General features: G+C 41.9%; 1 protein-coding gene across 5 annotated transcripts; it reads right to left on the bottom strand.

Annotated features, from left to right (window-relative positions):
• Positions 1 to 349: 349 nt before the first annotated feature.
• On the bottom strand, positions 350 to 52393 carry LOC118775130 (diacylglycerol kinase delta-like). 5 transcript variants are annotated; one of them, XM_036524868.1, is made up of 29 exons: positions 52015 to 52092; positions 48559 to 48814; positions 16574 to 16684; positions 16299 to 16379; positions 15994 to 16098; positions 15756 to 15879; positions 15512 to 15618; positions 14269 to 14394; positions 13721 to 13823; positions 13301 to 13460; positions 12632 to 12740; positions 12197 to 12336; positions 11501 to 11585; positions 10721 to 10812; positions 10314 to 10413; positions 9380 to 9605; positions 8644 to 8739; positions 8008 to 8095; positions 7540 to 7647; positions 6875 to 6971; positions 6573 to 6680; positions 6355 to 6468; positions 5881 to 6015; positions 5155 to 5318; positions 4858 to 4972; positions 3898 to 3987; positions 3100 to 3222; positions 2856 to 2973; positions 350 to 1436 (listed from the first exon to the last, which is right to left on the bottom strand). In XM_036524868.1, the coding sequence occupies exons 2-29, from the start codon at positions 48745 to 48747 to the stop codon at positions 1384 to 1386; spliced, it is 3267 nt and encodes a 1088-aa protein (XP_036380761.1). In that variant the 5' UTR covers positions 48748 to 48814; positions 52015 to 52092; the 3' UTR covers positions 350 to 1383. The 5 variants fall into 5 exon arrangements, with proteins under 5 accessions (XP_036380761.1, XP_036380758.1, XP_036380757.1 ...); XM_036524865.1 differs by lacking the exons at positions 350 to 1436; positions 52015 to 52092 and adding exons at positions 1882 to 2138; positions 52338 to 52393; XM_036524864.1 differs by lacking the exon at positions 350 to 1436 and adding an exon at positions 1882 to 2138.
• Between the last annotated feature and the right edge of the window lie 8555 nt (positions 52394 to 60948).

Raw genomic sequence — 60948 nt, 5'->3', positions numbered from 1 at the left:
ATTAAATGCATCAACAAAATGAGAAAAGAAAAATCAGTCTGTGAACATTCTGTAGAATACATGTAAACAAATGTTTATCTCTACATTGCAGCACTATAACAAATATTGCAATATGAAGCAAAGATTCTTGCATTTTCTTTAAGAAAATGAAAACAATAGGGCTTTAATAATGCAGATTTAGGAATGCTGTGATTTACATTATTACAGAGGCAACTGGAACGTACCTTTGAGTGAGTATGTCACTCTCTGGAACTTAATTTCACTTTTTAAAACAGAATTTTGTATCTTACATAACATTCCTTTTAAATTTGCTTTTTAACTTTTTTTTTGGAAATTTTTCCACGCCACATTGGTTGTAGTACTTCATTGTAGGGTGACAACTTGCAATTCACTGGGAAAAACACACACTGGGCTTACTACTGTCACACACATGTTCACTTTGTGAATGCTCCCGGTAAGGTTCATCTCCTTGACAACTATAGAGGATTCCTCATGCTTAAAATAAAATGTTAGTTCATTTATCTGCATATTTGATGTTGTCTCTTTAGATTAAATGCAATGTTTGTTTCCATGAAAAACATGGCACGTAAAATAACAAGTTTTCTGTGTTTAAAGTGTTTCAAAGTGCAAGGTAAAATAAATTTTGAAATGCATGACATTCATTTTTCTATTATCCTAGTCCACTGTGCTCAGTAAATGCTTGGCACAAACACACGGCAACCAGAGCTTTATTGGGATACTGAATATACATTTGATTTGGGACCACTACCTTGCTGGGAAATGAGAGAAAAATGTTTTTCCACCCTTTGCCACTCAGATGCCAGTGAGTAGGGAAACCATGCAGCACACATCATAAAGGCACCAGTAAGCAGCTGGCCCCAATCTGTTTAGTGAAAGGGCAGTTTCACAAAAAGGACAGGTTCACATTAACCACTAGTACATTCCTCAAGATGCTTGTATAGACATGGATACTCACATTCCCTTATGTACAAATGGAGGTGGCTGTTGTTTACTGATTGATCTTGTGGCAACAGGAAGAAGAGGGAAGCTGTCTTGTAACCTTTAAACCTTTGTTCAAAACTGCTCATGGAAAAAAAAAAATCACACACTGACGTTGTGTTCTTCTGGGTTCCATCAAAACAAGAATGCGTTGAAAGAAAATGGCATGTTCACGTCACTGAGCCACAGAGGTCCCTGGTGCAGAGGCTGTGCGGCTCAGAACTGCTAGCTTTGATCATGTGCCTCATCTCTGCTGGCTGGGAAAATAAAAACAACAGGCGAAGAGAGAAAGCGGTCGGGCCGTCGGTACGGCGTCTCCTCCGTGCCTCTGAACTCGGGTGGAACAGCAGGCGGTCTGACCCTCATGTCTCTTCGCTCAGCTCCTTAATGGCTTGCTGGATTCGCTTCACATGGCCCACCTTTGAAATCCCAAGGTCCTGAGGTAGTCAGACACACGTCGAAAAATAGTGTATATGAGTTTGTGATTTATCTGTAGTCAAAATTTTTGAACAGTTCTCTCATTTTTGACAAACGTTCTGCATGGCAACAATAATATACATATACATTATATATATATATATATAATATATATATATATAGGTGAGTTGCTGGTTCATATTGAACATAAACTATAGCATCTGTCAATTGGGTATACCACCTGTCCGAGATTAATCCAGTAAAACACCAAATACAAGTTGCCATGGCTGCAAGCAGAGTGATAACAACAGGCGATGAGTGTGTAAAGGTAGTGATAACATCTATCTAAAAGAATGACCTGACAAGTTAGATGTTGAAATAATAATAATAATACATTTTGTCATTATCATGTATGGCAATACTAACAGCATCCATTACTTCTGTAAGATGAACACTGGGCGCAGACATTAAAATACAGATGCAAAATATAGATTTATGTGAATCCTGTGCTTCTTAAAGGACCTGCAGTGGCCGGCTGCTGGGAAGGAATAGCCCTGCTCCCCTCCCCTGTGCACACGGCTACTCCTGTACCTTGAGGTCCTGCCTCTCGAGCAGAACCAGCTCCGAGCCCTGGATGTCGTGGCGGACAAATATCTCTCTGTACTCCCCTAACCCCAGCGAGTCCAGCCACGTCGCTACCTCCTCTGCGTCCCACTTCTCCGCTTATGCACCACAAAAAAAATGAAACAAACACAAAAAAAAAAAAACACAGAAACAAAAAAAAACACCCAGACACAAGAAATAAAGCACCAAATACAGAACCCACAGTGCAGAGAGGTGGAAAGCGGAGGGAGGGAGGTGAAGGAATAGGCAGAGAGGGTGGGGAGAAAAGAGACGACAGAGAGGAGAAAGAAAGGGGAGATAACAAGAGGGCAGAAGTAGCCGGAGAAGCCGTAGGGGGTAGAGGTATAAGGGACAATGGCAAAGCACTCCCTCCCTTCCTTTGAGATGTGTAATTGGTGAAGTTTCAGAGTGAGAGAAGTAGGGTGAGAAGAAGGAAAGGGAGGGATGTTTAGGGGGAGGAAGGAAGGAGCACCAAAGCACAGACAACACAAAGCAAAGCATTCCCTCTCTTCACTGGTCTATAGTGAAACCTCACCTGCTTGTTCGTTCATCGAGTTTTACTACATATAGGGGAAACAGTGGTCCTACCAACAATATAGAGTTCCATTCCAGCGGCAGGGGCTTTTAAAGTACAACTTAAAAAGGAAGCAGTGTGATTTCGTTCCTGCTGATGGAGCCAGCCATTTTTAGTGTTTGATGTTCTAAAGCAAATACACTACACGCATGTAGGGGAATTAAAACCTTGCCATTTATGCTCTGACTTTATGGTAACTATAACACCTCATAGTGTTAAACACAGAGGAGCACATCCTTACCCGGCAGAGAGGATAGGGAACTGTTGGATTTCTGCTTCTGCAATTTCTCTCGCTCCCTCTTGCTTTTGGTCATGATCTTCAGCTTCATGCTGCTCTTGCTGTTGCCCTTGGAAACCTCCTAGAAGCAGAAGGAGGGGCATGAACGGAGTCTGTCACCCCTGAGACCGCCACCTCATAACCGGCTCACTTGTGAACCTAAAGCTGTGGAAGGACACATGGCAGCACAAAGCTAAGCTACACCCACCTCGTCCTCGGGGCAGTTCAGGATGGGGCTGATCCAGTGGACGTCTCCCAGCCTCTGCAGCTCAACGCTCAGGCTGTTCAAGGCAGACAGCAGCGCCTCCTCCTGGGGGGATTCCAGCTGCTGCTGGCAACACAGCAGTCACAGCTGTCAAACGCTTCAGCTAAACATGGAGCATTCACCTGTAGCCATGCGCTAAATAAACACCCATCAAAAAATTCACTTGCAGTGAATACTAGCCCCAGAGTATTATCTTATCTATATTAGGTATGGAGTAACAATTCCTGACTGCTGCAAAACGTTGGACCATCTTAATAGGATAAACAGGTATACTGCTAACTTAATATTTTCCTTGGATTTAGGGGAAGCACCCTTCCATGTCATACAAACTAGTAATACTGTTCCTGTAATTCATATAACCAGTGTTATACAACTGATGTGCACCCTTCAATTATTACCACCTAAACCTGGGGCACAGAAATGAGCAACCGAGCATTTAAGGATCAGTCACATTATTATAAAATCTACATTTCCTTTTTTTAACATAAATGTGAACATCCGTACTCTACTCGCGAATCAGCTAGACTTGAACCAGAAGCCACACTGCTTTTTTACTCATTACATCTAAATACATTTTGTAGCTGGGGATGACATTGTTAGTATGTCAGTCCACAGATGCAACAAGGCCCAGGAGTTCAAATGTATTATGCACAGCAACAACATACATGTGCAAAGGTATGAGATTTATAAATAATTAACAAAAGCATGGAAACGGAGAAAGAGAGAAAGGGGTGCTCTTACCAGTAGCTTTCCATCCAAAAGTATTCTGGTCTCCTGCTGCAGGATCTTGAGGCTGTTAACAATGTCCACCACTGTGGTGCGACTCAGACACTGCAAGGCACATACACTCATACAGCGATTTTCAACGTGCCATGACGAGGTCTTACAGAAAGTACATCTCTGCTCTTTAGAGTAGTAATTAAGACAGAGAAGCTGTATCATATTAAATCAATGGAAATAGAAAAATAAAGGCTACATTAACAGACAAACATCATCACATCAAACATCAGACAAACTTCTTTCCTTAGGCAACAGAGCTTAAGACACAAATTAATTTGTGAGCCTTTAACATTTCTTTCTTTGAAATTGTGTTTTTGCTCCTGTTTTTGGTAAGATAACGTATGCAACAAAGCTTTTGTATTTTTGAAAACTGCAGCTTACATAAATTAACTGAGTAGCTCACTCACTGAGGGAATCATGGCCCACTTTATGCAAACACACCATTAAAATATGCAGATTTCTCCTCTCATAATATAAAACACAGAACTGGCTCTCAAACCACTTCTATACAGTAGCAACCACGAGGAAAAGGTCACTGTGGATGAGGTGTGTGTGGGAGGAGGGAGGAATAGGCCTTCATAGGCAATTCAGAAATCTTTCTGGAAAATGCAGACATTCTACCTATGCCTGTTGTGTTAAAAGTAGTGCAGTGCATCAATGCGGTGACACCCTTGCCTTTTGGGGGTTATGGTGGGTTCATAATGGCCTTCATAAAAGTATTCAGTGTTGCATTGTAATGTCACTGCATAGTGGTGCTGACCCAGGGTGGTGCTGGGAAAAAGAGCGTAATCGCTAGCGCTCAGCCAGACTCTGGGTGAAGCTAATGGCTTTTCGGTCCTGCCCTGTGTGTGCATGGGCGTGTGCGAAAACGCCCTAATGGGGCCCTTCTCTGAGCTGTGCATAAGCAGTGAAGCTCCTCACCTCCGGGCTGGAAGGCTTGCTGGGGAAGGCCTCACTCAGGATCAGAGCGCTGGCGTTCACGGCGTGAGCCAGCTCCTGCTCCATCACCTTGTGCGTCTTCGCTGCCTCTCTGATTCTGCACAGCAATAACCACGTTACCCTTCTAAAAACACACGCACCCGGAAATAAATGAAAGAGACGCACAGCGCCGTGCTAATGACAACAGATGGCACGCCTCACATTAAATTCACGTCTAAATTAGCCAAGACGAGATTATTAGAGCGGGTCCCGCGGCGCGTAGCCCCGGCGTGTGCGGACCTGGCAATGACCGCGTTGGCCACCTGTCCCAGCTGCTGCAGCAGGACGCCCTCCTCGTCCGTCAGGTACTCCATGGACTGCTGGGAGTTGAGGCGCGGCCGCGAGGAGCGGCAGCTGTCGCACTTTCGCTTGTCCTCCCAGGACTTCAGCGTGCTCTCGAAGGCCTGCGGACACGGCGGGGGAGATCGTGTGACACAGAGACGCCTTCAGATACCAGAGAGGGGGAGTGGGAGGAGGGATTTGTGCCAAGGGGATAGATAAGACCCATTAGCCCTTACAGTACCAGTCAAACGTTTGGACACATCTGATTAAGATAATGGGAAACAAGCATTTAAAGACATTTTTGATGTTTGACTTGACCAAAATACTTGAAATTTGTTTTTTGCCAAATATAAATAGTGATGTCAATGCCATTGTATGAATTTCTTTCCAAAAAATATTTTTTGGCTACTTTGAAGAATCTAAAATATAAAATAGTTATGTTTAACACTTTTTTGTCACTGTATGATACCATTTGTGTTGTGATGCCTTTACTATTATTCTAAGATGTGGAAAATAGTAAAAGTAAAGAATGAAAGTTATTGAAACTTTTGACTGGTACTGTATATGGATTTTGGCTGTACCAGTATAATCACTCAGTTACTCTGATACTTCATGTATCGTGGTGTTTTCCTGCCCTCTGCACAGTCCACTCCAGCCTCTCCTCACTGTCAGCGCGGCACTGACCCGGTCTCTGGTGAGCATCTGCGCCCGGTTCTTGTGGACGATGTGGACGATCCCTGGTGGCTGGATCCAGGCCTCCCCGTCCACCTGCACAGGTACACCCTCCTCCCCCAGGATGGTGATTTTCACCTGCCGGCACTATGGGGGACAGCAGATGGTTTAGAGGGACAGTTCTGTCAGAATGGCATCACACATATCAGCTTGCGGCAAAAATACACTTAATGTCTACTGTGTATAAAGCTGTATGACGTGTGTCTGTGTGAGTATGTTCAAGCACGTTGTGTGTGTGTGTGTGTGTGTGTGTGTATGAGTATGTTCAAGCATGTTGTGTATGTGTGTGTGTGTGTGCATATGTGTGCGTGTGCACCTGAATGTATGTGTGATTGTCTGTGTGTGTACAGTTTCTGTATGTGTCTGTGCTCATGTCCGTGTGTGTGTGTGTTTATACAACAGCTGTGAAGTGTGAGGTGTCCTCACCTGTGCAATCCGGTGATGCTGCAGGTTGATGACGCGAGACATTGCCATCTGCATGCTGCCGAACACCGCCACCACCTCTAACTTCTTGTCATCGAAGGAGGGGGCTCCAAAGTTCTGGAAAAACAAAAGTGGTACTGTTAAAAAAAAAAAAGGCAAAAAAAAACAGATACCTTGTCAAATGAAAGAGCAGTAAAGGAGAAAAGACATGAGAGAGTTACGTTGTCCTCCTTGGTTCCGCCCCAGAAGTTGATGCCCCCCGCATAGCTGGGGATGTTCAGCACTGCCAGCCCCTGGAGGCTGGGCAGACACATGGGCACGCCGTCACACTGGGGACACACAGGCGAACAGGAATCACGCGTGGAGTACACACCCTCTGCACGGCTTCACCAACATCATCATCATGCAGCCCTTAAACACTGCGTCTGACTCATGCGTAGTTCCTTTGTCCTTGATCCAAAACAGCATGATGCAGGTTTTGGTGTTACCCGGCGTTCCAAGACTCTGGAGCCATGCGCCATACCTCCAGCTGCACCCGCTGCTCCAGATTCTTATAGGTCTTCTGGACCAGCTCCTTGGTCCCCAGCACTCCATACCACATCATGTTCTTGGTGCGACTGCTGTAGATTGCGGAGAAAGACAGCATGCTTTGAGGCTCATTGTAACAACATCGCACTCAAATAAATCGTTTCCTGCATTGTAGCATTATGGTAAGGAGCAGGGCTCATAACCGAAAGGTTGCTGGTTCAATTCCCTGCTGGGGCACTGCTGCTGTACCCTCGGGCAATGTACTTAACCCAGAATTGCCTCAGTAAATATCCAGTATATAAATGGATAACATGTCAATATTGTAACCTATGAAAGGTGCTCTGGATAAGATCATCTGCTAGATGCCTGTAATGTAATGTTTCCTCCACATTTACAGAAAGGGGTATTTGGCAGGTGTCTGCCACTCATGGGTCTATGAGTGCAGCTGGACTAACAAGCTTTTCAGGCACAGTGTGGCTCTATTTCACATGGTTCATGCTAAAAAACCTATGATGCAGGTGCTTTTGAATGCTTACACACGGCTCTGTGGAGAAAATGTAAGTAGATCAAGGGCATTGGCACAGTTAACACACACAGTGTCTCTGATGAGAGTGGCGTGCGGTGCAAACTGACAGGAGGACAACGCCTGTCTGGGAGTACCTGCATTTCTTTGGGTGCTCGTCTCTCTTGTTATTGAACTCCAGGGAGATCTTGGCATCCAGACCAATCCCGAAGTAGTTGTTCATGACACACTTTTCTGTACACAATCTGTAAACCAGAGGAATAGCACACATCCCCATCGTGTCTAATCATGTCAGCCGAAAGGGTGGGGAGAGGCATGTGCACTCAGTTATATTATTCATGATCTTGTACCGGCTTATACAGGTCCCTGACCTGCTTTTGTGCTGCCCCCCTCTCTCTCTGCTTTGGAAAAAGCACCTTGGCAGTTGTCACGATTCACACAAACTCAGCTGCAGTAAAGCACAATGTTCTTACAGCATTCGTGGACCTTTTTATCAATCTTACTACAACGTCACAGCAACATTGCGAGAACATTCCGGTCTGAGAAGTGGCCTGGCTGGTGGTGGCTGTGCATGCGGTGTTGGTCAATGTGTGTCGGCCTCTTACACGGAGTCCTCAGAAAACAGCATGGAGCCGAGGCTTTCCGACTTCTCAAGGACGATGGAGGAGGAAGTGGAGCTCGTGGTCCCTCGCCCTGTGAATCAATGAGAAAGAGACAGAACTGTAACTGTACCACATACAAGGACATGACCATACATTGAGATTAATAATAATTTACTTAACATACACAGTACCAGTCAAAAGTTTCAACACACTCATAGAAGGGTTTTCATTTATTTTTATTACTTTCCACATTTTAGAATAATAGTAAAGACATCAAAAATGGAAATGGAGTTATGCTGTGACCAAAAAACAAATCAAAACTATCTTATATCTTAGATTCTTCAAAGCAGCTAAAAAGCTTTTGTTTTGGAAAGAAATGCATACACAGGCATGAACTTCACTATTTGTCTAAGAAACAAATCTCAAGCATTTAAGCACAAGTGTCTTGATCAAAATGTCTTTGAATGCATGTTTTCCCTTATCTTAATAAGGTGTGTCCAAACGTTCGACTGGTGCAGTATATTTCCTTAAAAACAATAAGCGGGAAATAATATTAAGGCAATAATATGAAATTTGAGCTGTAATTTCTTGGGTTTCCGTCTACTTTAGCTTGCCCGGGGAGGGAGGCATGTCACTCACTTATTTCAGACTCTTTCAGGTCCTCACCGTTGTCTCTCTTCATTGAGGAAGAGGACATGGGGTACACCTGAGTGTGTCTGTTCTGCTCGTCCAACACTGGCGAAAGACCAAAGGAATGAGAGAGGGGGGGTGGAGGAAGGGAGAGGAGACAGATGTTGTACAGCAGGGCAAAAGAGCAAAGGGGAGGGAGAGGCAAGATGGAGGGAGAAGCATTAGATGCCTGAAAAGATTCTACATTTGCATTTATTCATTTGGTAGTTGCTTTTATGCAAAGCGACTTACAAGTGAGGTAGAGTACAACACAAGCGAAAAACCATAAGGAGTCAACAATATTAGAACGGCTGCATGACCAGGTTTCAATGGTTGGCTGGACAAGGTACAAGCTAGCTGGAAGAGCTAATGAGTGCATTAAACCATTAGATTACTTTTTAAAAAATTTTATAGTTTATAGTTTATAGTAAGACAGTTATGAGACATGACAAGTTCCTTTAGGGGTTGTGTTTCAGGTGCTCGGGTGAGAGCTGTGTCTTCAGATGTTTCTTGAAACAGAGGGACTCAGCAGAACGGATGAAGTGTGGAAGTTCATTCCACCATCTGGGGACAACGGCGAAGAAAGTTCTAGATAGTGAATTCTGGATAGTGAGTTCTGATTGGTGATTCCGAATGAACGACTACAAAGGGACGTGCTGCTGTGAAGCAAAAAACCATACGCGGAGCTGCGGTCGAGCGGGCATACCTTTCTCGGCCTGCTCGATGATCTGACGCAGAGCCTTCTTCAGGCTGTTGGCCCTCAGCATCAGCTGGTCTTTGGACTTAAAAGCCCGGGGGATGCTTGGAGCCTCTGACTTGTTGCTCTCCCTCCCCTGGCGTGCTGGCACTGTGCCGGCGGGCACCAGCTGGGCGTCGGCCTCCTCGCCAAGAACCTTCACCAGAGAGTCCAGCTTCTCATTCAGCATGGTGCACTGTTCACAGATGTCAAAAACAGTCACACGCTACCATCAGTCACCTGGACACACACTCACTGTACATGCTTTACACAAATCGGTCTTACACTATACACACAGTCTATCAAACTTTTCATCTCCCCTGCTGAACAGCATAATTTTGGAACATTACAAAGGCTGCAGAATTTACCAAGATGACTGTGCCAAAAAAAAAATTGACATGAATATTGACATCATAACACTGTACAATCAATACACCTTTCATTGCTGTCCTGAAATGAATGTATATTATAGAATTGTTTGTATAATTCTAATTGTAGCTTCAGGAATTAAACTGATGAATCACTGATGAATTAGCAAAAAATGTCACTCAATAATAATATTAATCTAGGTTAATCTAAATTAATAACATTCTGTATAGTACACTCTGTATATAACATTAACCCTAATATTGATAATTGTCTCGACATCTTGGGTGACACCCAAAAACAATTTAGCTTTAATTAGCCAAATTCATTACTCTGTTCAGAAATAACTCAGTAGATAGCTAGCAAGATTCTAACAGTATGTATAGCAGGTCCAAGTGAGTGTTTGAATGAAACTAAAGAGATGGGCATATTCCTCTTCAGTGCTGGACACTCAAGGTCACACCACCATTGCAGAAGCCTCCCCTGCCCAAGCAGCACACCTCCTGGGTACAAACCGTGCTGTAAAAAAACCCCTCACCTTCTTGGACATGGCTTCTGCCTCCTCCCTGTTCTCCGTTGCCCTCTCATACGCTTTCCCCACCTCTGACACAAAATCATTCACCGTCCCACAGAGAAATCTGCCAGGAGACAGGGAGGCCAGAGTGATCTCACATAGCACTGCCACAGTACACAATGCTACCTAGGTCTGCTACTCCACAGATTACTATGGAGCATTGTTTTATCAAGCAGGCCTTTTAATTAAGACCATAATTCACGGAAAGATAGCTCATAAGGGCAGTGTACGGCAACAGTACACTCCCCTAGCGTTTTGAAATCAAAACCTCATTTGGTCTTGCAGTACAGGCAATTATCTAGAAAAATCGATTCATCTGAGAGCACAGCGCAACTCGAGGAGTATGCGCAATATTGTTCTCCTTTACTCACTTAGCAGAGGAGATGACGTCACTGTGCTTGTCCGAGTTCAGGATCTTGGTCAGGTGGGAGGCCACAGAGTCAGCGTACAAGGTCATTTGTACCTGGGAGGAGCATTTGAACAAGAGAGCTGCCAATCAGCGAGAGCATTCCACAACACAATTCCTGTCTGTACTGGTCCCTCAGTGGTGGAATGAACTCCCCACAGGGGTCAGGATAGCATAATCACTGGCCATCTTCCAACGCAAACTGAAGACTCACCTTGTCAGATTGCATCTCAGTTCCACCTCAATCCCTGGCTCTTAATACCTGCTACTTGTAGTAGTGCTTGGTTTTTATTTTTTTTTTACGTGTAGTATCGCAATGTGTTTTGGATTCTGTGATATAGTAACTAATATATCGTAGTGAACCTCGCTTCCTTTGGCAGATTACAAAAGTTAACTTGTGGTAGGGCTTGAATGGTGTTAGGCTCAAACTCACTGGTCTGGGAGTGCTGTTAGCCTGGTCTGACACTGTTTCTCATTCAACTTGAACGGATACACTTACGTTCGATCGTGCTCGAAGTCCCTCTGGATAAGAGTGTCTGCTAAATTAATGTAATGCAATGTAATGTAACAGTTAAACTGATGCGTGCCAACCCACTGGTCTCCTTCTACTAGAAAATACCCTGCAGTCACTCCGACAGCACCGCGTGGGGAGCGCTGCGTGACAACTGAGGCATGATGTGTTGCGCTTACACAGTGGTGGTGGCTGGGGATTATTACTGTGTCCTACGTGTAAATAGGGCTCTACCTGGAGAGGGGAGTCCACGTTGTCGTCCTCTTTCACCACTGGAGGGGGATGTTTAGTAGGTATTTCATATGTCATCACACTCCACCTGAGGCCGCATATACCAGAGAACACAGGTTAGCCTCACAAACACATGACAAGAAACACAGCACAGTGGGTCTAAATTCCACACACAATGCTGCCTACGAAACAAGACACTTTTGTGCTAGTTAAATTACAATGGGGTAGGGTTTCTAAGCTGTGAGTCTTAAAAGGGTGTTCATTCTGCTTGGAAATGTCAATCAGATCTTTAAGCAAGAGCGAAATAAAACTGGTCAGTGCAATGAGGGAAAACAGATGTAAGTCCATTGACCTTACATAACCTCAATCTTAGAGTAGAAGGGAGAGCCGCAAGCAAGCATGAGAGAGATGCATACCAATGCAAAGCCTGAGCAAACTAACTGAGCACGCAATAACATTCACAAGATAGGCAATTATAAAACTGCTGATTTTACAGACATGGTGATAATTTGTGTCTGCCTTGTCTGCACATAACTACCCAGAGACCCCAGGATTTATTTATTATAACTGTCAATAACATACCCCTCCTCCTCCAGCCCACCCCTACCCCAAACACCACTGCTTCAGATCCTCCCAAGTAACCCCCCTCCCCCCAACAAAAACCTCACCCCCAACCCCCCCCCATCTCAGTGGGGTTACCTGTCCAGCATCTTGGTGGTGGCTCTCTCCAGCTTCTCCAGGATCTGCAGGAGCTGGGTGTCATCGTCACAGAGCCCTCCCCATCCCAGCACCCGTGCTAGGTCGTTCCCGGTGCCCAGGGGCAGAACACCCAGCTGGCACTGTACATTTAGACACCACACACACGCGCCCACAATGTTTTTAAAGCAGGGGTCCGAAACTATTCATAAGCAGTTCACTAAAGGGAGAGCCTGCCTGTAATGCTTAATATCAGCCTGTACGAGTTCTGGTGCAGATATCGGCACGTATGCATTCTGGTGCAGATATCTGCATGTATGAGTTCTGGTGCAGAAGTTTGACTGTACAAGTTCTGGTTCTGGTATCAGCTCTTACTGACACAGATACATGTCTGTGTGACTTGTAGCTCTGTTGTGTGGGTCTCTGCTGTGCGCTTACCTGCTTGTGCAGTCCCAGCTTGTCCAGCTCTGACAGCACCCAGCCCACACTGCCATCCCCGCCACACACGAGGATCCGGAACGTGGCGAACTTCTGGAAGAGACGCAGCCTATGGGAAAGGAATGAGAGTGTCCATGCCAGCTATTCTCATTAAGTACATATGAACGTTTCAGAGGAATAAGTAACATAATGCTGCACAAACGGACAGCTGTGATGAGTCTTTTCATTTGTAATGTACAGTACCTGTCAGAGGTTTGGACACACCTGATCAAGATAACGAGAAACATGCATTTAAAGACATTTTCTTCATTTTCATTTTCTTATAGTTCACTAAGAGACATCAAAAGACTGTTTCTTAGTGAACTATAAATAGTGAAGTTGATGTCTATGTATGAATTTCTTTCCAAAAAAAAAATATTTTTTAAAAAAATATTTTTAAATATATTTTTCAAAAATAGTTTTAAATGATAGTTTTGATTTTTTTAAAAAAACATGTTTTTTGGTCACTGAATAATTTCATTTGCTTTATTTCATAGTTTTGATGCCTTTGCTATTATTCTAAAATGTGAAAAATAGAAAAATAAAGAAAGAAAGATGTGTCCAAACTTTTGACCGGTACCGTACATGCAGATGAAAGCACAAGCCTATTAAAATCCTCCCCGTTCCTACCCCTGCTGTGGGCCGCCGTTCATCAGGTCGAACACCTGCGCTGGGTTCAACAGCTGCTTGAACTTGCGCAGGAACTTCACTCCCTGGTTGTCCCCACTCTTGGAATTGACCAGAACCAGCAGCGGGCTGGAGCATGTGGGATTAGCAGCCTTCCAGAACCCTGAGAAGAAAGACCAAGGAGGGCACAGATGGGAGGGTCAGACTGATGGTAATGATCTTTGCATGGCAGTAAATACATAACTGACGATAGTAACACAAAGGACTTGCTTACCAGGGGCAAAACAAAATACCCATGTCTATGTGTGAAAATGCTATTACTCCTGTCCATTAACAACTAGTGCGACAAACTGTCCGTGTATGACTGTGTTTAAAGGTGTGGTTAAGCACATTTATACAACATGCAGTTGAGAACCCAGTTACCATCAGAGTCGATACTGTTGAGAGCAGGGGGTGGGATGATGGAGACCTTAAACTGGCCCAGTGGACAGCGTTTCCCCATGTGCTCCTTACAGCTGTTGTGTACCTGCATATACACATACACACACACCCACACAGCTTAGAGGTTTTTTGACAAGGGCCTGCCGTACTGGAAGATTAGCTCTAGTGTAATGCGTCCAGTTTTGGGAAAATCTACGAGGAGGCACAATCAACCCAGAAAGAGTTTTCTAAAGGAACGCAGCAGGTGCAAGTATGTGAGACTGGGCACTGCAGACTCCTAATGAGGTATCCTCAGTGGCAAGCATCAACGCAGAAGCCCTCCGCTGATATTCTCCTTCTTCCTGACCTTCTACAGACACACCTACGCCCCCCTCTCACCAGATAGATGTCTGACCTTTCCGTCAAGTCCCTCACTTCAAGAGGGGCCCTTGAACTTAGAACTCTCCGGTTAATTTACATAAACAGGCCTTGTTTTTTTTCTTTGTCCTGTCTGGCCCTGCTGTGCGGTTGATGATTAGGGCGGGACTCACGATGGCCTTGCACCACAGGCAGCGCCAGTCCTGCAGCCGGCGCACGCTGCCACAGTTACGGTCACACACCACGCACTTGGCACTGACGGGCAGGTTCCCCTCCATCCACTGGTGCGGCATGGACACCTACAGCAACACATCAGCTGTCAGTGCAAGTAAGCATCTTTATACAGTAGGGGGAGTCTGTGGTTAGAATTCTCACTGTGTTACAGAAAACATGTTCTTTGACTGTTCTTTTAAGGCCAGGGTAAGCTGTTCTATGAATGAAGCATGGAGGATATTACCATCTCATTGTGACCACAGCTGTAACTAGTGCTCTGCGACGGAAAATATCAGCGATATACAATTAAACATATATCATCCGTGCATTTTAAAAACAACACCCGGCAAATTCTCATATTTACTAATGTTGTTCATAATTGGTTAAGGAGACCGCTTTTTCACAAGGTGTTTTGAAGCCTACAGCTGAGATTTATGAACACAGTGTAGATCCCTACAGAAAGAACAGAAAGCCCAAGAACCTTAGAGACCAAGAATCATCACCACAAATCCAGGTCCTGCTCCTTTTTTAATATTTCATAAAGAATAGACAGGTAACACTGCATGGGGTGAGGGCTGAGAGCACTGCTGCAAATACAAGCCGCACATTAGCAGCGGGAGAGTAGAGTGTCTTAACCAGCACCCTGACAGAGCTACTTCTCCCAGCCCTCAGGGCCACGGTTTGATCCAGTCTCCTCATTGGAATTCAGCACACAGGCCCCGTGCTGCATCTCTGCCCTCCGGGGGACTCATAAATCAAATAAGCCCGATGCGGGATGTGTGTGAGACGGGTTTCCCTAATGAGGGAGGCATGTGGGCGGCGTTGCCCGTCTGGCCTCTTAAAGGGCACCGCAGCGCAGTGGGAGGCACAGAGAGAGCAGAGTGGAGGATGTAGCTGTCCCTCTCTACAACTGATCCATTTAACAACCAGCCCAAGATGCCCTGGGCAACTTATTAGGAGTGCTGGAAAGATGTCATTTTTACATGTTGATGCCTGACCATGTAAATATTTTGGTGCAGGTATTTTCATGTACCAAACCTGCAAGCGGTGGCTACATGACACTGAAATGAGGGCAGAAAATGCTAAGATGCTTCATAGACTGCACTGTGGTGCCTGGGTCTGACAACATGTTTGAGGAACACGGTCAATAGCTGGCGCTGAGGCATCTCCTGCCTGCTTCGTCCCTCCCCAGCCGTGACTCACCCCCTCCTCATCCTCAATGATGTCGTTCCCGATTGATGCGAGTGTGGTCCACTTGCAGTTGTTGGTGGACCTCACAGCACAGCGCTTATGAGCTTTGAACTTGCACACTAGAAGAGAAGAGAAGAGAAGAGAAGAGAAGAGAGGAGAAGAGAACATAAGAGCAGAGAAGAGTTCTACCTTCATAATTGTAATCCTTACAACGTTTCACATCATTGAGTTCACACATGACCAGATCGAGGTGTACCTTCACAAGACAGGCCGTGAGAGGTGACCCCCGACAGTGCCTCTCGGCACACATTGCAGAAAGTGGGGCGGGCGTGGGAGCAGGCGTACCAGTTGTGCATCCCAGAGAAGTGCTCCATGTTGAACTGACGGAGACAGAGGGAGATACATGCTGTCTACCACAAGGAGGGCTTCAGAACAGTCCCATGCCTTTCTTACCCCCCTCCGCACGCAATCCCAGCAGAGGGGCATGACCTCACCTCATAACTTTCCCATTTCTGCACTGACTTCAGAGCACTGATCCAGTCCTCCATTTCTTTTCTGCTCTCCGCACATAGCATCAGCTTCCTGAAAGGAGTGATAACCTGGGAGAGACAGAGAGAGAGACAGTGTATGACTGTTTTGGCAGCACTGCTTCGGTTTGTGGTTTGTGCTGCCAATAGGGCACCGGTGAATTGACCTGAACTGAGAAACTCACTTTACACTCACTCAGAAGGAAAAACTCACTCTTGAACAGATTGTTTTTTTTTTGGTGTTTGTGTCCTCAGTATGATGTTGCTCTTACCGTGAAGCTGTTGTTGATGTTCTTAGTGCTGGTCTCTGCGACACTGGCATCAGAGAGGTCCACCTCATCAAATATCAGAGACTGCGACATAAATACAAATGGATTGATCGAACATTACAGCAAACTGGCAAACTTTCTCAGTAACTATGAATGTAACAAGAAGTATCTGAAATTAATTAGAATGCTTAAGGTACACATTTGAAAACAATTAAATGTATATTATAATTTAATCTGTTCAAAGTTCGGATAAAGATGGCAAGTGCCCCTGTCCTCACCTTTGAGTCTTTGGCATAGTACAAAGTCCGTCCTCGCAGTTTGAAGTATCTCTTCTTCCATCTCTGGAAAGAGCTTGTTTGTTTGAGCAGGAGTCCCTCCTTTACGCTTCTCTGGCACAGAGAGAGACAGGGGCAAATCAATCAGGAGTCGAGACTGTGTGAGTTTACCTGGGTCATGGAGTGTTTGTGTGCGTGTGTGTGTGATTACAAGAGTGATTTGCGTATGTACTAGCACGGAGGACAGACATAATTACAGACAGTCGAGCCCTGCGCTGAAATGAGAGAGGCAGTTATAAGATGAAAGACAAGTAAAGTCACGCTTTGCTGAAATACTTTGAGTAATGGTTTTATTTTTAACACGGCTCGGCATATTCCTCAAAGAGGCTGCATCTTCATGTCCCCGTGTGCAAGTGGTGTCGTTACTCAAGCATTCTCATCGAAATATAAAAAAATACAAAGAGATCTGCCTTAAGAAGGCTGATCTGTTTCCACATCTTGTCGGCAACAAATGCTACGTCTGTTGTTTTGCACCAGCCACTGCAGAGCAAACCAATTACCCCAAAATGCTGCAGTCTGAGCAGTTAGGGAGGCTGGTATAGGGCACGCTGATGAGGACGGCTGCTTGTGGCCTCGGTTTTCCAGACGGTGCCAGGGCAGGGGATCATCAGTCAGACAGCGCCAGGGTTCACTAATAACCACAGCTGGCATTATTTCAGTCCTGACAAGCCGTAGGCTCCCTCTAATTTCTCTGGTCTTCCATGTGCACTCTATCTCTATCTGGTGTGGGGGACAGTCAGTAACGCGTGGTCACATGGGGGCGGAGTGAAAGGTGAGAGGCAGATGCCACTTGAGTCAGCTCTCTAAGAGCAGGAAGTGAGTCACGCAGAGAGAGAGAGAGCTCCGCTCCCCTCCTCTCCTCGGCAGACTGGGGAGCGAGAGAAGCATCTTAATCAACGAAGTGACAGAGAGCCCTGAGCTGTATCAAAGCCCAGGCTGGATCTGTGGGGTGCTTTTTACACGCACGTTACGAATATGTCACTACATCTAGCCCCGAGAGAGAGAGAGAGAGAGAGAGAGAGAGAGAGGACTTGAGTTGGACAGACCGCTCACTTGCATTCTGCTACCCTTCATCTAAAGCTATACTCATCTGTATCATTTGGTATATTATAATGCTACAGACAAAAAGAAAAACATTTTCCTCTTTGAGAAGATCCCTTGTGCCCCTAGATCTTGCTGCAGCATGTAACGTTAACACAGGTGACATACTACATGCAAGATTAAGCACAGCCACCATAATGGAAATTCAGGAGGACACAGTGATGGTAATGTCACCGACAGTCTTTCAGAGAACAGTTTTACTTAAGTTCAAAACACTAGGGAAGAGTTGCTTTTTCTATTTCATTTTTTCCATCTGTGGTGGATTTCTAACCACATGCTGAGGCACTCCTGCACTGGAGTTTCCCTGTCTGTGATGAACTGTGAGGTCATACTGACTTCTCAACAACCTCAAGGCAGTGCACATTCAACACACTCACAAACTGAGATACTCTGTGTGTGTGTGTGTGTATGTTTAAATGCTAACCCAGCTTTACTGCAGGAAATCCCCTTCATCCCAGAACACAATCAGCCCAATAATGGAATTAGATGATATGCTGACCAACAGCACCCCATCTGTTCCCATTACATTTGAGCAGATGCCAGCTCTTCCACATCCCAGGCAGTGTGGTTCGCAGCACAGCTGATCCGCCTTGCTTTTTAACATTTTCCTAGTCCATGTACAGAGATAAATGTTGTCTGGAATACTGCGGTCGAGAAAAGGCAATCAGGCAAAAAATTGCCTTCAGCCAAGAAGAAATCTAATTACCTGTCCTGTTTCAGCAGACACAATCAAATTCTATTCTCCTGATACTCAGTTCAGATGGCACACACAAGATTTCGATACATTGCCATCACTTTGAGGAGCACTGCAAAATTTCCCAATTGTCATAAATCAAATCTTCATAATCAAGATAACGCACCTATGTCCTATGGCATTTCAAACCACTGTGCTGTGGGTCAAGATTTATAGTTTCTTCCACATTTATTCATACCCCCACATAAAGCAGGAAAAAAATCACAATTTAACAGAAAAAAGTATATGTTGGATATTTTTCCACCTATTATTTTAAAATGTCACATTTTTTTCTGAATAGTATTACACAGTAGACTAATCTCCATCTGAGCTGTACTGTAGACTTCCAACTCCCTGACTGCCAAAGTGGATTGTAACTTTGTCAGCTTGGTACAGGGTACTCCTGCTGGTGCTCTATACCACTGCCAACCACAATTCATTAGGTTGCATACGGGCAACTACCTGTGAATCCACAAAACTCTATGCCTCATAAACTCCATTTTCTTCCAAAATCCATTTGCATTCTCAACCGATGAGCTATCTTTGCTCTGTTAGTGAAAGTGCGTTAATGATAACTTCAAAAGGATGGTATAACCGTAGCATGCAGCTCAGTTGTGGAAAACCAATCAATGAAACCATTAAACCTCTGCAGCAGAAATATGTGGTGAGAAGGAACTGTATGGTTACAGACAACCCACCCACTCATACACTCACACTCAGCAAAGAAGAAAGGCTATATGTATTTACCAGACTTTCTGCCTCTCATAATTAATATTGAATTTCCTCAACTAATCTCAGAAGAGGTATTATGTCATTTTTTACTTCTGATAATTGTGTTGTTCATCATGATTGCATGTTTCAAGTAAAATCACTGCTATCATGTAGCACCCAAGGCTAGAGTATTGAAATCTATCATGAAACTAGGAATTTGTTCAAAATAAATAAATGAAATAAATAAACTAATAAATAAATTAGTTTATTTATCTAAAGATGGCATAGGACTTGAAGACATCACATAGAACTCGGCTGGGGACTCAGTTCTAACCGGAGACCAGACTGGCATTCACAAGGTGTGACATTCCAGAAAGGAGTGGGCAAAAATCCATCTACTCTCTCTGACCGTATCTGCATTGGCTGCATTCAGCAGGATTTGGCAACCTGAGGTAACATGGGGTTCTGTGGGGCAGTGTAGCAAAAGTCCATATGTTATCTGTTTGTACATGTGCACCCAAGCCATGGCTCAGTCCAAATGCAGGAGAGCGGAACGCTTTCACTCACTGCTTTCCATGGATTTGGCTCTGGATTTCTGGTGCCATTCTAAACAAAGTACAAAGTTCTGGGGCCTGCTGTGCAACCCTTTATCCTTCTTTTGAATGTGCCCTGTACCCCTTGCCTTTCTCATCTTCTACAGATACCTCCAGGAATTTATCTGTTGATGTCACCCAATTTCATTTAGCTGTAATGACATGCCACCAATTATTTACAGAACTGACTAACAAGTTTCTTTAAAGAGAGGTCATTATTGTTATTGCAGATTACACATTAACTTGAGACAAACTCCCAATCAGTACTTTTCCATTGTTTATTGTCACAAACAGGAAACCACAAAGAACATGAGTGACAATTGGATTGAGTGTTTCAGACCAAACAATGTTTTAGTCAATAAGCCAAAGAGGAACATCAATACAGGTAGGTGACCCATGAGAAATGAGCCCGATGCCCAACATCCAAATCTGAGAACAAAGTTCTGAGACTTCAGCCTGGATGGCAAATGCTATGCCAGATATACATTCAAACAGCAAAGAAAATTATTCATAAATATTCAGGTGGATAAAAGAAATCTAGCCCATTAATTACTCTAATGCAACAATACACTGTCTTGCAGACATGCAATGGGTATGCATATCACAGAACTATTTGAAGAAGTAGATATTATTTTAAAACATTCATGGTTTAACTGATGACTTTGTTGCATACTGTCTCTTAGAGGCATAAACAGCATCAGACAGCAAGGGGTGGAGGTGTGCAGGCTTGGCATGGTAGCTCAGATGGCAGCTACACACTGAATACATACGTCCCTTAGCCATACTTCCCTACAATCAGGTGAGTAACCTACACCTACCCACAGGCACACTAAACAAACCCCTGGCATCCCTCCTCCAGGAAATGAGGTGAAACGTCGAAATATGATCCTGCCCCGACACAGGGAACCGTCCCTTTAGACAGGTGCACTCAGATGAGCACCAACAGACGAGCTAAAAATAGAGTCGGATAGCTGACTGATCTAGACACTACCTGGCACAGGTCCAAAGGCAACCGGTCGCATGCGGAAGTGGGCACGGCTCCTGCTGATTTCTCCAGCCCCCAGGCCTCCACCACAATAGACACACAGCTATATTCATCATGGTTTTCATCGCCTTTCATCACAGGCACTGTCTGCTTGAACGAGCTTCGCATTGAAAAACCAGACTACACTCCCCGTACCTTTGGAATGACCTCTTTATTCATTCATCCTTTATAGTCCTTTATATTCCTGTAGAAGGTGTTGTGGGTGATAACACAGATAAAACTAAGGTCTTGTCCTCGATTTGCTCTTGAGCTATGTTTGTAAATGGCATTTTTACATGGTGTCTCAGGAATTTCAACCAGACACTTGAACCTAAGGTGTGCAATCAAATGTTTTGAACAATGTTTCTAATAATGTTTCGAAAATAATGTTTCTAATTATTTTAAAATATTTTTTCACATCCTATAGTTAACTGTCAAAAAAAGAAATGCATTAGTTACATTTTATGCTGAATCACTATTTGCTTGCTTATTTAAAAAGTGCCTTTTATAAGACGCTTATTTGAAATGTACACATTGTGAAGGTATATAAAAATAAGTAATCATAAAAAATGTATTCCAATCCTCTCTCGTCCCCACTGAGGGCTATGTAAGCAATCCTGCAGTGCGAGCTTTCAGCGAATGGCCGATCAAAGAAATCACCTCTGCAGAGCCCACCCACCGACAAAAAAATGAATGAATAAATAACTATGACAAAATTGTTGTTAACCAAACCGCTTATATACACCAAAGTTAGGCATCTTAGGTGAGGTGAGGAGATGCTTTGACTGTTGATGATTGGGTTGTTACACCTGTCCCCTGCCAGAGCCTCTGACTCATGCACCCTCCTTACAGTGGTGTCATGAAGCAGCATGACTCAGCCTGACTCCTGCCGTCTGCCACAGAGCAGGGAAGCAGGGCCAAGGGCATGTCTCACAGACACATCTTATGTGATTCAATTAAGACTACTTGGAAAGACATTTTAGTTCACTTGCGCTGCACAGGGTACCAGCAGTGGTGAGGTGTGAGCCTTTCAAATATAGCCAGGTGTAGAACCGTCACTGTAACACCCATTTATGTGGAGGAGATTAGAACGTAATCACCTTATTGACGTCTGCTCACGCCCACCAGACAGGGGCATCTACAGTGAGCTGCCTGCGAGTGTGCGGCAAGGTCGTTTTCATTTGTTCATCTGATAAAAGGAACCCTGTCTCTGTCTCTCTCGTTCTCTGTTTGCTTGTGCTTGTTCCTCTCCTGGCCCCTGAAACCACTCCACAGAGTGCCCCAGAGCATCGCTCCACCCATCAAATCCACGTTCCTATGGCAATATAAACCAGAAGGACCCCTGGTGCATCACAGTGCAATCTTGAACAGGGTGAGCCACATCAGCTCTAGTAGTTGAGAAATCATAGCATGGGTAAAAACACTGCATACACATCTCATTTAGAATCAAGTATACTAAATGAAGAAGTGCAGGGAATGAGAATGTTATACATATAAGGGCCAGAGTATTCTCACTGTTCTTTTTCAGAGGAACACAAGGCATGTAAATGTAATTTTTCGGTCTTGTACTTTAGCCAATTAACTTCACAGTTAATTCTGCTGCAAAAATAAATCAAGCTGTTTACTAATCATTTAAATGGGAACAAATATGACATGTCAAGACAAAAAAAATACCAAAAGAAAATAATAGTGAAACCATCTGGGGACGGGGATGGCTGCAATGGACGGATATGAGTTTGCATCTGAGTCATTATAATGACACAAGTCTTCTTTTGTCTTCTGTTGTTTCAAGCAAAGGGATCACATACAGATCACGGAACTGAATGCACAGAATTTACTGCAAACTTTATAAAGTCAGCTCCAAAAGCTATGATACCACTATGTATAAATTGAAAATAAGACCTCTTACTGCCATTGCAACATAACTGGAATTAGAATGAAAGGGAGCCAGGTTGTCTCAATATTGCCTCACTAGACACCCTTCACCCAGCATTCCAGTGTCCCCACAAATCCATTTGGCAAACTCAGCTGTCTGAATGAACTGTGTGTCGACACATAGCCAGTGAGAGCCAGTGACGCGGCACAGAGACAGCGGCATGGAGGGTAACCATGGAAACAAGCACACTGACACAGTCGCGCCCCCTGCTTGCTTAGTGGGGTAAAAGGAAGGCGAAAATGAGGCCGGGAGCTATACAAACCCACTCACACCAAGATGCACGCATCACACGTCCGCACAATACAGAGGCTAATTCTCTTGCTACTTCTTGCTCTTCCTGCATGTGCAAAGCAGCACCCTTGTGGGATGACCTTGTGTGTCTCAATATGCAGCCATTGGTCAGCTCTCAGTGTGGTAGCTGTTGCACCTGTTGAAAATGAACTTGAGAGTATCTGGATGCTCTCAGGTTTTGAATGCATGAATTGTTCCTTCACCGTTTCCTGTTTGGACTTCTCCATACGCTGCTTCGAAACTGAAACTGTGATGGAACAGTCACTTCTCTGTAATTCTACAAATGCAGAATTTTAAAACGCGTAGGTGTAATTCACACCAGAACAAACCACATCCTGTCAAAAATAGCTCAGCCTTTTATTAATAGAAATAAGAAGTCAGCCCGTACAAAACACAGCTTCATTTAAATTTAAGATTTACTGTAATGTCAAGGGGGGGTGCAGATAAATTGCTCACAATTAATTGCAGTTTGCACACTTATCTTTTCAAACTAAGAACACAAAGGCCCCTTAGATGTACAGTACATGTGTTCATTGAAATACGGACAGATATCATTTTACAGTGGAGCACTGTGCATTGGAGAAGCATTATCTTGCTCAGTATTACTTCTGATTCCCCCCACCATATGGTGCAAATCTGTCACCTATATCATAATCTAAGCCAAACAAATGAGCTGCAGCGTAAAAAGGGAGCGATCACATGGTGAAAGACCGAAAGAGAGAGAAAGGGCGGTCGAATGAGAGAATGAGTGAGACAGAGACAGCGGCTAAGACAGCAAAACAAAGAGATCAAAAGAGAGCTTGTTTGTGTGTGTGTGTGTGTGTGTGTGTGTGAAAGAGAAAGAGACAGAGAGGAGAAACCCAGCTTCTACCAGAATGCTGCCTTTAAAGGTAATCTTTATTTAGACTAAATTAAAATCAGGCAGATCAGTGTGAAGGGCAAATAGACACATCATGTGTCATTAGAGAACATTCATTTTCTGATGGAATAATCTCACCCTCAACATGTACGCTGAGTCTTCCACTGATCGCAGAGCTCAATGGCTCAGCTTTTATATGCACCCCATTAGATTCCTTGGAAGGCTTTCATCCAAAATGTGATGTTCCAATTTTCAGCTGACAAGCTCTTTGGATGAGACAAGAACAGGAACAATGCTGAAGCTGGAATGCTGTAGACAGATGGCTCATTCATGTTCAAACCCAGAATGCTAAATGGATTGAACCCTTTCTGTGAGGTGGGGTCCTGACGTTAGTGAACTTCAGCTTGAGACAGCATACAGGCTGAGGTTGCCATTATGTTAGCACAACTGCCTGCAACTGAGCATGAAATGCTCCCCTTTCCCACTGGTGATGCAATAACATGACAGGATATGATGCAATAACCATGCAGGATATCATAGTCCAGTTTCATTCACTACAAACTGTGGTGATTTACGGGGGAGGCAATGAGCTCAACCACTGAAGCTGGCAGACAGACCTCCCCCCACTGCTTAGTAATATTACCACATAACCTGGGCCTTGGAGCAAAGCAGGCATATCCTGCTACAAACTGCTGCTAACTCCGTCCCCCTGTCCAATAGACCTGCTCATCGCAATATATTACAAGCAACCATGCATTTGAAATATTTATTCTATTGTATGTAGTTTGGTTCTTTTACTTCATCTGGTCTGCTGAAAAAATAACTATTTACGTAACATTTTTAGTTTTATCAGGGAACGTCTATTGAAATAAATGGAGAAAAAAAGGCATGGCCCAACAAACAACATAGCAGTCAAGTGGCCTAAACTATAGCAGCTCAGAGGTGCTGTGGGGTTTGATTATAAAAGGAGGACTGTGATTCACTGCCAGGCAGCCTCAGCCCCGCACCAAGGCCGGTGTTTATTTCATGAGTATGCTAGATTGATGGCAGGTTTTCAGCACACCCACAATCTCATCAGAGACGGCAGGATGCCTATTCACAGCACCACAAAGTGGCTGCAGATCTTGGGGGCAGAGTGAGAGGCAGGGCAAGGACTCTGTGTGCCGGGGATGTCAACGAGGCACGGCCAACAGATTGCTGCCGTGGAGGAATGCGCCGGGGTCCCCTCCACAGTGGCAACGTGCCATATGCCAACGGAGGCCCTGCTCACAGAATGGCATCTTGACAGGGGCGAGAGAAATCAATGTGCAAATGGGAAAAAAAGGAGCAATGAAAGATCTCACATCATGGTGAAACATGGTTAGCGCTGTGCTCTCTACTAGCCCCGCCACTCGGCACTGCGTCACGCCTCCCAGATCTACTGGAACACCTGTCAGAGGCTCACTGGAGCGAAGGCACGTGAACCAAAGCAGAGAGATAAGAAGACTTTCGCCGCTACGTCAGCTTGTCACGCACCCATCCACTGCACAGCCCCACCCTTACCCCCCCCCCCCCCCTTCCGCCCTGGCCCCCACCCACCGCACATCCACCGCAGCAGTGGCTGAGTTAAGAGTCACGACTCTCTGCTTCAGACTCAAAGAGGTCTCAGTCATGTGGTCTCTAGGAAACAGCCACTTCAGCCCCTCCTCCTCGCTGCAGCATCACAGCAGGCAACACAATCATCAAGCCTCTTTCCTGCCGGCATCTTTGATACAAACAACGGTGTCCGGCAACATCAAAAAAAATAACCGCTTCCTGGTGTCGCCCGTTTGTTATGAATGCGTTCATAGGTTAATGGCAGACGAGGTGGTTAGAGGATCTTCCCGTGATTGGGCATAAAAGCAGAGAAATGGCCAGATATGTAATGGATATGAAGGGCACAGACTGGTAGAACCATGTGTTGGAAGGTGAGCTAAGATTTCGGTGAAAGAGCGAGAGGTACATCTGTCATTTGCCCAGAAATGACACAGAGCCAGACCTGGAGCCCGAATGACAGATGCTTGCGGCTGACTGGCTGAGCACACAGTGCTGTCCACCACCTCTCACCATCTGTACAGGAGTACATTTATTGCAGTGAGGGGGACTGGCACGTCTGATTATTTCAATTTTAGATGAGTATTCAGACCTTTCGGGGAACAAGACCGAGAGCAATTGTTCATTGGCACAAAAAAGGAAAAGCCGGAGAACCCATTGTCAAACAAAGGTCTCCAGTTGAAAATAAATTAACTGTAAAGACTGGCAAAGAATATATAATAGGTGCAAGTAGGATTAAAAAAGCATCTTGTTCAAAGTTCCATTCACAGTGAGAATTTACAAAGCAGTTCGTGATTTCATCCCAGTTCATCCCAAAGGTGCTCGATGGGGTTGAGGTCAGGGCTCTGCGCGGGCCAGTCAAGTTCTTCCACACCAAACTCATCAAACCATGTCTTTATAGTCCTTGCTTTGTGCACTGGGGCAAAGTCATGTTGGAATAGAAAAGGGCCTTCCCCAAACTGTTTTGCCAAAAAGTTGGAAGCATAGCATTGTCAAAAATGTCTTGGTATGCTGAAGCATTAAGTTTGCCCTTCACTGGAGATAAGGGGCCTAGCCCAAACCCTGAAAAACAGGTGTGGCCAAATACTTTTGTCCATAAGTATATGTATTTGAATACAATGTCATTACAATGTATTGGTCAGGCGTCCGAATACTTTTGTCCATATAGTGTATATGACATATGACATAATGCTGTAATAAGAACTATTTCCTTTCCACCTCATTAAGGCCTGTTGATCAATTGCACTCCCCCAGACAGCACCAGAGTGACAGAGTCTCTCTGATTCTTTATTGGATCAGCAAAGGCGCTGAGGCATTGATCGGCCAGCTAATTAAGCTGTTAGTGTCTGGCAGAGTAATTCCGCAGCACACTAAGAGGCAATTACCTTGATGAGGGTGAGGGGGAACTTCCCATCTTGTGTGCCTCTCTCCTGTCTCAATATGACTGAAGCTGTTTCACATACCGGATGCAGGTATAAGGACTGTGGAGATGAATCTTTACATGTGCACATCTCTACTAAATTATGGTGTTATACTGTCCACTTAAAAACATGCACTCCCTGAGATGAGGTCACCCAAGGGTACTATACTAATATCTGTTCTGCCTTTTTTTATTTAACAAACCTATGCTTCGCTCCACACCCACACATTATCATCCACGTACAAGTGGGTCAAGTGAAGAGCACTGTGAGACAAATACGGTAAGAGGCAAAGTGGAAATTTTGCTTTGTTTTTGTTGACACACCGCAGTGACATCCGCTAGACCTAAGCCTTTATCTCATCATGCACCAACAGCCACATATATGCAACACCAAGCACATTAAAATAGTATGCTTTCCCCACAAAGATGGGCTCCTGATAACCGAGACAGCCCTCCCTCCAAATGCATGAGACATGTGGCAGGTGGGTGTAGCAGTCGGGAGTTTTACAGTGAGCACCCCAGCCTGTTAAATGTAACACCGTGCTGAAGCCTTAACAGGAACAACCTCCATCACACTTTAGCAGATTATGTACACTCCTTTGTGCCCTCGGAGGTCAGAGGCTGAGCTGTTCACTTAAAAGTCTTGGCAGAACTCCTACATACTGAGTTAATACAGCACAAACCCATATCTCTACAGCACAAACACATACAACTACAACACAAACCTATTGGACTATGACATAAACCCATTTCAATACAACACAAACCCATATCACTACAACACTGCAAACCCCCACTCTAAGTGATTACAACTAAATTATGTGCAATATGCCAATATGCCAAAATGACAATGATTTACATGTTTTAAACTGATTATGCTAAATGAAAATGGTTTGTGTCACAACGCCTTCAAAACCTTTCCAGTGTGTCACAATAAAAATCACCACAACTAATAGCTGGCTTGCACTCAAACAAAGGAGAATAAAATTACTAAATTAAATTAATAAAATTACTTTTCTTAGTCTACTGCTCCTGTGTTGCTGCAATTAGTCAAATATAATGAACTAAGAAATATTTCTTTTGTCATCCTTTTTGAGCATGATGTAATATATACTTGAAGATATATTTTAACAAAATAAATTTTTTGTATGGGTCTGTATGGGTCATCACTATTCTATGACTGCTTTGTTTCTAACATGCTGCTTCTTCTCTTCTTCTCCTGTTCACACTCTGGCACTGACACTGGCTTTTACACAAAGTGAAGTTCTGTTCAATCATCTATGAATAATGGTAATAATCATCTGCTTCCACAGCCCAGTAAATTATTGTGATATCCTTCATCATAACTGCATTTCACAGTATCATTCAACAGTTACTCATTTCACATTCACATAGTTACTGGCATTAATTCCATTTCTGTGCATATTGCTGCTCCATCAGTGTTGAATAGCAATGTTGTTTGAATGAATTGATATACCCTTAGAGTGGGAACATTTAGAGGGAAGGACTGCTTTAATAAGGAGTAAATAAAGCGCTATATGCCAGGATTTTAAAAGAGAGGACATCTATATGTGGTCAACAGGATCATGGGATATTGATGTCATATTTTTCCTAGAACAACCCAACGTACTGTAAGTTTCAGTAACTCCTGTAAACCTCATTAGTGCTCAAGAGCTCAAATAACAGGCCATGGATATCTGACTCTGATCGTACAGGCTCTGATGAGACGAAATACAGGAACGGACATGAGTCTGTTCTCTGTGGTCTCATCCTGTCAGCCTTCTTCTGTGTTGGACCTAACAAACAGGATCAGCTTTCCTTTCCTTTCCTTTCCTTCCAGCTTTCAGCTTTCCTTTCCAGGTAATTGTTCTATTGTTCCAACAAACATACATACATTCTACACAACCACAACACAGCAATGAAGCATTCCTTATATGGGGATGCTGAAGTTTCCAGTTGTTGAGCACAAAATGGTGGCTGCGCAGAAACTACCTGCACCAAATATTCAATTATCCTGACATCTCAAAGTCATTACCATAAAATTGCCGGGTTCCTACTTATGACGTAAGAGAGGGGGGTGGGGGAGGTGGTAGTGGAGGCGGTGTGGTGTGAGAGTAGCTTTCCCACAGACCATACAAATCAGCTTTACCTCCAACTCTCCTCCTCCCTCCCTCTCCCACTCTCTAGCTCTCCTCCATTTAAGCAGTGCTGATTTGTATTCTCCATAGAGGTGCAGTCTGAATGGGTGACAGGAGAAAGACGAGGTGTTCCACTTTCTTTCCGTAAATCCTGAGCTGTCAGCTGAGGAAGCAGGCAGTCTGTCTCAGGGTGTTCGTGTGCACAAAAATGAGGATCTCATTAAAGCATGAAAGGCTCTCTCTCCTTGATGCCTGAGATACGTCCGTGTTTAGTATGGAGCAATTCCCTGCTTTACACAATGATGCTGCCTACTCTACATTTACCACTCTACCTCCTCTCAGATTACCATTCGCTCTCTCACAGCCTCACCCACAATATAACGCCTGTTGCTTTAAAAGCAGAAAATATGACAGCTGGAAACACATCTCACGTGATTCAACTGCAAACCACTTGTCATTATACAAAAAATACAGACTGTCAGAAATATTCATTGGTTATTCGGCAATACATTTGTATCAGTTTATGAGTTGAATTCACATGACTCAGTTAAAGGAACTTTAAAGAGTACAAAGTATGGAGAGAATCAGCACTCTCACACCTCCCATCACCCCTCTGTTGCCTGCATATGTAACAGGATATCAGTCACTCGTCATGCTAAGGAAGAGGCAAAACAGGGCTTTGCTCTCAATCATCTCCCTCCCAAGGATGCACATCCCTTCCTGTGCGATTGTTGACACATAATCACCTTCCTTTCACCAACCTCTTTTGTTTCACAGGTAACCGCCCTCTCACCCATGGCGGATTTGCATGGAAGTCACAGCGTTAATTCAATAATTGTTTCTACTCTGTTCCTGTTGTTGTTGCACCAAAGTTGAGAATGCAAAGCAGAGCTTTGGTCGCTTTGCAAGTCAAATGATGTTTAGGGACAGAGAAAGGTCAGACATGGTAGGTTCCATGAGAGTTATTCTCCAGAAATTGTTTGGGCTCCTCATGCATGATGACTCTGTAAGCAAGCCAAGTACAGAACGTGTTCTCCATGTGAAGAGATAACAATGGCCAGTTGTGCTGGGCTTCCCGGAGGGGGCTTGAAGAAGCTTATCTGAGTGGGTGGGGAAAACTATGAGAAGCATTTTAACCATGACACAGCAGCCAGGGACACCAGATTCTCCCCTCATCCTGCATGCTGTGGGGTTATCATAGGAGACTACATGAGGCACCATCCCAAAGACCTTCCAAAATCACATGGTTTTGTGTTAACAGATTTTTCCAGGTTCATTTACTGTCCAGGAAAAATTAGATGATATGAAATTATTACCATGAGTCTATGAATTGCTGCAGGGAAAGAGCTGTGGATGGTGAAGACCGATGAGTGTCAGTAAATGGGTCATGAGCTGACAGTGATGACACAGTGCTGACCTGATCCCTACATCATTCACATTGTGTTGATCATGTGACTTTGTACAGGTCTGCAAGTACTGTATCAGGAGAGATAAGTACTGACATAAATATGGCCCTGTTTCGTCATCTTATTTGTTTAAATCTATTTATAATTCTCAGAGGCTTTTCCCAATAAGGAAGTACATGACTGTTTGACTTCAGGTGATAAAATCTCTCCCTGTTTTTTTTTTTATCTCTATGATTCAGATTTCTATCTAAGGTTTAGTTATAGAGCACTATAAACCCAGAATAGATTTAAAATCCTAATAACAGCAGAGAAATGTTAGATTTGTTCAACATACTTAAAAGAATGAAAGACTGCTGTTTCATCAAAATGGCCTTGAGACATACTTTCCCTATTACTATATTAAGTTTGTTTTAATGACAGATAAAAGGAAGGGTAAGAAATGAATACCCTAAAGGACCCTACATCTACACATCAATAAGGCCTATATAAATAGACACGGCCCTGGAATGAAGGCACTGAAGACTCCTGCCACCTGACAGCCTGCCTGAGTAGGCTTCAGAAAAGCTCCCTTTTCCTTTACCCCTCAGGCTGAACTCCTGCATCATGAAGTCCCAATGCAGCCACACTCCATGCAAGTGCCCAGGAAAAGCTGGAGCCGGAATGGCGGGAGGACAATACATACAACACCCTGGCCTCAGTGTTAACGCAGACATGCACTGACACCATCTGCATGATCCACAGGGGCCGCTCCATGCAGGGGGGAGCTCCTCAGAGGTGCAGACTCTGTGGTGCGCGCTTGGAGGTTTGCCTGGGGTTTCCTCAGTCTCTGTTTCTCATAGTCAAAGATAAAGCAATTAGCCACCCTTGGAGTTTTACAGCCGCTGCTGTCTTGTTACTGCTGCTCCTTCTGAATGTAATGGAGACAAAACACATAAATCACTGATATGTATGAATGTGCTAGAAACATGTGCAATGTAGCATCAATATACCATTACATCCACTGGCTGTCTCATTAGCAAGCAACATGCAAGACCGTGTGGTTTCCCAAATTGCTTCATTACTGGTTCATTTAAACAGAATGGGAAGTAAGACAAATTGTAGCAATCTATTGCAACATCAATGAGGTTCAACAGTCAATAATCCATCCAAACAGCTGATGCTGAAATATCTTGCCCAAGCAGCATCATTTTCAACTCCAGCTGTGTTGTGTCACTGCATACTTATATGCAGACACACAAACACATACACGCGGACATGCATGCACCTATGCATTTTGTCTATTTACACGTACATAAAACGACAAAAACACATTGTGCTTGGTCTCTGTGCTACATTTCTGTCCTACTCTGGGAATGTGTTTTGCGTAATGAGAAAATGTAACTTCAGTTCCTTTTGTAAATATCTGCCTTAACTCTTCACATGCTATCTTTATCTATAATTGCAACGCCTGCCTCCCACCTGCCTCCCCTCATCTACTGGTCAGAGCCCTGGTGCTCTCTCACCTTAACCACTGCAATGACCCAGATAGTCTGACCCCTCCGAAGCACCCAGACCACCCAGCTGCCTGACCGTTCTCCTCCTTCCCCTCCAACTCCAGTGTCACCTTTGCCCTCATATTTCGGTTTCGAAACCCAGATGCTGGCACATGTTCAACCACACCCCAAACGGTATCTCCACGCTGTCATCTCTCCGTATACCTTACCCTTGTCCTGCGCTCCTCTAACACTGTCTGACAGTCTCTCCCCTCAGTTACCCAACAGAGGGGGACCAAATCCTCGTTCCAATCCTGTCTGTGGCAGAATGAGCTGCAGCACGTGCTTCAGTCCGCACAGCAGTCACTCACCACCTTACTCCATCATACGAAGACACTGTTAAGATTAAAGATAAAGGGTATGCAAATTTAAGTATTTTGTTATGCTAACTGTAAATTCACTAACCGTCTGCTGTGTTTCACAAGATTACTGTACTCAGTGTGCTGTAGCTGTGAATGTTTATTTGAATTTTAAGGTGTAAATGTAGCTAACACCTGTGAACTTTAATGTCAATTGTATTTGTTATTGGTAAACTGCAATTTATTGTAATATAAGATGTATTTTGTGCATTGTACTCATATGTAATTAATCTGGATTTAGTTGTCTCACAATTAATAATACCACCTTTGTACCATCTATGAGAGAACACAAGATCTTGTTAAAATACAGTATTTGAAAGTCACAAGTATGAGAATTGTAAATATTAAACAGTAGAAGGGTCAGAAATTATACTGAATTCTAGCACTAATCCCTATAAAACATACTGTATGCTACTAAAACAACTAAAAAGCAGCTGAAGTGAAGGGTATTGCTTGACAAACCCTAAAAGTGTTCTAGGTGATGGCACCTTGAAAAAGAGGTCAAATGCTTTAAATATTTTTCAAGAAAAACAAACGCATACCACTGCAACCAAACTCTGCTTGTAAGAAGGTCTAATACTGACCTGATTACTAAAGTGATTACAGAAAATTATTGCTGAAATTAACATCAGAAATGGCCACACAAACCAATATGCGGTGGGGAATCATGTTATACCCCTTTTCTCCTGACGAAACCATATTGCATGTGTCACCCTAAATCAGCTATCACCCAACTGTATTTTCTAGAGAGGACAAGAATGAAGGTTTGACAAAGTATTTTTGTCCCAAGGCTATTTTGTTACTTGATTACTGCACTTTATGGAACACTAAAAAAATTGTCCTTAAACATTTCCTCCAAGCTGGCAGCTTTTGAGCAGACTTGATGCAGAAGTGATGTAACCTTACAGTTCATCCCTACCCTGCCTGTAACCAGTGTAGCACCAGACAGGTCACGGAGTTGAGCTGACATAGTTAGCTCTCATTTGGCCCATCAAGAAGATCATGGAGAGTGCAGAAACTGAATTAATCAAGTCAGCCAAATTGAGGATCAACAGTGGAAAAAGGTTTACACAACTGGCACCTTTAGTTACGCTACAATTGAGGAGCTCAGTTGACACTCACACACCGCTTGCATAAGGCATTGCCTCACTGTCTACCTCTTACATCCATCTTACATCCAGTGTTCTCTCTTTTGCAACTACTCCGCAAATACATGTCCTGATGAAACCTTTAGCACACTTCTGGACACTTATTTCTTTATTCTCTCTCTCTCTCGCTCTCTCTCATACATACACACACACACACACACACACACACACACACTCACACACAAACACAAATTTTTCTCAGGGCCAAAACATCCAAAATTCTTGACTGGCAAGGGAAAGAACCTAATCTGGATCTAACTGAGCATGCATTTCACATGCTACAGCAAGACTGCTAAAAACAGAACCTGAAGATGGATACAGAACAGGCCTATCAGGCCATCACCAGTGAAGATACCCAGCAGCTGCTGATGTCTATGAGTTGTATTCTTCAGGCAGACATTGCATGCAAAATATATTGGACCGAGTATTACACAATGACCACTGTATAGAACTTTAGTATTAATATGTCTAAATTAACATATTTTGGGGGGATGGGACGTACAAAATGTGCAGTTATTTCTAAACGGTTCATCTGATATGGATGTAACACCCTCAAATTAAAGCTGACAGTCTGCACTTTAAATCCACAGGCCAAATCCAAAGTGCTAAGCACAGAGCCAAAACAACAAAAAATGTATCACTGTCTAAATACTTTTGAAGTTCAACTGCGCGCACACATACACACAGAGTACTTCTGTCATCCAACAAGTACATATGACCTGAAATAGATCCACAGAGACAGAGGAGTTGCCCAACAAATCAAAATATATACATTAAAGCCACCTGAGGAAGTGATTCTGCACATGATTACATACTCCATGTGGTATGCCCTTGCTGTAGTTGCTCACTGTCATTCTGCCACCTCTAGGTATAGCAAAAGCAGACAGGTCTTATCAGCCTCCATATCTTTGGGTTTCCTCCTGTTGCATGTGGCTCCTCTGTCGATGAGATGTGCTGCGCCCGCCCTGCGCACTCCTGCGGGCTCATGGGAGGGACACCTGCAGGCACGCTGCGTGTTTGGCTCAGAGGGCGGCAGCTTCACACAGGAGTGCCGCAGCAGGCAGAAGAGCCCCGAAAGACACCCTCCACAGCGGAATGGGGGCGGCGGGTGCATCCCACGCACCCAGAACTCCATCTGCTCACGGCTAGCCCCAAAACCCCACCGAAAACAGGAAGTCAGAGTCTTGACAAGCGAGATTCTTATTCTCTCAAAGCTACAAGTTGTCAGTGTGACTACCTCGGGGTTCTGGGGTTCAAAGGGTAACTGCAGGTAAAAGATTCTTGAGAAATATAAAAGAAGACATTGATCATTTCAGAACATGACTCTGAGAACAGTTAATGGCAAAATTTGCAAGCAAAATAAGTGTTTATTTTATTACCTAAAGGGCTCAGTTTAGAAATGATTTACAACACACAAAATTTCTCATTCTGCTTAGTCTGTAAGCCAACGTAATGCATGATTTAACCTCATTATACACTACTGTATATTTTCCATGGCTAGGCTTTGAAAAGTGGAACTGCTTCCTGTAATTGGGCAGGGCCAATACAGTGCCTCTGGCTGTAAATTGTGTGACCGACAGCTCACTCCACAACCAGACCACCAGTTTGTCTCTGTTGGGCTGCTACCCAACAGGGAAAAAGATCAGTAGATCCTGTTTCAGGAAACCTGACACGTGTCAAACACAGTGAGCCCAGGGATACCTTCACAGATGACACAAGGAGATACACTGGCTCTGACAATTTCAAATTATCTACCTTTCTGTACTGTTCTGAGATAAGATACTTGGTGATCATGCTAATTTTGTGAGACAATGTAATTTAAAATGAAGCATGTCGTCTTCAGCTAATTCTCATTAACTGTGGCATTTCTCAGTGTAGAGTGAAACAAAAAGTACTATCACACTATTCTTTTGGCAACAAAAGGCTTGTCTTTTCATGTTAAAAGGAGCCATTTCTTCATCTCTTTTTTTGCTTTGTTCACAAAGCAAAGATCTTCTTTTTCTGTCTCTTTTAATCTTATTTGAAGGAAACATACTCATTGTCACCTGCTTCAGTCTTTAAACGCCATTCTCTTTTCAGATACTCTAGTTAAGCCCAAAAATGTCCCACGTAATTTCTTCCTTGTAATTACAACATTCCAGTTGGAAACTCTAGAAAAGTTCCCAGGGGACCACCCTGTGAGGTGACTGAAAACTCTGAGGGTGTTGGCAGTGGGAGGATTAGACAATGATTTTAATCAATTTCTCCATTCACTGCTGGCTACGACCCAGAAAACACATCAGAGATCAGAAATTTATGTAGTATTGGTAGACTAAAAAAAAGATGAAATCACCTCTAAAGCCATTTAAATTTATTTTTTTCTTTACACAGAATAAAAAAAGGCAATGGCCTTTGCTTATACACAATGTATATTGTTTTGTCTACTGAGTAAAAATGTCAAAGTGACTCAGAGAGACCTTCTTCAGATATTCAACTTATCTGCACTTTCTGTTTAAAGTAGGCACTCACAGCAAAGGACACCCTCACACCCTTTCATTCCCAGTATCACCGAACTCATATACACACTGTTTAAGTGAAAACATGTTTAAGTGGAGCAGTATGTCATTGATACTATTTTTAACTGTGGGCAACACAGTCAGAAAAATGTCATCCTTTCATAATACAGGAAAACCTTATTTGACTTTCGGCTCTGCAAAACACAAAAGCCCTCCCCTCATGATGTAAGGATATAATCTTCTTGTCTTGCCTGGTCTGTTAGAGTAACACCTCTGCTGGCTTGGTTTCACTCAGGAGAAGAGACACCAGAGAGTGTCTGAGCTTCTGGGATGTAGAGGACCAGTCTGAAGTGTTAAAAGTGGTTCATTGACCAGGGGTGCAAAGAAAAATTTAAATTCTCTGCATTTCAATGGAAGTAGGAGGAACATGAGGGGCTTCTGCTATAAGAAAGCCCTTCATACTAGCAGAGTATTGAGAGAGATGGCAGCCTCAACCTTTGTCTGAGGACTACCTTGCAGTGATGAAAATGAAAATGGAAAGCATTTTGAGCTTTCCAAACAGTCAGTCAAAACAAACTCTGCTGCAGACAGGTGACCAAAAGCTTGCCTTCTCACAGCTCCATGTAACTGCAGGTAACAGCACCAAGGATAGCAAGTCCATATTCATCCAGAAACTCCTGTTTAATGTGACCTTACATGGTAGGTGTTAAGGGCAATTACACTGGAGCTTTCCTGACCAAGCCTAACATGACACACTAAGTAACATTGACAGCTTCTTAGGGACCCTAAAGGGACCTTAAAGCATGCTTGAATGAGCAACTGTCAACCTTACAGCACTAGGAAAAGAAAAGGGACATAAAGAATAGGTCAGGATATGCTATGAGCATGCAACAGACCTGTGAAACCACTTGTCGAGAGGGCTAGCTTGTTCCAGCATACAGCCACTGTCAAGTTTAAGTAAGATTATCAAGGAAGGCCCTGCCCTGAGGCAATGACTACGATGTTATTGGTTCATTACAGCTAGTATGTATACCATGCTTTTGTAGAGTCTGCAATGATCAGAGGCAGTCTATTTTGTTTTTACCTAACATTACAGAGTTATGGCTGCTCCTGTGTCTGTTACCCTATTCATACAGTACTTTTAAACTGTACCTGGAACATGGAAGACAGCAGACAGGCATACACGTGATAGTAAAATGGTTGTTTCTGCTGAAGAATGTCAGAACAACTGCTTACAGCATTAAAATAAATGCTGTAGAGAAATTCCAAAGACCAATGAAAAGACTTCAGTTACAGGCAGTTGTAGCACTATCACTTCCTGGGTTATCATTAAAAGTGACAAAAGCACTGTTATATTCGCTTGTTATGAAGAACAAGGTCAAAAAGAGAGGCTGAGTGGAATCTCAGCTACATTGTTGTGCATGTGCCCCAGTCATTTCATACTGCATCAAATGAGAAAGCCACTTGCATACATCATAGGTGCATTAGGGACCAAAACTGTTTGAGTAAGTGCCAAGAATTCAGACAGGGCTGTTCTGAACCATATCCCAGGCTCATGCATCATATAAAACAGATGGTTCCTTCTTGATTGTCACTTTAATAGAGTGGGTAGGTATTTATATACTGTAGATTATAGACACATAAAGCATAGAGCTACATGTGCCTAAACAATACAAATGCATAAAAAGACACATTAGAACCAGTTGTTTACCCACAAACACACATGTTAGGATGGTTAAAACTGCTTTCTGGTGCAACCATTAACCTTACAATTGATAAATTGATCATTCTAAAGTAGTAATGGCAGGAAATAATAAGATCTGCAAGGAACAGTCTACGGTACCTAGCGCTTGCCCTCTGTTGCTAAAAATAGACTGCTCGGCTGCACTTGCTACACACAAACTAAGCTCAGTTCAAAACCACTTCCTCCAACTCTTATCTGCCATTGTTCATAACCCAGTTACAGTCTCACTGCAAACCTAAATCTATGTTTACTTCTAGGTGTCCCTAAAAATAGAGACTGTTGATCCCAGCCCTTCCACATCAACCTCAACAAAGGTGGAGTAGTGCTCTGAAGTACTCTCACAAAAATTTAAAAATAAAATGAAATCAATACCTGAATAAATAAATAAATAAATAAATGGTTCCCTCTCATTTTTTCAGATACAGCACAGTAGTGGATCGACAACGTGGGTGGCAGTATCAGTTAATGAGTAGATTCTCTCAATTATCCCCGCAGAAGATTCTTTCCAAAGGCACCTCTCTGTTTGAGACATATTTTATTCCATTTCTCCTCAAAGCATAGGCCTGAAATTCAAGGCCGATGAAGACTCTCTCCTGCCTAGCAAGGAACCAAGCTGGGCTGCTGGCTTCAATTCACGGCGGCACTTATGTGCACAATGCAACTGAAAAGGACCACAACTGCTGATCAACATTTGTCAGGCATTTATGGGAACAAGAGGCCTCTGATTTCACCTGTCGGAGGGCTCTGATTTGCACCCCCAATCCTCGTCATACCACAAACATCAATAAAGAAGCGGCCACGCTTCCACTCTCATCTAGGTTGCCTCAAACGAACAATAAAGAATTAAAGAAACCAGCACACAGTTAATGCAAAGCATTGACGTGTCATTACCACATGTGATGCTTAAACATCCTCATGTGTCAAAACGACAGCAGAGCAGCTTAACAATCAAGCACATGAATATCATTTCTCCAATGGTAGTTCAAGTAAAGACAGTCAGAGGAGGCCCACGGACAGCATCTTACTAGAACAGCCTCTCATAGAACAGACTCACATGCTCTGGTATTCACACTTACAGTCATGCATGCGGCTTCCTGTTCTGCAGATTCTGAAACAGTGGTCAACAAAACAGCTAGTTACAATTTCGAGCACTGTCTCAAACAGACAAAAATGGAGGAAATGTAGAAAATAATGCTCCTTCTTGTCACTGTCTTCCAATCTTCAAGGCACTGGATTGAGAGCAAAACCTAAACCACAACAGAGAAACTTTCTAAAAACATAAGACAACAATGAAACAAAAGCCTTGTTTCTCAGCTGTTGTCACAGAGGCTGTTTTGAGGGTTAAAAGCACATGAGACACCGTTTACATGTTGGGGGCTCTGAGACTATCCACCTCCATTACTGAGGATGTAAGAGTAATGGTGACCCATGAGCTGCAGTGAACTCTCTTTTGCCTCCATGTATCCACAGTACTCCATGCAGTTGTTCCTCCAAAAGGAACCTTCATGGGGAAACTGATTAAAGAATCCATTTATCCTCATTATGAACACCCCACCCTGGGCTGTTTATAGACTTGATCCCCCCCACAACATATCATTTCATTTCAATTCCTGTGAAAGTAAGGTTCCTACTGAAGTTCCTAAAAAAAATATATAAATTTCTTGATTGTATAAGACATTGAAATTATAGCCCTGTGAGCAATGTCTATTCCAAATTAATGCAGCTGTTTGTTCATGAAATGCCTCAGACACAAATTTTGACAAAACTAAAGAATGTTAAAATCCCAGCCTGAATAATCTAACATTATAGTACATATTATATAAATCTGAAATGTGTAAAAACTGTAACGTTACATAAAAATATTCTGGCTTTAAAAATTCAGATGTTTCTCTGCTTGACTAACCAACTGTACCTTGCTTTTCCCAGTAAATATATTCTGACTCCATTAATATTGGAGTACCTAAGGCTGTATTCAAAACCACATCATATTGGAATTTATCCAGTTCTCTAATAATTTCTCCATGCTGCTGACCATTGCTGGCTTATCTCTGTAGTCGTCCATGCGGACTACAGCAGATGAATGGGTAATGGCAGATTTATTCCTGAACGCATCAATCTACATAATGGCACAGACAGACTGTATTGTGACCCTCACAAAATTGACCAAAAGTCATATGAGAGTCTCTCACATTACTTAACAGTAATAAGCAACCCTCTATACTCCCCACATTTGCCTATAAAAACACATTGTACCTACAAACATGTACAGTACCATACACACAGTATGGCTGCACTATTCATTGGGTTAAAAGTAAACTCTGGTAAATACAACATACAGTAGATGCACAAGTTATACAGTAATACATCTGTGTGTATGAAAGGCAAGATTTACTTTTCAAACCGCCAGTGTGATGAGTGACTCACCTTTGAGTCATTTAATAAATGAGTAAATGAAAAGGACACTTTTTACAGCCATAATTTGCATGACTTGTTCCTACCTAAGTATAATGCAGTTAAAATTGCTATTCAATATAAAAAAGACAAGTCCAAGAAAATTAAGAAATATTCTTCTTAATGGCCTAAAATATCTAAAAAATACAGAGACAGAGATACTTCCCTACAATCAATATAACATTTACAGTGCAGTACCTTATTAAGAGGGTGGTATTGTAACTTTCATGGGATTTTTTAACATGTTTGTTTAATTTATCATATAAATTCAAAATTTCTCTTAAGTTATACTTCTGGACAGTTAGACCACTCACTAAATCCATTCAAGTATAATGTCAATTTGGGTAAGAGGCTCAGCAAAGTAAAAGACCGAAGGGAGAGAGCTGCCTTCCCTGAGAAGCCAGAACGGTATTACGCTGCACTTCGCCAATCAAATTATGAAAGTGAAATATTTGCCGTGCTATAAGTGCAAGATGGTGGGATTTCCTTTCTATAAACAAGCCAGACTGAGGCTGGTGCAATACGCCTGCTTTAAAACAGCATGCATGCTCACACTCATGCAACCAGAAAACATGCATGCCACTCCATGCTTCTACTGACTGGTGTTATTGGAGAATGGAACAGTAATAAATTCAAATAAATTAATTATGGGGACATATTCAGGTAAATTTAAATCTGAATGTAAATTTAAACTCTGAATCAGACATTTGCAATAATCCATGTATCAGTGTGTATTCCTATGCGATCTGTTGCTTATGAGGTAGTTAGCCAAACCTGATTGATGCACTAATTGTAAGTCGCTTTGGTTTAAAAGTGTCTGCGAAATACCCAGCTGTAAATTGTAAATTGTAAATGAAAAATAGTGTGGCAAAATTACAAACATACTGTTTTGTTGACAAGGTTTGAAGGTAATATTAAATATGTAGTCTGTGTCAGGGCTGGGCGATATGGACCAGAAATCATATCTCGGTATTTTTAGGCTGAATGGCGGACTGTGACAGACTGTGATCAAAATAAAATGCAAAGACAGGGTTTCCTTCCCTGTTTGAAAATACAGCTGCAAAACATGTAAATGAAAATTTATATAAAATAAACAGCCTATATTAAATAAAAATAGGCCTATCTCTGAGAATTCTCCTTTAGCTGTTTTCAACAACAGTAACAGACTGATCAAAACAGAGTACAATTACAGGTTTTCCTCTCCTGCTTAACAAAACACACAGCTGTACAAATAACAATAAAAATGTAAACAGAACAAAAATAACAACAGCTCTACCCTGTTTGAAAATATACAGCTGCACAGTATATCAACATATAAATAAATATATATATAAAATAAACAGTCTATATTAAATAAAAAGGTTTATGTTGGTAGCACTTTCTGATAAGGTATGCACAAAAGTATTTGGACGCCTGACCATTACATTGTAATGACATTGTATTCAAATACATATACTTTAATATGGAGTTGGTCCCCCTTTTGCAGCTATAACAGCTTCCACTCTTCTTGGATGGCTTTCCACAAGATTTTGGAGTGTTTCTGTGGGAATCTGTGCCCATTCATTCTGTAGAGCATTTATGAGGTCAGGCACTGATGTTGGACGAGAAGGCCTGGTTCGCAATCTCCGTTCCAGTTCATCCCAAAGGTACTCGATGAGGTTGAGGTCAGGGCTCTGTGCGGGCCAGTCAAGTTCTTCCACACCAAACTCATCAAACCATGTCTTTATAGTCCTTGCTTTGTGCACTGGGGCACAGTCATGTTGGAATAGAAAAGGGCCTTCCCCAAACTGTTGCCACAAAGCTGGAAGCATAGCATTGTCCAAAATGTCATGGTATGCTGAGGCATTAAGTTTGCCCTTCACTGGAGATAAGGGGCCTAGCCCAAACCCCGAAAAACAGGTGTGGCCAAATACTTTTGTCCATATAGTGTATTTCAGACTATTGAAGTACGCTACCTGTAAGTTTATGTTGGTAGGTTTATGTTGGCTGACGAGTATCAGTATTGCGTTCAGGATCTATAGGTTTTAACTTCAAAGATTTAAATCCATGAAATCCAGTTTGTTCTATTGCATTTGGCCATTAAAAGCAAAATATCCGAGTCTGTTTTTGTGAAACCCTGGCGGTTACCATGCTAATGCCACCCCAAGATTTTTACTGGCCCCACCTGGCCACCCCTCTGAACATTTTCTGGGGGCGCCACTGATGACTATCAATCTATGCTATGGTAGGACATTTCGATAAGGCAGGACAAATCTACAGAACAGGTTTGCGCACAGACGCAGAGGGAGAGGGGTGGCGTTGCTCGGAGAGTGTAAGAGAGGAGAGATGCAAACACTGGCATGGCTTTACGGAACAAACGCAACATCAAACTATATCGATATAAACGGTATTGTCTCATCCTATATCTCATTTGAAAATATATCGATATACCTTAAAAAAGTCGATATACCACCCAGCCGTAGTCTGTGTTCATGCTAAGAAGTATTGCTGAGCTGAAAGGTAGACTCTCTTATGTTCAGTTGTTAAAATACAATGCAAAAGAAAGAAAAGTTTTTCCCATTAACAAAATTCAGAATGTGATTATTTTTTTGGCAATTCCTTGTGCCATCAGCAGTATTACTGACAATTCAGTTAATATACATATTAATGTAACTACATTCTAGAAACTGTGACACATTCCAAAGAATAAATATTTCCCAAGAACTGGCACTCAAATGATTGTGTCGCTAAATTGTTACACAATCAAAAAAGTTATTTCCATCACTGCCTAGCATACCTCATCAATAATTCATCTTCTGGAGATCCTGACACATAATGGCTATAGGTATTCCTAGCTATCCTTAGTGTTAGGTTACATTATTGGAATCCTGATGGATGCTAGGATGAGTCTCACACTCGCACTCAGCACAGAGAATCAATAGAGATGGCATTTAAAGGCTTTGGTTTTCAGAATTGAGACATTGTGGGAGAAGTATACTATTTTCCTGTTCCCTCATTTGAGAGATGAATATGAGAGAGCTCAAACTGAGACAACTGAAATAATAGCAAGCTGCTAGAAAGTACACCATATGAAAAAAAAAAACATCAAAGATATCATTCTGTTAAACCAGGCACAGGTCACTTTGCTTTTATCGGTGATTACATTCTGACTCCATTAATGCTGAATACCTAATGCTGGATTCAAAACCACATCATAACTGGAACAAGGCCAGTGCTCTAAATATTACTCCATGCTGCTGACCATTGCTGGCTCAGCTCTGTAAGAGTGGCTGTGGCTGACAGTGTCCATGTGGACTGCAGTAGATGAAGGAGCTGAGGGGGCAATAGCAGATTTTTTCCCTGAAAGCAGTAGCATCTATCTCCCTAATGGCATCATAGACAGACTGTATCCTGACCTTCATGATATTGACCAGATGTCATCTGAGCGGCACTCACATTACTCAATAGCAATATACAATATTCAATACTCCCCATCTTTGCTTATAACCACGGACTATACAGACGAACGTGCAGTACCACAACCAGAATAGGGCCGTGCTCTCCTCTGGTTTTAAAAGTGCGCTTTGTTTGATGTAACAGATGCACTAGTCATGTGATAATATACCCATGTGCTGTGAAGGCAAGGTATCTTTTTAAAAATTGTTTTTTGAAATGCTGTCTCACAAATAACTCCTGTTCAATTCCTCACAGGGGCACAAAAGCACTACAGGCTTGAGCCACCCTTGGACCCATCCTTCTTTCGTGAAGGTCCATTGTTCTTCTTGCCACATGATGCCTTACAGCTAAGAGTTGCAGTAAATATTTTATTTAACACCAGATAGGTATAAAGGCCAGCAGGGAAAAACAAGACCAATTGGCTGGACAACAACAAATTGTGACACTAACAAAGACATCATACTGAGATATTCACTGCTAAGGCAGTTGTGCCCAGTCTGTTACTAGATACAACTGGATACTCAACACGGTTTGATAACAACTAGCCCTCTAATTCACAGACCACAGATGTATTACAACAATGAATCTGTCACAGATGGAATTCACTTATTAGAGTAAAATGTCACGCTTGATATTACCCCATGTGATAGGGCCATCAGTTACTGAATGTTCATTACAAAAAGGAACAACATAAAACTCATCGGTATTTAATTGGATTTCTTAAATTAAGATACCAAAAACACCTTCAATGAATTTGTTCCTTAATTGAGCAAGTAGTGGAGTAAGTCACCTAAAAAACTGTTGTTGAGTGATATAAATACCCTGGATCAGTAACCAGATTAATCAGATTTCCGATGACAGTTAAACCTCGTCTAATAATCTTTCAAAAATCTAACCTCAGACCAGCCATTTAATTTCAGCCCAACAGTTCCAGAAAAGTACCTCCACACTGCATGCAGTCACTTTGCAAAAGTCATCATTACGGTTCAGATCTGAGTAATAAAAACTGAACACGCATTCACCATTACTGTACACTGACATGAATATAGACAATTTGAATGCAAAGCAAAAATCAGTGGACATCACCAAAATCATAACATTGCTAAGGAATTATTAAGAATATCCTCTCGATCATATTCCACTAAAGATGAACTGGAGTCTCTTTTAAATGAATGTACATTCAGCTCATATCAAGTCACTGTGGCCAAGTCCTATTTCCATTTGTCTGCCACACCCTCAGTTTCATTTGTATTACCTCAATTGGAATTGACAATTCAGTTCTGGAGCTCCCAGCTGTACTCAAAGACAAGTGGTTGCTGTGCTTGCTTTGATCTACATGCCACACATTTACACTAGATGCTGTAAATTTCATGTGGCTCTCATGAGGTCAAACATGCATGGGTCTATTAAAACCAGCAGGTACATCCTTGTTGGAGATATTCCTGTATCCTGCTCCGATTACACCAAAGCTACTACACATGTTGTGAATGGACAGTTCATTGTTTTCATGGATTCACAGTCAGCAAGCCAAACTTGCCATAATCACATTTGCCTGAGAAGGTTGGATGACATTGTTTTGCTTTTGTTGTTTTGCATTGTTTTAATTTACAAATAATATGTTTTCTTTTGTTTTGTTTTTAATTTGTTTACAGGAACAACAGTTTTCCAGTGAAAGCCCATGAATACTGGTGAGGGTTCTTTTTCCATGCAACTTACATTGTTTCTACCCCCCTGTGCTCGCTTCAGGCCTGCCATATAGCTGAGGTAAGCCAGATGTTTTTCTGGCTTACCTCAGTGGCAGTGTAGCATAGTGGTTAAGGAGCAGGACTTGTAACCGAAAGGTTGCCCGCTGGGACACTGCTGCTGTACCCTTGGGCAAGGTACTTAACCCACAATTGCCTCAGTAAATATCCAGCTGTATAAACGGATAACATTGTAAAGAACTGAAACCTTTGTAAGTCGCTTTGGATAAAAGCGTCTGCTAAATGAATAAATGTAAATGTAAAGCAAACTGACCCAGCACATTATGTCGGTCAACCCCAGACATGCCTGTAGGTTGTCCCCTAAAATCAAAGAGATGACAACAAATTTAACCTGTGTAATACTGATTCCTCCTAGCGAGGCCATTAAATGATATTCCTAGTTCACATTACAATGTAGTTTCATAGTTCACATTAGAAAAGTTTGCATTTACCTTGTATGTTTATGGAAACATTTAACCGTATTCCATATGTGCAGATAACCAATGTAGTTTTCTGCAACCTTTTTGCTATAGTCTCTTCAAAATGCAATATTCATTGGATATCTGTTATGAGCTCAGCAACACCTGAGCAGTAGGTGAACCTTGCTTCACTGAAATGCAACACTGTGTACACAGGATATATAAAGTCACGTCAGCATACTCTAAATCTGAAATTATGTCCTTGACCTTCAGTTTATCGTCAAAGGTATAAATACTGAAAAGGCATGCTTTTAAGTTAATTTGAATTCCTTCAGTGGTTTCTTTACCTGCTGCAGTCTATCTAACCCTCAAACAAACTGCAGAATACAACACCTCAGCTCTCCTTCTCTCTGTGGATTGTAGCAATATACATTTGCAAATGTGCTGTTATTGTTTCTTAAAAAAATATTGGCGATCACTTAAATACAGACTCCAAACACTTGCAGCAGTCCTACCTGCATAGCTTACTTTTCCTACTCTCAGAAAGTTTTGCATACATCTGTAGCAGGGTGCTAGCTTCATGCTAACAGATGAGGCACAGCTTCACAGTAGATTTACAGGGATGGAGGCAGAAAGAACAAGAAATGAGACAGAGCATACTCAGCTTCAATTAAAAATAGCTAAGAGTTTTAAAAGTGCAATATGGTAGGTTTCATAAGAAAAATGGCTTACATGTTCCAGGACAGCCACATGTTTATGCTCTGAAGGCTCAAATAGTGAGACGATAAAAATTAAGAGAAGAAGAGTTATAGTAAACACTCCCAACAGTCATTTCCATGAATGCAATATTAAACACTGTCTACAGTATACTATAGCCCTTTAATAAGTTATATCATGAAGACCTGAATAAGAGTTCAACAGGGTCTTCCTTCCCCACTGATTCCACCAAGGCTGTTCCCTTGGCTGTGGTTTCACTAGATAGTGGGTAGGGAGTGGAAATCTCCTGTTTCCTTCATCCATTCATGCTCATCACTGATTAGATGACAGCACATTTGGCTACTTTAAGAGAGTATGATAAATAATAAATGTCTCGCAGCAATCTGGTATTTGTAATCCAACAACAAGGTTTGAAAATACTCCACCAAAGCATTTTGACAAGTTACGCAAAGACAAAAATTCAATATTCCTTATCAATTATAAAAAGAAGTGTTGTAAAATTTGTCAAAATTTTGCACCCAGAAACATCACACTTTTGATTCATGTTGATCCACATGCTTCAATTTTCCTCTTGAGGTAACACAACACTGTCAAAAGGCACACACTTTCACCACTTACTATTAGCATCAAGAATTTTAATCTGTCCACAAATACAAAGGAAGTCATATATTTAATATCTATTATATCTCATAAATATATTATTTATATACTATATTTTGGGTACCCCCCCACACCACACTTTTATGCAGGTCAATATGTAAACCTCGTAGATCACAGAATTATGTACCATGAACACAATGAACACAAATTAACATGATGATTGTATGTAGCAAGCAAACACATTTCTGGTTGAAAAACTGTGATGACCTTAATACTTGAGCAAGGCCAAAAGAGAGAGGATGGAAAGAAATGACCTGTTGAAGACACACAGAAGAAGTAAGTAATAAAATAGGTTTTATGGTCAAAATGATCAAGGTTAGGAATCTATAAACATAGAAGGAAACTGAGAAACAGTGAAAAACTTTGCAGAAGAAAATATAATAATGTCCAGTGAGTGTAAAATGTCCAGTGAAAAGATAATGATTATAATTAAAGCAAGAAATTACCAAAGGCTGGTTCGAGAGTCATTTAGAATACACAACTAGTAAATCACAAAATCAAATATTAAAAGACAAATGGATATACACGAAAGAAATACATGCCATTTACCATCATGTTGGCTGAGGTACTTAACTGATGCTAATAGACTACTAGAAATATCCCTATACAACTCTAAAACCAGTACAGGTATGTACATGATAGAGAATTCAGCAGAACAAAATGATATTGAGCTACCCACTCTTTTAGGAGGCTCAACACATTGAAAACAGTCTGTGGCAGAAAGGTGATTATTTCTGACTGATCCCAGGACTGATGGAAAATATCGCTCAGACAAGAGGCTTAAACACGATTCCCCCAAAAGCCTAAGTCAGTGGCCACTACTGCCAACACTGCCAATTAATTTAATCATCTGCTTTCACCGCAGCTCTTAACATTAATGGGTTATTTCTTTTCTGAGAGGAACCAAAAAGAAACGTAAATTATACTAACAACAATTATAATGACAGGAGCAGTTGGAATAATGATCTATAAATAAACTTAGCACAGAGGAGCTGTTTTTCACTTAATCACCAAAGGATGAAACAGTATAACTGTATTCCCTAGTGAATTCATTAAATAGATTAGTGAACACCTCTGGGATTAGATTCCTGAGCACTGTTCTTAACCTTGAATACATTCATTAACCAATGCAAGGTCTCATGTTTAAATGTTTCATAATCAAACTGCGCTGCAGGGGACATAATCAAAGAATTGTTAAATACTGAAAATTTGCCTATCTTGAAGACATATAGGCATAGAAAGACATTAATGTTGTGGCAATGAACACAACAACCTTGTGTTCATTGCCACAATGGCCTGCTGTAAATTGTAGTCTACAGTGGAAATGTTAAGATTATGAATGTGTTTAAGGTATATAAAGAACTGCTCAAGCATAATTTTGAAAACTGACCAGAAAACTGTTACCAAACAATACATACACAATATGACACATTTTCTCTTACCTTTGCACGAATTTGCCCAGAGGTAGACACTTTCCTAATAAGCTTGTGTGACGTTTCTTCCTGTTCCCCGTCACTGTCGGATGACTCCTCACCAGCCTCTGTCTGCGTTACCCGGTCCGAGTCCTGCGATGAGAGGGACTCTCGGGGATCGCGGACGTACAGCATATTCGGGTTTAGTTTCGCAGCCATGGTCAGCAAGCCTGGCTTGGGAAAAGCAGTTTCACTTCCCACCACCTTGGAACTCCACAGACGTGCTCTGAAATGATGAAAAATGTATTTAGGGATAATTGAGTCTTGTAGATTTAGCAGAAGCATTTGGTTTTACAGTGCCTAACAACGTAATAAGCTGGTAATTAGAGAGGCAGTTATTTTACTCAGTAAGTCAGGACATTAATTTGGAAATTTCTATAAAACAACTATTTATGAGGTAATATCAGAATGAATACATGAATGCAATAATGAATAAATATATTAGTCACTGATAACAACCAAGTAATTATCAGAAACCTATATTTGATTTGAATGAAATCGTGAAAGTAGCTAGCTAATTCCCAATGCTACTACAGCACAAGGTAAAGGGAGCAGGAACACACGACTTCATCTGTGTAGCTACAGAATAATTCCTCATACAATGATATAGACAAATAATAGGTTCTGACTGTTTGAGAATGTTTGAATTAACTTTGAACAACAGCATGCCCGAAACATGTTAATGAATGACGGGAAGGTAGCTCTAGCAGAAATGGCCTGACTGCAATTTAAGGTCAGTACACAAACATGATTATACACAGTAACCGTTCAATAGCTATGTAGCTATAATTTCAAAATCCCTGTTCAAATTAAATTCAATTTATTACGTGCATCTTTACTCTGCTTGCACTTTACTTTAGTGCTCAGGAGAAATGGATGGTGCTCTGGGGTGATTATTTTACTCTGAACTTCCCCCAGAGTGTGGCTCATTAAACAGACAGAAGGGCAAGGTAACAATTACATTGAAAGCAAGCAGTATCAAAAGTAGAGTGCACCCCTATCAGCAGCTTTGGCATGAGTTGGAGAAAAACACTTCTACCTCTGCTGCTGTATGAATTAATTTGGTTTAATACCACTTCTGGGGATGAACAATCCCTCAGCTTTGCCTCAGGGCCACATGGCACCTCCTGTCATTGTTCAGTTTCATGCACATGATAATTGCCCTTTTTTCCATTTTGCTGGTGATTAGTGGTTAGATTAGATTTAACAATGCAATCAATTCTGAAATGCCGACCATTTAAACGTGTGGCAAAACCATGAACGCATCGATTGACCAGTAATGCCGATGCCATTATAAGTGCTTGTTATCATGTAATTCTGACACTGTGTTTGATTCAAACAACTGATGATGCAGATAAAAGTACCAAATGACTATAGATGTTCATAAAAAGTTTTACTTAGAGCAATGTTCCTAGATAATAATGGGTTAGTACTTGTTTTTAGGGCACTACTACATAACGTGCACCTGACTGACCTACACTGGGATATTGCCAGTGCAAAGGAATGCATTACCAGAGTTTTACTTTTGTATGTTGCAAGAACATTCATTCTGTTCTCTGCATTTATGATGAGCCTGATGTGTTTTCTGCTATACTTGCCTGAAGCATCATACCTACTTGGTAACTCCACAGTTGTTTGCTTTGTTTTTCTTTTCAAGGCTGCTCTAGCTAAGGTGTTGTTTGAATAGTTACTCCTTTTTACTCTTCCGTATGATAGTGTGAAGTGTCGAGTCAGCAGCAGTAAAAGAGAGCATTGAGAGCCCTGAAATGTACAACAATCTGTAAAAACTGTAAAAATACTAAAATGTAAGGTATCTTTTCAGTAGCTGCTCTACAGAAAATTAAGAAATTTGGGTGAATTTCCCAAAAGTCTGTTTCTACTGGCATTCACGTCACAACTTAGAGCTAAGGGGACCCTTAAGTATTCCAAATGACAGGGGATCATTTTACTGATTTGGAATGTTTCATGAGTATAACATTCCGTTAAACTCAACAACCAAGGTCACTTCTGCATGCGTAAAGAAAACCACCTAAAATGAACCTGACTCATATTGTCTAGTTTGGTACACATCTGCTTTGTGTCACAATCCACAGTGAACGACCTAAAACAGACAGATAAAAACAGGTAAAATCTCATCACCATTACCTCGTTAAGGTTTACGCAAGGCTCACATAATTCCAATCCTAGGTTTCTCACGCAGCAGTGGTAACAAGAAGAACCTCTAGCTACAGGAGGATCCAGACCTGTTGGCTCAGGTCCTAGTCTACACTTAATACTGCATGTACAGACAACTGCATCTAGACAACACACTGCAACTCTAACTGGCTATAATAAGATTACTCACTTCAGCAGAAATATCATATAATACAATGTGCTTCATAGTTGTCATAATATTCAGAGCAGTGGCACATGAAAGCTTTGAATGACCGGAGAGTCTGAGCTTGGGAGTACTAATTTAGATGGCAATGCCACTCTTGGGCGGTAGCAGCCAGAATCAATCATTTGTGTAGGGGTTTGCTCTTCTAGGTGACCCCAGCCCCCCTTATCCAAAGACACTGAATTTGAAGTCATCCCAGTATTTCAAAGATCTGTGTTATCTTTTTTAATAGGCCTATTTACCATGCAGCCTGATCCATTAAGTTTAACTGCAACCAGTTCATACCAATGAAACCACATTTCTCTTAACCGAGGTTCTGAGAGCAAATAAACAGGAAAATGCTTAATCCCTTACCTTGCACGGACAATGCAGATGTATTAAACAACACTTGATGAGGCCTTAAACAATTATCTGTGAATTCGCGATGATTACGTCGTAGTCAAGATGGATACATTCCATCAATCACAATGTTTTCTTTGAAACGCCGCGGTGTTCTGTGACAGTTAAATCGTTGGTCTGATCTGACTGCCTGTCTGTCAGCATTCCGTTAGTATCGGGGGCAGATTTCCATCAATGGAGCTACCGTATCCAACGATTTCAACCCAAAGCCTGCTATTCAATCAAAACTGTCATACCCCGAAATGAATCGTCGTGCGACCAACGTGTCTCTCGAACGCAACCATTATTATTTTTTCCACGTCGACCTGTAATCCTTATTTCATGCTACAGGATTCACTTTGAACATACACCGTCGCCCCCTATTCAAAACAGACGCCCGCGCGCGTGTGTGGCAATGAGCTCGAGCCCACGCTACCCGCAGAACAAGTTCTGATTAGTGCGACGAAATTAAATTAGCTCTATCTCATTCAATATCTGCAAGCACAAGAAAGGCGCGTTAGTGCCTGTGACACTAAACATTGTCACGCAACACAGCAGCTGCGGATAATCACAGAAACAACGCATGGTATCCGAATTAAGTAAAATAGAAAAAAAAGCTAATATTTTAACAAAACATTTGGAAACAAAGATGCACATGCAGTTATGTTTACCTCCGTGGCGAAATCTCCCTCTGCACTATATCGTGCTGTCACTGCTGTTTCGGGTGTTTCGCTGCGCGAGAGGACGCTATCAAGTCATATTCCTGCACATACGCATTGAGTCCGAGCAAGGGGAGGGTGGCTACGAGGAAGCATGCAGACACATCTCAATCGCCCTCGAGAATAAACCCAGAAACGCCAAATCCTAGACCAAGTCAATAACGCCGAGACAAGCCATTCCTTTCACTCAGTCTTTACCTCAGGCTGAACGGTTAGCAGAGAGATTATCGCAGTCAATCGATTATGGCGTAAACAGTGATCGGTCAGTACCTTACCTGTACCCGATGCGTCGTCGACAGGTGGTTATATCATTCGAACGTAAAACAGGCTGTCAATTATATTTCCTGAGAGAAGAGAAAGGGCAAATTCGAGTGTTTCTCTGTAGATCAGGGTATCATTGTTGGCGTAAGGCAATTGTAAGGCTATTAGGTTGCCTACGATGTGGTAGTCTATTCGAGTTGACAAGGCATGGTGTTCATACTTGCATGGTACGTGTTAGGGCTTCAGTATTTTTTGAAAACTGTACTGTCTGTATCGAATGAAAAAGTAAAATCATTTTATAAAACTACAATTTACTAACAATATGATGGGGATCTCCGCTGAGTTGATTGTCACGAATAAAGTGGTTGCTTTTCCAATTTGAAAATAATATATCAATTACTTTTTTGCACAATGGTGTCATTTAATGAATAAACGTGGAATGAACTAGACTTTTCGACACTTCAGAAGATGGCAAAAATAAAAATCAGTAAATCAGTAATAAGTAAATAAGACCAGAGTCCCCACTGAGGTGAGCACAGAGGTAAGGTGAGAAACCTGCCAAAAGAAAACTGCAAATAAAACCACTTATTTTACCATAAAATCTGTGTTGCCTATCCTGGAGCGTAATCCTTGTGAATCCATACTGAATTCTAGGGACACCTATTTGAGTTGCTCCTCAAGCCACTCATTCACCTATCTATATCCTCAGATCAGTTTAGATCTGAGTGTGATAGTTGGTAGTCTGTTGTCATTGTCACTTCTTGATTGGTTTTGCACTGTTCTTTCATAATGGCACACACCATTTCTTTGTCAACAGTGAAGTCATAAATATGATTGTAAATGAAAGCCAGCTCTGGGTTTGGTTGTCACATGTGGCCATTGACCCCAGAACGAAACAAAAAAATGCTGGCCCAACTGGATTTTTTTTAAGATAATTTGATTCTTTACATTAATAATTTACATCACTGCAAAACAGATTTGGAATTAATTGCACAGCAGCTGCTACAGAAGTACAGTTTTTTAGATGTTAAGAGTTGTTGTACAACAATTGTATGATTCAGGTGACACAAATTTAGTTTGTATTGTCACACACTTTGTGATGCGACAGTTGATATTATTGTGATCCCCATGCACAACATGCCAAACCATATAACCATCTTATCAAACATGAAATATCATGTCATGTCTTATCAAACATGAAATATCATGTCATGTCTTATCTGAAAATAAGGCAACATCCCAAATTTGAGGCTCCTTCTGGGTAAAGTGGAGTGATAAACTGCATTACTTTACGGAGTACAGGGATCGCTGCCATAATATGCATGACATACAGAAGCATCCATTCCTTTGCAAGGGAGTTGCCTGACATTTATAAACCACAAATGTCAAGGGGCTGCAATGTGTAGTTTACTAGGCATGCAAAATGGTTGGCCTTTTTGGTCATATTGGGTGTGGCCATGTTCTGAGGGCTCCGAAAATAACTATATGTTCACACCATGGCATATTGCCCTTATAGAATTGGTTAGTGCAATCAAAGGCATTTTCAACCAAGAAGAACAAGAGGGGAAAGGGGGGGGGGTGCAATAGCAAAAGACAGTCTGTTGTATATCACAGCGCTCACCCTCCTGGTGTGGAGGTTTTGTGGTGCAGCTCACTGAGCTGTGTACACAGAGGAAATGTAGGCAGCAGACCACTTCTGTGCTCACTATGGGATGCCTTTAATTTAAGCAGACAGAGGATCCGCTTCAGGGGCTCTCCACTTGGGGAGGGATCTGCACATAGCTGAAGGAGAAAGACAGCTACCAGATGAGGACTTTGTTGCACTTGACACAGAGCTCTACAGTAGAACTGCAGATAAAGGAACCAGCCTAATATTGACATTTTAATATTTAGCCTAATTTATATTTTTAACACTATTTTTAACAAATAAAATCTTTTTAACATTTTTAACAAATAATGACATTTCTTTTAAATGTACACAGCATACCTAGACGAATTCCAGACGAATAAACAATGAATTGCTCCAGTTGTGTTCGGAAGAACTGGTCATCGTCTACTCTTTGCTGTCATCTAGTGGATGTATGTTATACAACAGAATAGCACTGTACTTGGCAACACCTACTTTTTTACAGATAGTCTTAAGAAGTAAAAAAAAAAAAAAACTGTTTCCCAGATGTTTCTTCCATGACTTGTACATAGTGATTAATTTAAATTACGTTTTATCATTTGATCGCAACTTAGTATATCTCTCTGGTATATATTTTATGAGGATGTTGAGAAAAAAAATGTCCATTTTAATATTGTCTGCTTAGTAATAAATGATTAACAATAAAAAACTCCCTATTTTAAAGTTTTTCAGATAGCCATTTGAAATAGCTCACGTGAGTGTTTAGGTAAGTACTTCAAGTTGCTGAAGAGCTTTATTAAGATGGAATGTTGAGTTTCCCAGGGAGCCATGTGCAATGTGTCTTCATAGAAAGTGTATTCTACATTCCTTGACAGATGCATGAAGATGGTCAATGGGACTTACAGTTATAATTTGCACTGAGACTACTGATTGCTAGTCAGCTGTATGAAAATTAATTGCAGTTGCTGAAAATCTGGAAAAAGAGTTAAAAAAAAAACACGAAACATCAAACACAAGACTCTGCTCACAGGTCAAAGCAGATGAGCCTGATTGGCATGCTGGGTACTGTCAATGACTGTAACCTGGGTCCAGAAATTCTTTACCAAAAAGAACTGCTCTGTCAAAGACATACATTTTATTTAATCTATAAACAGAACCATTTCAGCCCATTTAAACAAATAGACAGACCTGACTGTAATCTTTCACAACAATAAAGCGGTATTTACTTACATCCTTGTCTTACATCAGTTACAGTTAATCAAAATGATGTCTATAATGAACAGCAGAATGGAAACAATTAATCAAGAAACTGAAGCACCTCACCTCTCACAAGAGCATAATCACTCATATTAATAAAGTAATGATACAGGTAGGTTTGCAATTTATAATATTGTGCCACTGTGAAAATGAGGTAACCTGACAGACCTTGAATTGTGTCTTTCAGAGTTGCCATTTGCTGACTGTATTTATGGTATGTTGCCATTTGCTGCAGGCCAATTTGAAGTAATAACATTAATATTACTGTTAGGGGAAAATACATTATACAGTATAACTGAGCTAATAATGAATGTAATGAATCCCTATTCTCCCAATTTTATGCATGCATTTCATTCAGTATGACAGTTTGCTTCATTCTGACAGAAGAAAAAATAGCTATAACTAAAAAAAAAAATTCAGGTTAAGTATTTGAAAACCCTGAGATCTCAAACACGAGTATTATACACTCAAACATTCAGAAACAGCTCAAATACAGAATGGAAAAATGTCCTGAAATTTTGTGATGTTCAATATTACCCAGGGAGTCAAATGTCCAACCTTTATGTACTAAGATTTCTAATGCCTTATCTGTACCATATCTGATGAATGCTTGCCGAGCTGGAGCTGGAGGCAAATATGACAGTCCTGATATGGACTCAAAAGTCAATAACCAGATAGCAAAACACTGACACACAGTCCATTGAAGCATTTGTGACAAGATGATTGCATTTGTGGATCTGCAGCTATTTACATAAAATGGCATTGTAAAGGTGGTCTTTCATAGACTGCAAATGCCTCTAAGAGAACCTGTATTATTTTGTGGCCCAGATGACAGTGCTTTCACTTAAGGATGGACTTGAGCAGGGCCATAGCCTAGAGCTGACCATTTGACAAGAAAATAGTGATGGCCACAGCTATTTTTTGTTCACAGATATTTTACAGTATATCCTTGACATTAAATACTTACATTTTGTGCTTGTATGTCCTCGATGGTTGGTTTATTGACAATGCAACATTGTAATGATGATTACTGAAATACATACTTGCTAGTTTATTTTCATTTTACATTTCAGCGACTTAACATTTTAAAGAAAGACTTTAATCTTCAAGGAATTTTACAGTTTGTGATTCAGATTAACACTTTTGGTTTCTTTTTTCAAAGCCTGTCCTGATGGAGCGGAAAAAATACAGTAAGAAATACTATGAAGCAAAATTACAGTGAAGTCAATGACCCTACCACATCAGTGATGTGGTAGTTTTGTTTGTCTGTTTTTAAAAGAAACTTGAATCTCTTGCCCTCAGTTTTTGAAGTATATTAAGATGACAAATTGAGTTGAATTCATTTTTATGTAGAAATTGTATATTTGTAGTATCAGCCTTACCATGTTATTACTGTAAACATGGCAGTGAACAACAGTACAACAACTAATAAGTCCTAATCATATGCTGTATAAATTCTAGGCTCCCACAAAAACAACAGACTAACTCAGGAGTGGGCTAAAAAGTAATAAAGTAGGGATAAAAAGTATTATTATTATATATTGGATTGAAATAAGGCTTTAAATGCTTTAGATTTAAAAGGCTTTAAATTTAGATCTTACTTAAGAAACCGTAATACCCAGGGAATCTAACAACCACACATATTTTGAATAAAACACCTGTGAATAACTGTATGTGGGGGTGTTTCATCAATTTCTATAGTTAGTCGGGCAGTGTTTTGCATATTAATTGGAAACAAATGATCACGTCTGCAAAGAATCAGGACGCAGTCTGATAATTCAGGTGTCGCTGCTTCCTTTTCGAGGCCAGCTTTCAAAACACCTCTTTTCCGTTGATTGTGAGCGAATGCGTAGTTCTACCTCCCATCATGCACTTAGTTTGAAAATCCACTTTGAATAGAGAATGTTTTTGTTTTGCAAATGATCTGCTATTAATTCTGTTTTCAGATGGCATTCAGCCATTCGCTACTCCTTTCAGAATGCACTGAAGTGGACAATTCTATCTGATATGCCTGACATTTTGTCCCGTTGCTTCATGAAAAGTTGGGTTTGAATTTTTAATTTTGATGGGCAGTTATATTTCCTTCATCTGTAAGTAATTAAGACAGGGTAACTAATGGAAACATAAAAATGGAAGTAAAATGGCAAATATGTTTTAAAAGGCAGAAATCTGAAATGATATACTGAAATGAACTTCAGCCTGAAATTAAAACTCAAAATCAGTATGAAGACAGAAAGTGATTGAAAAGATGGTATGGTCTGACAATTTAGCTTGTGTTGTGTGTGTCCTTACGCATATATACTGACATTTTGCACTAATACTTCAGTCAGCGGGGATACATACTCTTGTATTCCACAGAAACTGAAACTCTGGATAATTCTGTCAGCTTGATAATACTAATGATTGGCCCTCCCTGTACACATTAAACTTGAGCATTTACTTTACTGGCCCTGTAAACCTCTGCCCCTGACTATATTCTCCATTCCTTCTACCTCATCAGCCTTGACAGATTCTCCCTTTTGCATTGGGTCTGTCGTAGTCTTTAAACTTCAAGGCTGCCGTAAATATACTGGCGCTATTTTTAGCCTCCTGTCTCCTCTCTCTCCTCTTTGAACAGTAACGTGAAGTGACACAATGCTGTCATGGAGAGCGGTGGCTCCAGGTTGAGTGCTGCCTTGGCTGCCATTGCGTGTCGCTGACACAAACACGCTCACTTGTTTCCTCAGCACCCCTGCACATCACTCTTTCGTCAGACACCTGCTTCAAGAACCACGCCACCCACACACACATAACCATAGCAAATCAGCTGGGCCAGCTAAGCATCCAAGCATCAAAGACCTGTAGAAAAGAGCTGGATGCATTAAAGGATCAGAACAAGCCAGCCGTAATTGACAGCCGTAAGGGATCATCATAAGGAAAAACAAAAGTAAACAAGAGTGATTCACTTTTCAGTGTGGGGAAAAAGCAGAGCAAATGCACACAACTTAAGTGCATTGAGCTGAATGCTCTAGCTTCTGGGCGTTGTACAGACAAGCCTTGTTTTTGCTCTCACTGCTATACAAGCCAAGATGGTAATGTTAAGAGGGCTGTGGTCTGGGCATAATGTGTTGAAACTAATGTGGTTTTGGATAATCATGGAGTGAATATTATCTGGTTTCATCTCTACTCACTGTTCCAGCTTTCTTCTGCACCACAAGCTTGGATCTGCTTTTACACCCTGTGAAAAGGGTTGCAGTGAAAGGGTTGTAGTAGGTCAGCTTCAGGGATGAGTGGGAAGGCAGGGGATAAATGTTGCAGCTCTAGCCACACCCCCAGAGGCCTGCATCAAGGACATAGAAGCCCCTTTGTAACATGGTGACATGTGTGGGATCAGTCTGGGGCGTTACTACGCTGACACAGAGCTGAAGGCAATCCATCACTCAAAGACCCCATCCCGCCTGTGGCTGGCCAATCGGCAGAGAGGGCCTGAAGAGAGATTGGGAAGTAGCGAGGCGTGCAGGGGAGCTGAGCTGTGTCTCCACTCCCCCTTTGAAATCAGGCACTGTGAGAAACTCTAAGGAAGGCCTGGCTGCCCACAGGATCACAGAGACAAATGCCCTTGCTGATTGCATCTTTTTTTTTTTTGCACAAACGATTATCTGGCATGTGAAATGATTTTAGCACCTGCCTATTTCCACCCTCCACCAACCCCCTTTCAACCCCCTGCCCTCCTCTGCATTACTTAATTTTCTGAGCCTCAAATAACAATACACATTGCCGTACACAGAATGTATTACATATTGAACTTATGACAAATATTCTGTTACAATGACCAGCACTGTACTCATATATATAGCTACTGCAATATTGCAAGGAATACTTTTCACAGGATTGTTCAGGTTCAGATTATGTCTACAACTATCATTCTCTGTGTGTTAATAAACTACATAAAATGCCATCACATGGAAGCTAAAATTGGCTGGCCCCCCTAGTTTGTGTTAACATTGCATGTTTTTGTTATTTTGGAACAACTGTATAAGTGCACCATGTTATAATACAGTATTTAATAAGATAATATACCTGTCTATGTCAGTCTATGTTCACAGTGTGCACAGTGTTTGTATAGGCAAGAGGGGAATGAATAACAAACCTGAAAGCCAGTTTGGTAAGGATCCTTTATTGAACATTAAAAACTGTCATGACAGAAGCTTGTTCCAATTAAAAACACCTCGCAATTTTCTGTTCATGAAAGGTCCAGTCAAGATCTATAGTTGGATATATTGTGTAGAACTTATCAAATAATTTCATTCCCAGGTTAGAAATGGTGTAACATTGCATCTGCCAAGGAAGTAGCGGTAATCACCCAACCCAACCTGTTTTTCCTAAAGACACATTCAGATGGCTACATGTTATATTCTCCTGCTGTTACTTATGCATGTGAGAGTCTACAAATGAACAGGCATATGGAGGCTGGAATAAATTATACCTTTTGAAGTGTCCCCTGATGAGACACATGGTCTAGACACCAACCTGAGAACCCGCCTCTTCTTGCCAGATGCCACAACAGGGCCATAAGCATTCATGCCAGGAGGAAATTCCCTGCCTGTCGCAATTCACATTGTCGGCCTTGTGTGCCATGAAGAGGTACACCAAAAGCGGCTGCCTATTTATTTATAGCATCCCTTACCAAGCATGGTTCACTAAGAGCTCTCACTCAATTCAAGGCTTTTTCCACTCTACTCAAGTCTTCTTCTGCATTGCTTTGTCCTATCCTGAATATAAGCATTCTGGCAATTATACTACCATGATCATTTTCAATTAAAATTAATGTGAAAGAAAAATCTGAAACATGGCCTTGATGATGAATATCTTGACTGAAACCAGAAAAGCTTTTCAGTGACAGCTACCTGTGATATGATTGTGATGAATGTACAACCAGTGCTTTTTGGAACTAAAATGTCCCCAAAAACCTGAGTTCCATTGAAAGGGGTTTCAGCATAGGCTAGAGTCAGGTTTGATCTCAGTGTGGTAGGAGACAAGGTACTCAACTCTGCAACCTGAGAAAGCGGGAAGCATGTCTGAATGCAGTGGGTACGTCAGAGATGCAACAGACCCCTTTCCCCTTATGTGATTGTCTGCTCTGGTGGAAGTCCCTGAAACTTTCCCCATGTGCTTCAGCAGATAACATCAAATTACAACCCAGACACCTGTGCCACCAGACAGACTTTGATCACAGGACAAAAATCAATGACTAAGTCTGACATTCCTCAGGCGTAAAAACTGTCTGGCCACGAGAGAACACCTTGCAGGTCACACACTACAGCAGGAGCAAATCTTTATCACACAGATTGAGCAGAATGAGCAACTGGGAATGCACATGACAATTAGTGCAGTTTGTAAAAATGATACTAAATGTAACTGAGGCTCTCAACCTTGCCAGAGGTACCTCTTTGTCCTCTGTCTCAGTCCTCTTTCAGACTATCTGCTACCTTTGATACAGTTGACCATTGTGTCCTCCTGGCAACCCTGGCTAAACTTGGCCTACCCACAAATATTTTTCTTCCTACCTTTCTGATTGTTCCTACAAGGTAACATGATGTGATTCTGTCTCTGACCTTCACTGCCCCGCCATTGCAGTCCCACTGATATCTGTTCTTGATCTTCTCCCCTTGCCCCTCTACAGTAAATCTCTGGGAGCAGTCATCTCCTCCTTCAGTTTCCACTTCTATGTGAATGATGCTCAAGCCTTTCTGTCACATATA

The sequence above is a fragment of the Megalops cyprinoides genome, chromosome 3, assembly GCF_013368585.1.
Source record: "Megalops cyprinoides isolate fMegCyp1 chromosome 3, fMegCyp1.pri, whole genome shotgun sequence".
NCBI classification, from domain to species: Eukaryota; Metazoa; Chordata; class Actinopteri; order Elopiformes; family Megalopidae; genus Megalops; species Megalops cyprinoides.
The sequence above is the reverse complement of the archived record's forward strand: the minus strand, read 5'-3'. Positions and strand labels throughout refer to the sequence as shown.

Coding starts and splice junctions, on each gene's coding strand:
- LOC118775130 (XM_036524865.1), bottom strand. CDS start 48,747: ATGGCTGCGAAACTAAACCCGAATATGCTGTACGTCCGCGATCCCCGA. Junction 16,099..16,298: donor ACATCAACAACAGCTTCACG/GTAAGAGCAACA, acceptor TGTCTCTCCCAG/GTTATCACTCCTTTCAGGAA. Junction 6,681..6,874: donor AGCAGCGGGTGCAGCTGGAG/GTATGGCGCATG, acceptor GTGTGTCCCCAG/TGTGACGGCGTGCCCATGTG.